This window comes from Symphalangus syndactylus, chromosome 7 (genome assembly GCF_028878055.3).
Source record: "Symphalangus syndactylus isolate Jambi chromosome 7, NHGRI_mSymSyn1-v2.1_pri, whole genome shotgun sequence".
NCBI classification, from domain to species: Eukaryota; Metazoa; Chordata; class Mammalia; order Primates; family Hylobatidae; genus Symphalangus; species Symphalangus syndactylus.
Window position 1 is genome coordinate 35,517,694 of NC_072429.2, and position 62,820 is coordinate 35,580,513.

A 62,820-nucleotide genomic window follows, 5' to 3' on the forward strand; every position below is an offset into this window, starting at 1 on the left:
ATGAAAACAGAGATTGTAGTAAGTTTTCTACCCTAATATATTCCCAGCATGGAGAACAGTTTCTAGCATATATTAGATGCTCAATAAATATTTTCTGAACAAATGATTTTTTTTAAACATGACCTGCATTCCCTTCCAAATCACTGGCAGGCCATACATGCCTCCTGTATAGAAATTCTGAGCAGGTGGCATTTGAACTGGGCCTTACAAGCCACTCTTCACCCCACCCAGGGAACATGGTAGCTGGATTATGCTCTGTTGGGCCACATCTGCATCCCAGGATTCTGCAGCAGCTCATTGGCTGGGCAGCCTCCATTGTGAGGTAGCTCTGGTTTCTTCCTTGCTAAAGACAGACAAGCACTGAGCCTGGCCCCACATCCAGGCACCAGGACCTCCAATCCAATGGTGCCTTCTTCCTCCCAGTCACACTGTTCACTTTGCCCTACAGCAGCAAGGCTAAACTAGGAGAGGCCAAAAGCCCAGGCAAGTCCTGGTTGGGCAAGCAATTGCGAGGGAAACTGAGGACCACCCTGACTGAGATGGGTCTTTCATAAGTCCCCCAAGAACCAGGTGAGGCATCATCAACATCAGCCTCTCCTGCCACCACCGCTTCCCTGATTCATGCACTTCAGGCTTCAGCCAGCAGCACACATCCTTGTGGTTAGGAGCCAGCATCTCAGGTCGGCAGCCATGGTTTCTCTGGAGAAAGACCCATCAGAGGCTCATTCAGAGCCTTAACCCTGAGCCTCTGCCACCTACCCACCGTGTTGAAGATGTCATTGCTTGGAAGGGACTACAACAGTGAGCTGAACTCCTTGGACAACGGATCTCAGTCACCCTTGGAGAGCAGCAGTAGCATTACTTCAGAGAATGTCCATCCTGCTGGAGAAGCTGGACTATCGTAAGTGGCCGCACTGCCCTTCCAGGCCTGAGGTCAAGCACTGCTGTTTTTGCAGCTCTGGACTATGTCTTCCTTCATCTATCTTCTTAACATGCTTATTCCATAAACAGGATATGCATGGATAAAAGATGAAACCTCAGAATCTAAGGAGGTCAATCCCTGTGGCTCTGGCTACTAGCCCTGTTTCCCAGTTTTTACGAAGAACCCAGCTAGAGCAGCCACCCTCAACATGAGCAGCTTGTCTCCAGGGACAGTTTCCTATCTCAGGCTGTCTGCCCTTTCCTTCCTCCCTTTCTTTCTTCCACAGTCTCTGGCTGCCTTCTTCTCCTCACACATCTGCCATTATTCTCTCTGCCTCTTCTCCCCAACCCCCCATGCCATCCATCCAGAAAACAAAAGGTGCTAACTCCATGTCTCCACCTTTACTGCCCCAAACTCAGACACATGGAACTCTTCTCTCTTTTTTTTAAATTAAATTTAATTTAATTTAATTTTAAGCTCCAGGATACATGTACAGGACATGCAGGTTTGTTACATAGGTAAACGTGTGTCATAGTGGTTTGCTGCACCTATCAACCCATCACCTAGGTATTAAGCCCACATACCTTAGCTATTTATCCTGATGCTCTCCCTTCCCCTGCCCCCCATCCCCAACCAGCCCCAGTGTGTGTCTTGTTCTCCTCCCTGTGTCCATGTGTTCTCATTGTTCAGCTCCCACTTCAAGTGAGAACATGCAGTGTTGGGTTTTCTGTTCCTTTGTTAGTTTGCGGAGTATACTGGCTTCCAGCTCCATCCATGTCCCGGCAAAGGACATGATCTCAACAGAACTCTTCTTCTAGGACTTACTGTCAATCAGACTGCTATCTGGTAATCATCAGATCAGTAATAACTGTGGGCAGAAAGAGATTATCAATGACAATCCCCAGTGTTGATAAAGATATCAGGAAATGCCCTCTCTCATCTTTTTGGGAAGAATTAAATTGGTATCTTTCTAGATGGCAATGTTGCATGTCAAATCCTAAAATGTCATTTGTATAAAACATACAAATATTTATTTGGCAAATCCTGTCTGAAAGTATACAGCTCGTGCACACACACACAAAACTGACAGCAGTGGTTGCCTCTGGGGAAGAGAATTCGGAGGCTGAGAGAAAAGAGATTTATATTTGTTTCATAAGGATTTGGATTATTGTGTTTTATCTTTTGAATTTTGTACTGTAAGTATTACAATCTAGTTTTTTAAAGTATAATGAAATATAAATAAATATACCCTTTGATTACTAATACCCCTTCTAGAAATTTTTTCTAATGAAATAATAGCACAAGAGTGCATAATTTTTATCAAAGCACTTGTTATAATGTAACCACTCAATGGGTTCACCTTGCCCACTGCCTAGACAGAGACGATTTATCAAGATAGGGGAACTGCAATGGAGAAAGAGTAATTCATGCAGAACCTGCTGTGCAAGAGACCACAGGTTTTTTTTTTTTTTTTCAGACGGAGTCTCGCTCTGTCGCCCAGGCTGGAGTGCAGTGGCGCGATCTCAGCTCACTGCAAGCTCAAGACCGGAGTTTTATTATCATTCAAATCGGTCTCCCTAAACATTCTGGAATTAGAGTTTTTAAAGATAATTTGGTGGGTAGGAGCTTGGGAAGTGGGGAGTGCTGATTGATCAGGTTGGAGATGGAATCACAGGGGCTCAAAGTGAGTTTTTCTTGCTGTTTTCTATTCTTGGGTGGGATGGCAGAACTGGTTTAGCCAGATGACTGGTCTGGGTGGTTTCAGATGGTCTATCAGAGTGCAGGGTCTGCAAAATAACTCAAACACTGATTTTAGGCTTTATAATGTGATGTTATCCCCAGGAACAATTTGGGGAGGTTTAGACTCCTGGAGCCAGAGGCTGCATGAGCCCTAAACTGTAATATCCAATGTTATAGCCAATTTGTTAGTCCTGCAAAGGCAGAATGGTCCCCAGGCAAGAAGGGGGTCTTTTTGGGAAAGGGTTGATATCAATAGTCAAACCATGAAGTGAATTCCTTCCCAAAGTTAGTTCAGCCTATGTCCAGGAATAAACAAGGACATCTTAAAGGTTAGAACCAAGATGGAGTTGGTTAGGTCTGATTTCTTTCACTGTCATAATTTCCTGTTATAATTTTACAAAGGCAGTTTCAATAATATTGAAAACTTGGAAACATTAAGAGAAAGGTTAACACATGGAACAAACATACAGTAGAATATGATACAGTCATTACAAGTGATGGAGGAAATCTATGGACATGGAAAGTGTGTAGCACATTTATTCATACAGAAAATTAGTTGAGGATCCAGAATGTATAGTGGTTCTCTTTATGTAAAATTTGGTGCATTTAGAGCAAAAAAAGATGCCCAGAGGAGTGCTAATTATAATGTGTGGTTATTTTCAATTGGTAGGATTTTGGAATTTCCTTTTATAATAGCAATTGTATAGTTTTCAAGAAAAAATATAAACCCAATTTTTTAAGTCTCAGGGGAGCTTGCAACATCTATTTATGCTTCAAGGTCCAGATGGGTAATGCTGTCAGCTAAGGCACAGTGGTTCCTCCGAAACCTTGTCTCACCTTTCCCACAATATCTGATTCAAATAGGGGTAAGACATTGATGCTGTCATGGGAAAGAAGTGAGAGACAAAAGAAAAAAGAGCAGAGGGTGGGAAATGGGACCACATCTTTTGGAGAAATTACTACTAAAGAATTGACAAATTACAGTTATCAAGAAATAAAAGTTATCTCTTGGAAGTAAAGGGACAATGGGTGCCCCACCCCCCATCCTTAGGTGAATAGACTGCCCCAACAGAAGTTAGGTCAATAGACTTCACTCAATAGACTGAAGTCACAGAAGTCCCCAACAGTCCACCTGTTCTCACAACCCAACCCTCTCTCAGGTCAGCATTGAAATGCAAAGACCTGGTACAGCTTCTTCCAAGCCCCTTGCCATGACTCCCTAATGGATAAGACAAAGAGATGTGAGCACTGTCTCTGCTGGACTTATTTGGGCAGTTGGTTTTGGCTCTCCTGGCCACCTGCAGACAACTTAAGTGTGGTACAAGGGCATTCTCTGTCTTAGCCTGAGACTTCATCTGTATATCCCAATGGCATCTTCAAGGTACCCTTTTGTTCTTGGGTGGAGGGGGCACTTCTACTTGCTTAAACCAGCCCATGCTTGCCTTTTTCCTATCATCCCAATTCTTCTTCCTCTTGAAGGATGAGCTTTCTAAAAAGTGAGCACCATGAAGGCCAAACCAAAGGTGGCAGTGATGATGATGATCATGATGATGATCATGATGATGATGAGACAATGATATGATGATGATGATGCTCACATCTGTGAAGCACTTCATGATTCCATGATTCATCATGTTGTTACCTCTTTTGAGTCTTACAGCTTCCCTGGGACATAGGCAAGACTAAAATTGTTCTCCCTTTTTTGGCAGTGAAACAGGATCTAAGCAGCTAAGGGCTTCCCAAAGTAGTAACCAAACACAGTAGGTTAGCAGCAGAGCTAGAACTCAGAATTAAGTGCTCCTACCTCTGCGTTCAATGCTTACACATGTACTTTTTATTTAAGTTCCTTTTTGATTCTGTTCTCATGATCCTGCTCCCACCTTTCCTAGCCAATCCACATCAAGATTGGAGATGCCCGGGCAGGAGCTGCCAGCACAGGTGTGAAGAATATTTAGAACCCTAGGCCCTAGCACCCTGCTGGGACCACCATAAGTACTCTATATGCATAGTAACAATTGTTATTAAATTATTAAATTTTACCCAGTGCATAATGTGGATATATTACATAGCAATTCATAGATACATATATATAGAGATAGATAGATATATATCACATGCAGCTCATTTCATATATATATATAGAGAGAGAGAGAGCACAAGCAATTCGTATTCACAGTAAATATTGGTTGAACAAATGGATGAAGGAGCAAACTAAAACCAGTAAATATTCTATATATGGTAGATTTTTGTTTCTAGTGAGTCAGTTAATAAATAACCTGATGCCTCACTGTAGATTGAGGCAACTATTACTAATTTTTTCCATTGTCTATCTAACTGATAGACATGTATTAGGTCACAATAAATGTTATTTGAGAGAATAATTCATGAAAGAAATCACTGGATGAATTAATGAACCAACCAGTAGTAGAGTGTTATCCAGAATGGCAGCAATTTTTATTTCCCTTAGAGCCTAGTGTGTATTAAATATTTGTTGAGTCACTTAAACTAGCACCATCCCCAGATCAGATGTTCCAGGACAGACCGCTAGAACTGAGAGTTGTCTCCAAGTCTACCTCATCAGGATTTGTCCCTCTTCCTATCAGGCGCTCTGGAGATGCCAGAAGGAGGCTGGGCTTCTGGCCATGCTTCCCTTCCACTAACAGTACCTTCTGTCTCCCTACTCTTCCCACCACAGGATGATGCAAACTTTGATCCACTTGTTGAAATGCAACATTGGCACAGGGCTCCTGGGGCTTCCCCTGGCCATAAAGAATGCCGGCTTATTGGTAAGAGGCATCTGTGGGATGGGAACTAGGTTTGCTCATTTGCGGAAGGGGGTGATAGGTCTTGAAGGCCTTCATATTGTTATCAATGGGCAATTTGGGGGTAACCTCTGCAATTGAAAATGTGCCTGTTGGCATCAATCCTCTGGAGCCAACCTGGGTCCAACCTGAGCATCCCTGGAGGGGGCACACCATTACTCTTAAAGACTCACCATGCTCATCTCAATCTACTTTGCCACCATTCTCCCCACAGTCCTCCCCACTCCCTAGGATCACATGCAGCTCATTTCATTATTTGCATTAGCAGCCCAATCCCTGCAGGCATTTGAGTGTGTGACTCCTGTTCCAAACTACATGATGGCGCATGAGAAAATGTCTTGAACATGAGGATAGACGCCTCCACCAATCCCACCAATCCACTCTCCCCACGCCAGCCTACCTCTTTCTCTTTTCCTGTGCTGTTCCTGCCCCCTTGTTCCTGTCTTTTTAAATTGCCTCCTCTCTAAAACTTTACTCTTTCCTATGATCATTAATGCCATCCTCACTTTGTATTTTTCTACCATTTATATTTACCTTACCTGGGATTCTTAAAGCACTTACGAAGATAAGATATTTATTTATTTATTTATTTATTTATTTATTTATTTATTTATTGAGACAGAGTCTTGCTCTGTCCCCCAGGCTGGAGTGCAGTGGCACAATCTTGGCTCGCTGCAATCTCTGCCTCCTGGGTTCAAGTGATTCTCCTGCCTCAGCCTCCCGAGTAGCTGGCATTACAGGTGTGGGCCACCACGCCCAGCTAATTTTTGTATTCTTTGTAGAGACAGGTTTTCATCATGTTGGCCAGGCAGGTCTCAAACTCCTGACCTCAGGTGATCAGCCCATCTTGGCCTCGCAAGGTGCTGGGATGACAGGCGTGAGCCACCTTGCCCAGCCAACATATTTGTTTTTTAATAGACCCACCTTCCTCATTTAATTGAAATCTCTGTGGGCAAAAACTGTCAGATTTCCCTTTGCACCTCCCCACGGTAGCCTCTGTAGGGACGGGCACACAGCAAGTTTCCATTAATATCTATTGAATGGAATTGATACCAAATATATAATTCCATTTTGTTGCAGTGAATCTTTTATCTCCAGGCCTGTTAAGTGGCTCCCATGTCTAAAGAAGGCGAGACCCTTGCTTCCTCTGTCATGACTTCTGATCTTCAGTGGTTCCAACCCAGAGATGGGACACTCCCCTTTGGAATCCTCTGGGTTCTAGAGCTTCTGCAAAAAAACATGGTCCTCAGCCAAACGATCTTTGCCAGAGTGGTATTTGCTTTTTAAGACGATGCTTTTATTCTTTGATGTTTGCTTCCTCAGAGTTATTAGATGATTTCTTTACCTTTCATCTCCCACCAGAACCTCTGGCCATGACTCATTTGAGAAATATTTATTGAGTACCTATCTACCCTGTGCATTTGTAGCCCCTGGGAATATAGAAGCAAACAAGACACGAGAGTCTCTGCTGCATGAAGCCTGCATTCCAGTGGAGTCTAGTGGTGCTCTTGATACCTTATTTGTATCTTTGTGATAGGTCACATCTATAAAGACACAAGTGTTCAGAATAAAGGATGTGAGAGGGTCCCTCTTTATGCCCTTCTGATCACCTCTGGAATATATGATTAGTAATCAGCCCCACTTTTTAAAAGGAACTTGACAAATTAGACACACTACAGTAGTGATTCCCAAATTGGGATCATTTTGCAGCAGCCCCTGCCACCCCAGCCAAAGACCTTTACAATCTCTACAGACATTTTTGGTTGCCACAATCTAGGGGAAGAGTCTCTGACACCTAGTGGGTAGAGACTCAGGAAAGCTGCTAAACATCCTATAATGCACAAGACAGCTCCTGATAACAAATAATTATCTGCCCCGAAATGTCAATAGGGCACCTGTTGATAATCTCTGTACCAGAGGAAGAGAACTGAGTCATAAGAACACCTTGGTCCTCAATTATCTTGGAGGAAGTGAGGGCCATGGTGTGTCAAACGAAATAAATTTGCCACAAGGAACTCTAAACTGGTAGAACTCAAGGAAAATGAGAAAATGCATGGGCTACGTGGGAAGGTAATGAGCTCTCTGTCACTGGAAGTATCCTAGCAGAAGTTGGGCAGCCACTCTACAGGGATGCTAAGAAGAGCATTCAAATTCTAGCATCTGGGAGCATGAGGACATTCAGGCTGGGTCTGTCACCCCAAAGACAGTTTTATTATGCAACAGGCCCCAGCACGCAGATGGTGAGAAGGCCAGGGAATGGGAGTGATCATTTCTGGCTCACTTCCCCCTCTCTCCTCTCCCCTTCAGGTCGGTCCTGTCAGCCTTCTGGCCATCGGGGTCCTCACCGTGCACTGCATGGTCATCCTGTTGAACTGTGCTCAACACCTCAGCCAAAGGTCAGAGGCCTGCTTCTCTCTCATCCCAGCACTGGGGTCCCTCTGAGGGTGTGTTGTGCTTCTTTTGACCACTGACCCAATTAACTCGGCCACTGCTCCAGGCCACCTTCCTACCACTCTAGATTCTATGAAGGCAAGGAGAGAGTGACAGAGAGTCCCAATTAGAGACTCTAGGCACAGATCCAACGCTGCTGCTAACAAGCTGGGTGACTGTCAAATCCCTGCATCCCCCTGAGCCCAAATCTCCTTAACTGAAAGCATCAAAAGTGATAAAAGATGCAAAAGCACTATATAAATTACTCTATTTATTTGAGACAGAGACTTTCTCCTCTTCCTTTTAGCCTCTCCACCCCCAGCCTTCTCCCACTCCAGTACCCACACCTTGTCAGGGTAATTTGTTCCATGCAATGTTAGTAAAAGTAAAAAGCATACTTACTGAACAGAAACATTCACAATGATTTCAGTCATTATCAAAGCATACACATAATAATCGATGTTTATGTATTTGAAACTTCAATGCAAAAACAATTTCAGAAAGAAAAGACAAATGCAGTAAAAACAAAGAATGCAGAGATCCACAGCGCTCGGCTACTCCCAAGGCATGCAAAACCAAATAGGTCCTGGTAAATGTGAAGAAAGGCCTCAAAAGTCAAAGTAGGGACAGTAAATAAAACTCTCCATAAAGCCTAATTATTATAACCCAAATAGGTTTACCTGGAGTACATATCAGTCACACCTAACTCTCAGAGCACTTTCCTGCTCACAAAACGCTTTTAAGAGCATTTACTCATTCCGTAGTTAAATGTATTGTGCAATTACACGGTGGTTACCATGCCAAGAGCCTTGCAAGCCTTGTTTACTCCTCATAGTAAGTCTATGATAGGCACTATTTTTATTCCCATTTTACAGATGAGTAAACTGAGGTTTAAATGCCTTGCACAGGGTCATATAGCTGGGAAGTGGCAGAGCCAGTATTCAAAGACCTACTGTGACTCCACTGTTAACCATTTTGCAAATCTTGTCTTCCCTCAAGCCTTCTGGGATCATTATATCACCAGATAAGCTTCTGACATCAGGCCATTTCTGAAAGCCTTTCTCTGATTTTTTTTTTCCTCTGATGACTTGTCTTTTATTTTTTCTAATATATAGGTTGCAGAGTGATGGCCTAAGAGTTGGCTATGGCCTTCAGTTATGTTTTGGGGGACTTCACAGTTTTATTTTTTAGTCAATGTTTAAACCCTGGAGATTTCGGCCGGGTGCAGTGGCTCATACCTATAATCCTAGCACTTCGGGAGGCCGAGGCAGGCAGACCACCTGAGGTCAGGAGTTCGAGACCAGCCTGACCAACATACAGAAACCCCATCTCTACTAAAAATACAAAATTAGCCAGGCGTGGTGGTGCGTGCCTGTAATCCCAGCTACTTGGGAGGCTGAGGCAGGAGAATCGCTTGAACTCGGGAGGCGGAGGTTTTGGTGAGCCAAGATCGCGCCATTGCCCTCCAGCCTGGGCAACAAGAGTGAAAACTGTCTCAAAAAAAAAAAAAAAACCTGGAGATTTCACATTCACAAAACAAAAAAAATCTCTGCCTTCTTAATCAGTTAGACAACTGACTGCTTCTGAGCCTTCATTTTTTAGATGTGCTTCTAGAGGCAAGTCCTGAGCAATCCCTTTTACGATGGGACATGTTATTCTGGTTTGCCACAGTCTCCAATGCTCCCTACTGTCTCTTATACTCAGCCCGTCACTCACCAGATCACCAGTACCTCTCTGATCCCATAGCTTTTGAATTTGCAAGCCTCAGATTCATATCCTTGCCAGTTCTATGCAAGGTGACCTCATTTGTATTGAAAATGCCTATCACAGTGAGCAGTAATAAAAATGCCATGTTCCAGCACTTCTCCATATCCATCTCTCACTGTCTCTTCCCCCAAAATCCAGACTGCATGTGAAGAAAACTGAGGCCCAGAGATCTCAAGAGACTGGCTCTACATGTCTGGCTACCTGAGGGTCATGTTGGGATTTAAACTCTGGTTTCTGAAGAAGGCTGAAGCCCTTCCTCTCTCCCACCCGTTCCCCTCAGTCTTGCAATTTACGCCGTGCTTCCAGGATCTGGGCAACCTGCTGCTATTTCCACTTGCTCCAGCCAAAGGTGTTTCTGCAGCAGGGCCTGCTCCACCCCTAAAAGAGTTGAGGAAGAGGGACATGGGAAGAGGAATAGGCTGGAACTTGGGCATCACATCCTACAGGGGGCTGGGCAGGATCCCAAGTATCGCCTTTGTGAGGGGTCTGGCCCAGGCCAGGGTCTCAAATGTTCTGACACCATCAGCAATGGGAAGGAGGGAATCACTGGCCTGGCCACACCCACACCACCTCTTCCCCTCCCTCCTCCTCTCCCCCTCCATATCCCCTTTCCTGCTTTGCTGATCTACGTCAATGCACAGCTACAGTTTACTCAAGAAGAATAAATCCAATGATAGTCAGTTAAATATTTGTGCTTAAAGGGATAATTGCAAAAAAAGAAAAAAAGGCAAACTCCTGAAAGTTGTTAAAGTATAAAGTAGATCACTGTGAGAAAATTGACAGAATGCTTCATGCTCACACACAAATACATAAAAATCACTCACTTTAGGAGAAAACCGTACCTTTAACAAAAATGTTTTAAATTATGCATTGTTTGTTCTTTCCCCCTAGACTACAAAAGACTTTTGTGAACTATGGAGAGGCCACGATGTACAGCCTTGAAACCTGCCCAAACACCTGGCTGAGGACCCATGCAGTGTGGGGAAGGTAGTAGTCACAGATGTCATAGTAGTAACAACAATAATAATCATCATCACTTTTCTTTATTTCTACTTACACAGGTTTTAAATGAATATGCTTTTATTCTAAACAATCAAACAATGTAGAGAATCACCTCGATAACCCCATCCGCCATCTCACTCTGTACCCATCAGGTAATCATTGAAATCTAGTTAGTAAATATTCCTTTAGACTTTTTTCTCTACATGTACATCAATATATGCGTGTGAATGGAAGCACATAATTTGCTTTCTATTTTCTTATACATTACTTAGGATAATTTTTGAAAATTTGATTTTTCATCTAACAATATATCCCTATTTTTTCATGTCGGAACATATAAATGAACCTCATTTTTTTGGGGGGAGGGACAGAGTTTCACTCTTGTTGCTCAGGCTAGAGTGCAATGGTGCGACCTCAGCTCACTGCAACCTCTGCCTCCTGGGTTCAAGCGATTCTCCTTCCTCAGCCTCCTGAATAGCTGGGATTACAGGCGCCCACCACCACGCCCGGCTAATTTTTGTGTTTTTAGTAGAGACAGGGTTTCACCATGTTGGCCAGGCTGGTCCCGAACTCCTGACCTCAGATGACCCGCCCGCCTCAGCCTCCCAAAGTGCTGGGATTATAGGTGTGAACCACCTCGCCCAGCCGACCTCATTATTTTTTAAGGCTCACAGTGTTCCCTAGTGTGGATGTATATCCGTTTCATTTGCTTATTCCCCTAAGGTGAACATTCAGGTTGTTCCCTGCCTTGATAAAAAGTTAACGGTGTATAAAATGGTTTTCTATGAGGCTTATAAAGATAAAATAACATATCCAAAGGCATGGACACTGATATAGGTGGAGCAGAGATTTGACCAAGAACCTAACATTGGAGCCTTCCCCAGCAAAGTCCCTCAGGAGGTAGTGAGTCAAATTGTGGCTGCTAAGATTCCTTTGCAGCTCCTCTCTTGGGATTCTCAGTAGGTCATCGATCTCCTGATCAGGAGCCACTCTAATGATTAGATGAGGTCATGAGACAGAGTTAGAAATATTTAAAAAATATTTAAAGTAATAATTTGTCATCTTTAATTTACTAAGAGATACCTGAGGAGCTTGATTAAAAACTGCACATTCCTTGGCCGGGTGTGGTGGCTCACGCCTGTAATTCCAGCACTTTGGGAGGCCGAGGCGGGTGGATCACCTGAGGTCAGGAGTTCGAGACCAGCCTGACCAACATGGCGAAACCCTGTCTCTACTAAAAATATGAAAATTAGCCAGGCATGGTGGTGGGTGCCTGTAATCTCAGCTACTCGGGAGACTGAGGCAGGAGAATCGCTTGAACCCAGGAGGCAGAGGTTGCAGTGAGCTGAGATCGCACCATTGCACTGCAGCCTGGGTGACAGAGTGAGACTCTGTCTCAAAACAAACAAACAAACAAACAAACAAACAAAAACTGCCCATTCCATGGAGGCAATGGTCATTAATGGATGCTCAAGCTGCTAGAGGAATGGTCACTGGGAAGCTTTATAAAGGGAGAATGCACTGATGCTACCTGACCCCATGTACTCATCTTAGCTTCTCATATTTATATACATGACAGCTAGCTATGTGTCTCATAATAGCCCACAGTAGGGAGTACGAAGTAGTACCACCTGTGAGATATTTCAAAAATAAATTTGAAACCTCCATTTATTCAAGGCACTAGATCTAATATCCATTTATAGGAAGCACAAGGGATAGAGGAACAAGATAAATAACATCATGAGGAAGTCACCAACCAAACAGAAAAAATAGGATATACTACAGGACAAATGATCTGGTATCTTCAGCAGCAAACAAAAAATTAAAAGTTTCAAGGAAAAAATAAACAAGGCAAGGGGAATATAGCAGTTTAAAAAACTTGAGAGACTTAACAAAATACAATGTGTAGACTTGTTTGGAAACCAACTGTAAGACAGATATCTTTGAGAGAACTGGAAAAATCTGAATATGGACGGAATATTAGATGGTATAAAGAAATTATTGGCCAAGCACAATGGCTCATGCCTGTAATCCCAACACTTTAAGAGGTCAAGGTGGGAAGATCTCTTGAGACCAGGTGTCAAGACAGCCTAGGCAACACGGTGGGACCCCATCTCTACAAAAAATTTTTTTAAATAGCCAGGCCTGGTAGCACACGCCTGTGGATCCAGCTACTCAGGAGGCTGAGGTGGGAGGATCACTTGAGCCCAGGAGGTTGAGGCTGCAGTGAGCCATGATCGCACCACTACACTCTAGCGTGGGAAACAGAGAATCTGTCTCAAAAAAAAAAAAAAGAAATTATTGTTAATTTTGTAAGAGATGATGATGGTATGATGATTATACTTTTTAAAGTTATTATCTATTAGAGCTACATACTGAATTATTACTTTTTTTTTTTTTTTTTTTTTTGAGACAGAGTCTGGAGTGCAGTGGTGCGATCTCGGCTCACTGCAAGCTCCACCTCCCAGGTTCACGCCATGCTCCTGCCTCAGCCTCCTGAGTAGCTGGAACTACAGGTGCCCGCCACCACGCCCAGCTAATTTTTTGTATTTTTAGTACACCGTGTTTTAGTATTTTTAGTTTCACCGTGTTAGCCAGGATGGTCTCTCGATCTCCTGACCTCGTGATCCGCCTACCTCGGCCTCCCAAAGTGCTGGGGTTACAGGCATGAGCTACCGCGCCTGGCCCATACTGAATTATTTACAGGTGAAATAACTTGGGATCTCTGGTTTGCTACAAATACACTGACAAATTCAGTATGTGTGTGATGCGGCTGAAGAGATAGAGAACAAGTGGCAAAAAGTTCATTGTTGAAGCGGGGATGAACACATGTGAATTCATTAAATTATTCTTGTTAAATTCTCGTTATATTCATTAAATTATTCATTGCTTTTGTATATGTTTGAGAAATCTTCCTACGATAGACAGAAAAAGATACTATTCTGAAGTCGCATGTGACACTGCCAAGATTCTGATTCAATAGGATGATTTGAGAACCAGGAGTCTGTATTTTTAACATATGCCTCAACCAACAAATTGGTTGATACTACAAGCCAATTTTGAAAAGCCCTTATCTAAACATTACAATCTAAGTAAAGGAACATGTTTTTGTTCTTTTGAAAAAATGCGTCTCCAAATTTGGAGTAATTTAAGAACACAAAAGAGTAATGACAATAACAGAGTATAAGATATTAAATTTAGAAATAATTAACATGTGTCTGTTGTGATGCCAAAAAAAGAGGAGAAAACAATGTATCTCTCTTAAAAACCAGCTAATAAATTTAGAAGAAATGATAGATAGACTTAGAAAACCACCACCTTGCAACCACCAATGAAATAATTGATTCAAGCGAGGAACATTAGTGAATGGTAAAACCATTGGTTTGAGGAACGGGATAATCGTGCCATCTCAAAGTTTTACCCCACAGATTACAAAGGGAAAATGTACATTTCCAGTAGGAGATCTGGCAGTCACCAACAAAGCAGAACAACATGATATCATGTGTCTCCCAATATGATAAAATAGAGATGCAAAACTATCACCTCTATAGTATTCTTGCTAAAAGTGCCCCCTGAATTTAATCACGAGGAAGCAATCATACAAGCCCGCAATGTGGGGCATTCTGTAAGACAATTGGTCTATACTCTTCAAACAAAGCCAATGTGATGAAAACGCACTGAGACTCTGCCTCAAAAAAAAATAAAATAAAATAATTCCGTATTTTATTTTCGTAGCTCTAACAGATAATAACTTTACAAAGTATAATCATCATACCATCATCATCTCTTACAAAATTAACAACAATTTCTTTCTTTTTTTTTTTTTTTGAGACAGATTCTCACTCTATTTCCCAGGCTAGAGTGTAGTGGTGCGATCATGGCTCGCTGCAGCCTCAACCTCCTGGGCTCAAGTGATCCTCCCACTTGACTAGAGATGTAGCCAAATGCAATATACAAACCTTCATTAGATCCTGAATTAAAAAATAAAATAGCTACAAAAGATATTTTAGAGAGAACTGGGGTAATACTAAGTCATTTTTATATAAGAGACTTGAGCATCTGCAGATTTTGAATTTGTAGGGGGTCTTGGATACCAATGAATGAGTGTATTTAAAATAGAAACTGTATATATGTATTAAATAGAAACTGTATATATGTATATATATGAAGATATTGAAGTTGATTTTCTGGCTATTACAGTCTTAAGAATTTAGGGGTTAAGTGTTAGCATACCTGCAATTGACTTTTTTTTTTTTTTTTTTTTTTTTGAGATGGAGTTCGGCTCTGTCGCCCAGGCTGGAGTGCAGTGGCAAGATTTCAGCTCACTGCAACCCCTACCTTCAGGGTTCAAGCAATTCTTCTGCCCAAGCCTCCCGAGTAACTGGGATTTACAGGTGCCTACCACCACACCTGGCTAATTTTTGTATTTTTAGTAGAGATGGGGTTTCACCATGTTGGTCAGGTTGGTCTCGAACTCCTGACCTCAATGATCCACCTGCCTTGGCCTTCCAAAGTGACCTGCAATTAACTTTCAAATGATTCTGAAAAAAATTGCGTGTGTATGTGTGTGTGTGTGCATGTGGTGTGTGTGTGTGTATAGATGAATAAATACATATATACATATACATATGTGTGTGTATATATATATATATGTAATCTAATTTGGGGCCAAAAATTAACAACTGGTATATTTAAAGGGTACATGGATGTTAATTATACTATTCTTTCAACTTTTTGGCTTAAAAATTTTTCAAAATAAAAGAAAGTAGGGAAAATTTTAAAAATAATAACAAAAATAATTGTTTCAAATAATAAACATTCTTAAGACATAATTTTAGTTTTTGTTTCCTCCCTCTGTCTGCCTCTTCCTTTCCTTCCCAGGTACACTGTCAGCTTCTTATTAGTCATCACCCAGCTGGGCTTCTGCAGTGTTTATTTTATGTTTATGGCAGACAATTTACAACAGGTAAAGAGGCCTCTTCTGGGCAGAGTGGGAGAAAAGCAGACCTCCTGCTGCTGAGGCTACATTAGCAAAAGTATTGTGTTAGGGTCATGGGAGGAGAGAGCTTCATTTCTACTCCTAGATCAGACCACGCTTGGGAGCTCTCTCAGTCCTGGGAATCACACTTTGAAAGGATAGATGAGCTAAAGTAACTTCTGAAGAGTGTAACCAGGGTAGAAAGAGAGGCCTGCAATCATGTCCAATCAGAAATCAATGATAATTGTTAGCCTGAAAAACACTGGTGACGTTTACTTTGAGTATCTCAAGGTTGTCATGTAGAAGATGTCTAACTATACAAGGCCAACAAGCTGCCACCTTCCCCTCATTGCATTCCTATTAGACATTACAAATCAACCACAGCCTTCTTTCTTGGCTTTGTGGATTAGAGGAAGCATCCTTGTTTTTGTGCACCCAAACAACCAGAAAGAACTGAGACAAGTATTGTAGATGGAATATTCAAGCAGATGGATACTGACCAATATTCAGAGCTTCTCAGGTTTTAGGGCTATCTAAATTTGAAGAGGATATTCTTGTGTAATGAATTCCCTTTCTCTGGATGTATGAAAGAAACTCATTTTGTGGAGAAGAAAAGGTTTGAGTAGATGACAACCTCAAAGCCTTGAGATTTTATGATTCTAAGAGTTTCTGGTTGTCACAATCATGGGCCCGACAGTTAGGGTTGCTCAATTTGGCAAATAATAATATATGACACCCAGTTACAATAGAATTTCAGATAAGTAGTGATTTTTTTTACTATGAGCATGTCTTATGCAATATTGGGGGCATATTTATACTAAAAAGTTATGTTAATTACCTGAAATTCAAATGTGATTGGTGTCCTATGTTTTATGTAGCAACCACACTGCCTGTCATTGTGCTTTATGTCAGATGATGGAAGAAGCCCACGTGACCTCCAACATCTGCAAGCCCAGGGAGATTCTGACGCTGACCCCCATCCTGGACATTCGTTTCTACATGCTGATAATCTTGCCCTTCCTGATCTCGTTGGTGTTTATCCAGAACCTCAGAGCGCTGTCCATCTTCTCGACATTGGCCAACATCAGCACCCTGGGGAGTATGGCTCTGATCTTTGAGTATATCATGCAGGTCTGTGCCACAGGGAAGAAAGGATCAGGGTCCTGGGTCTCTGAAACTCCTGGGGAGGAGGGTTTGTTATCATGATGGGCAGGTGAAGCTGAGGAAGGTGATCCTCTGCTCTGAGCAGCCCCTGCCAACATGACATCTAGGAACACTTCTGTCCCACAAGTTGTAAAAGCTAATTATTATCATCATCATTGTCATCAACATCCTCATCATCATCATCGTCGTCACATTGGATAATAATGAGTCATTCAACAAATAATTACTGAATACCTTCTGCAATCCAGGCATTGTGCAAGGGGGGCCAGGGACTCAGTGGTAAGCAAAAATAAATAGGGTGCCTGCTCTCATGGAAGCTGCATTTACTTGGAGAGATAAACGTCAATCAAATAACCAAAAAAATTGTAAAAGTGGTAGATGGACAAAAGAAATACAGACGATAAAGGAATTTTATTTACTTGGTGCCAAATTATTTACATACGTTAACTTATTGAACCTTCACAATACTATTTTGGAAGTAAAGCCAGCGCTCTGTATCCATGATTTCCACATCCATGGATCTGAACAATCACAAATGGAAACTATTGGGAGAAAAAAACACTAAAAATATACAACAACAAAAAATCATACAAATTAAGAAACAACTAGGTCTAACAACTATTGGCCAGGCACAGTGGCTCACACCTGTAATCCTAGCACTTTAGGAGGCTAAGGTGGGAGGATCGCTTAAGCCCAGAAGTTCAAGACCAGCTGGACAACGTGGCAAAATCCTGTCTCTACAAAAAATTAAAAAATTAGTGGGGCATGATGGCTTGCACCTGTAGTCCTAGCTACTTGGGAAGCTGAGGTGGATGGATCACCCGAGCCCATGAGGTCAAGGCTACAGTAAGCTATGATCACACCACTGCATTCCAGCCTGGGTGACAGAGCAAGACCGTCTCAAAAAAGAAAAGAATGGGTTATATGCAAATACTATACCATTTTATATCAGGGACTTGAGCATTTGCAGATTTTGGTATCCACGGGAGGTCCTGGAACTAATGCCCCATGGAGACCAAGGAACAACTATAATATCTTTATCCATAGTTTATAGACAAGGAAATTGATAAAGTAATTTTTTCATGAATTTCAGACTGCCTCCCATGTCCATGGTCCATTATCACAGACCATGAAATCCCACCATTATACATTCATTTTCTTGAGTGAAAGTCTCTGGGGTTGTATTCATTTCATATTGCTGCTGTGACAAATTACCACAAATCTAGTGGCTTGAAAAAACACAATTTTATTTTCCAGTGCTTGAGTCTCACTGGGTTGAACTTAAGGTGCAGCAGAGCAGCATTCCTTTCTGGATTCCAGGGCAGAATCTGTTCTCTTGTCTTCTCCAGCTTTGTAGAGGCTGCCTGTGTGCCTTGGCTCGGGCCCCCTTCCATCTTCAAAGCTAGCAGCCTCAAGCCAAGTCTTTCTCATGCTGCCTTCCCTCTGGTCTTCCCCTTCTGACTCCCTCTTCCGCTTTTAAGGATGCTTGTCCCACCCGAATAATCCAGGATCATCTCCTTGTTTTAGGGTCAGCTGATTGGAAACCTTAATCCAATCTAAAAACTTAATTCTCCCTTGCCATGTAACATAATATACATGTTTTGGGGATTAGGATGTGAACATCTTTGGAGAACCATTATTCTACCCGCCATAGAAATCTATTAACATAATCATTCCCCCTAGATTCATGAGAGCTGCTATACTAACTAGTGGACTGCACAGCCCTGAAAGAAATGTGGGAGAGACATATTAGAGGGCTGGGAAACAGGAGACCTGAATTCTTATCTGGGCTGTGCCACTAACTTGCATAGTGGCCTTGGGCAATTCCCCTCTCCTCTGAGTTCCTCTTTCTCCACATGTAGATATGAGCGGGCTCCCAGTAGACAAAGGGTGGGATAACCCAAGTGTCCAAGTAAGTGATGAAAGGAGGAACACAATTTGGTGTCTATATATACAGTGGAATATTATTCAGCCTTAAAAAGTGAGGAGACACTGACACATACCACAATGTGGATGAACCTTGAAGACACTAAAGCAAAGTGAAATAAGCCAAGCACAGAAACAATACATATGATAGGATTCCAGTTACATGAGGTACCTAGAATAGTCCAATTCATAGAGACAGATAGTAGAGCAGGGGTTTCCAGGAGGCTGGGTAGTGGGGCGTTATTATTTGATAGATAAAGAGTTTCCATTTGGGGTGATGAAAATGTTCTGGAGATGGGTAGGGGTGATGGATACACAACAACGTGAATGTTCTTCATGTTACTGAACTGTGTACTTAAAATAGTCAAAATGGTAAAATGTTATGTGTATTTTAGCACAATATAAATGAATAATCATTCACAAAATGAATAAATATTATTTAAAAGATTAGAAGGCTGACTGAGGTCTAGGTATCTTCTGATTTTCTCTGTTGAGGTCAGGTGTGACCCAGCTTTCTACCAGGCAAAGATTTGGGATGACTTCAACACCATAACAACACCAATGACCTTCTCCCACTTTCTTTTAGGGGATTCCATATCCCAGCAACCTACCCTTGATGGCAAACTGGAAGACCTTCTTGCTGTTCTTTGGTACAGCCGTCTTCACATTTGAAGGCGTCGGTATGGTAAGATTGATGGGGTTCACGCGAATGATCCCTAGTGCTCTCTACAGCGGCCAACTGTAGTTGTGGATGTCTAAATAAATAGTATTTATGAAAAGTGCAGACTCTGATCTTCTCCTGGTGAAGGGAAAGTCTGTACCCACATACAGGGTCCCTACTGCTCTAATACACCATGCTAAGCATTGAAGACTGAGAATTTACTAATCAACCAAGACTAAGTAGGGCATTCCTGACAACAGAAAGCGTGAGAGAAAATGAAAGGAGTGTGGCCATGTGGAGAGGCCCCTTTCTGATTCTGGGCCCACCTGGGGAAGGACATCTGTGCTTGTACGGGAACCCTCTCCTTCACAATGGGCCACATCTCTTTCTACCTTTTCTTTCCCAACTTTTTTTTTCCTCCAGGTTCTGCCTCTCAAAAACCAGATGAAGCATCCACAGCAGTTTTCTTTTGTTCTGTACTTGGGGATGTCCATTGTCATCATCCTCTCTATCTTACTGGGGACACTGGGCTACATGAAGTTTGGGTCAGACACCCAGGCCAGCATCATCCTCAACTTGCCCAATTGCTGGTATGTCCTGCCCACCTCAGGTGAGATAGGGAGAGGCATGGGATCTGTTCTGGTTGTCATAGCAGAGAGCACAGCAAAGCTGAGCCATGAAGCTGGTAATGCATCACTGGAAGTGACATATGTCTCTCCTGCTCACACTGCAGCAGTCAAAGCAAGCCACATGGCCGCACCTCACTCCAAGGCGGCAGGGAAGTGCAATTCTGCCATGTGCCTGGAAGTATTTGGTGAACAGCACAAATAACTGCTGTGCTACCTGATGCAGTGACGGTGGGGATTAATTGGATTAATACACAGATAATGCTTAGAAAAGTGCTTAGCATGTGGTAAGCATTCATGAGTGTTAGCTATTATCATTGTTATGCATCCCCACAGCCTTCATTTTTCCAAGGTGAGTAGGATGATGGTGCATTTATTTCCCACAAACCCAGAGCTGTAGAATGAGAAAAATGTAACCATCCCCACCCACCTTACTGTGTTATGATAATGACTAGATGAGATAATAAATGTGGAGTTTCTTTGAAGTTGTGCCTTATTCTACTCAAGATATCATCCTAATATGCTGTTCTTGCTCTGGGCAATTTGGGCTGTCACTAGCTACCTTGGACAGGGCATTTTCCTTCCTGGGACCTCAGCTGGAAAACATGGGCGTTGAGCTCCATCAGGACTTCACATCTGCTGGTGTGAATCTCACTAGTCATCAGGTTCTCCAGGAAAGCCTTAAACAAGTATCACTTCCCAATAAGAAAAAGACCAACAACCCAATGAGAAATGGGCAAAGGGCAGAACAGGTATTTCACAGGCAAATAAAAAAAAAATGGCCAGATGGCCAGATAAAGAGATGCTCACAAAGATAATAGAAGGCCAGGGGCAGTGGCTCAAGCCTGTAATCCCAGCACTTTGGGAGGCTGAGGCAGGTGGATCACCTGAGGTCAGGAGTTCAAGACCAGCCTGGCCAACATGGTAAAACCCCATCTCTGCTAAAAAACATCAACATTAGCTGGGCATGGTGGCATGAGCCTGTAATCCCAGCTACTCAGGAGGCTGAGGCAGGAGAATTGCTTGAGCTTGTGAGGCGGAGGTTGCAGTGAGCCAAGATGGCGCCATTGCATTCCAGCCTGGGTGACAAAAGCGAGACTCAGTCTCAAAAAAAAAAAGAAAGAAAGAAAGATAATAGAAATGTGAGTTAAAAAGATAAATACAAGGAAAGATGCATGCATCGACACACTGTTTAGGCAAGGACGTGGGAAAGCAGGTCTTTTTATACACTAGGACAGCAAATGGGCAATATGTCAACAGCTATCAAAATTTTAAATCACGTAGACTTTTACCTAGCATTTTAACTTCTAAGTTTGCATATTATATGTGCATTAATATATGTACAAGGATAGTCTGTGCAGCATTGTTTACTTGGGAAAAGTCTAAGCACAATCTAAATATTCATTAATTGGTGACTGATTTTTAAAATTATTGCATATCCATGCAATTGGCATATCAACCAGCTATTAAATGGAAGAGCTAGATCTATGTGTACTGGCAAGGAACAATCTTTAAGACATACTGGGTGAGACGGCCAGGCGTGGTGGCTCACGCCTATAATCCCAGCACTTTGGGAGGCCGAGGAGGGCGGATCACCTGAGGTTGGGAGTTCATGACCAGCCAGACCAACATAGAGAAACCCCGTCTCTACTAAAAATATAAAATTAGCTGGGCATGGTGGCGCATGCCTGTAATCCCAGCTACTCGGGAGGCTGAGGCAAGAGAATTGCTTGAATCTGGGAGGCGGAGGTTGTGGTGAGCTGAGATCATACCATTGCATCGCTTCTTGGCCTTTTGGCTAAGACCAAGTGAGATCATACCATTGCACTCCAGCCTGAGCAATAAAAGCGAAACTCCGTCTCAAAAAAAAAAAGAGAAACAAAAAGAAAAGAAATATTGGGTAAATAAAAGAGGAGTCTACATGTGTATATGCATATGTGTATGCATGCATGTGCATGGATGTGCATGTATGTTCCTACATTCTGTATGAGCATGTACAAACACCAATCATTTCTAGAAGGGCCACAAGAAAACTCTGAATGGTTGCCTATGGAAATGGAAACTAGAAGCTAGGAATCAAGGGTGGGAGGAATGCTTTTCACTGTATGACTTTTGTACCATGAACGTTACTCTATGCATATATTGTCTTTTTTGTTTGTTTGTTTGAGATGGTGTCTCACTCTGTTGCCCAGGCTAGAGTGAGTGCAGTGGTGCGATTTCGGCTCACTGCAACCTCCACCTCCTGGGTTCAAGCAATTCTCCTGTCTCAGCCTCCCGAGTAGCTGGGACTACAGGTGCACGCCACTACGCCCAGCTAATTTTTGTATTTTTAGTAGAGACGAGGTTTCACCATATTGGTCAGGCTGGTCTCGAACTCCTGACCTCAGGTGATCTACTCGCCTCGGCCTCTCAAAGTGCTGGGATTATAGGCGTGAGCCACCACCCCCGGCTATTGTCTTTTAAAAAATTAAAAAAGAAGAGGCATAGATTCCTAAGCTGCAGCCCTACTGACTCAGAATCTTCAGCAATATGCACTTTTAATAAGCTTCCTGGATGGCCCTGATGTCCAATCTGGCCTGAGTCATCTAACATTAGCCAGTTCTATAATTCAGTGACAAGTACAGATTGAGTAACCCTTATCCAAAATGCTTGGGACCAGAAGTGTTTAGGATTTTGAAGCATTTCAGATTTTGGATTTTTGGATTAGGGATATTCAACCCATACCAACTTCTGAGCAGTAAGTGAGTCCTCAATGGCCCTTCCGGGGAGGCACATCACATTTCACATCCTATTCATGTGTCTGCAGGTTGTACCAGTTGGTCAAGCTGATGTACTCTATCGGCATCTTCTTCACCTATGCCCTCCAGTTCCATGTCCCAGCTGAGATCATCATCCCATTTGCCATCTCCCAAGTGTCAGAGAGCTGGGCACCGTTTGTAGACCTGTCTGTCCGCTCAGCCTTGGTCTGTCTAACCTGTGAGTAGCATAAAAGGGCACTCTTTACCCAAAGCTATGACAGGGAGCCACGCTGGCGCCCACCCCACCATCATTGGATCTGCCACTTGCCTTCTTTGTGACCTAGGGTGAGATATTTCACCTCCCTGGACCTCAATTTTTCCACCTGAAAAAAAAAAAAGGGCTTAACAGAATTACCACACAATAAATGTTACAGTCATCTCTACTGCCTACACATAGAAAATAGATGCTGGCTGGTTTGTAGAAGTATCATTCATTCAATCCTATATGTCAGGCACCGTACTGACATTATCTAATACTGATGATAGCCTAACAATGTATTACCATTAGAGGGAACTGTGGCCCAGATAAATCAAGTAACACGCCTGAGTCATACACACTAAGTGACAAAGCTGGGATTTGAACACAGATTGTGTAGCATCTGTTTTTCATGGTGCCATATTTCTTCTTATCATACATTATGAACAAGTCCCGTATCATAAAGTGAGATTTAACTGTAGGGAAATATCCCAGTGGGACTGATTTGTCAGAGTCTTGGAGATTATTTATTTATTTATTTATTTGAGACAGAGTCTCGCTCTGTTGCCCAGGCTGGAGTGCAGTGGTGCTATCTCAGCTCACTACAACCTCTGCCTCTCGGGTTCAAGAGATTCTCCTGCCTCAGCCTCTTGAGTAGCTGGGATTACAGGCACCTGCCATGCCCGGCTAATTTTTGTATTTTTAGTAGAGACGGGGTTTCATCATGTTTGCCAGGTGGGTCTCGAAATCCTGACCTCAAGTGATCTGCCTGCCTCAGCCTCCCAAAGTGCTGGGATTACAGATGTGAACCACGCACCCAGCCAGAGATCATTTTTTGGGCTGTACTCTTCTCTCCTCCCTCCCTTCCTTTCTTCATGTTCCTTTCCATTCATTCATTCACTCACTCATGAGCACTGTTGTAGTGTTTGGGAAACCTCATGAACAGGGCTGGGGAATTCTTTCTTTGGAACATGTCTAGACAGAGGATCACAAACGATGACCCATGAGGAATGAGCAAAACAACAAGGGATGTTTTGCCTGGAGAAGCAAAGTCTCAGGAAATTTCCATATTTATCCTTAAACACCTGTGGGATTATTGTAAAAGTGAAGGAAGAAATTTAGTCTTCAAGACTCCAGGAGTCAGAATTTAAAGTCATTGAAGGAATCAAGTCTCCGTATGGGGTCAGGAGAAACTATGCAATGCTTGGAGCTGTGCAGCAGAACATACTATCAGATAATAAGCTTTAAATGGCTGGCGTTCTATGAGCAGAAACAGCAAAAACCTACTTGGTTTGAGGCGTTAGAGTTCCCAGTCTGTGCCGAGACATCAGGAAGCTGTAAATAGTATTGTTTGCGATCATTCCTACCAGGAATGGTGCAAGTTGACAACAAAGACTGAGGAGCCTCTGAGTATCAGGGAATGCATGACTAGAGACAGTTGATCTTATAATGACATGTCCTGCTTTTGATATATGCTGAATACCCCATTCTTCCTCCATTATTCATCCATCAATTCTATTACCCTTTATTGATTCAACAATCATTTGTTGAGCACCTACTACATGCCTGGCATTGTGCTAGACACAAGGGATACAATGATGAACAATGAAGAAGATGTAGCTTCTGCCTTCACAGGACCTACAGTTGAGTGGCAAATATATGCAAGGAAATAATTACAGTGCATTGCAATGATTGTTAAGATGGGACATGACAATGCACCACATGATGGTTAAGATCGTAAGTAGAAGACACTCTACACATAAGGGGGTCCTATAACTCAGCCTGGCTGAGCCAGGGAGTCCTCTCCAGTGGAGTGACACTTCAGTGAAGACCTAAATAAGTAGCAAATGGATGGAGGAGTGAAGAATGTACCACAGGAAGGGAACAGACTGTGCACAGACCTGAGGCAAGTATTGCTTATGGCCCCTTTGGAGAAGTGGAGAGTGCTGAGAGATGAGGTCAGAGCTTTGTCAGGGCCAAGTCCTAAGGGTCATTGTGCTGAGGAGTTTGGGCCATGGGGAGCCATGGAAAGGCACTGAGCAGAGGATTGGCATGACCAGGACGGAGCATAAGGCCTTCCTCCATTCCACCTTGAATTATAGCTTTTTTTGCATGTATCTTCACTGCCCCCTCGTTGTGAGCTTTCCTGGAAGACTGATGCTGAGTTTTCTCTGTAAGCAGCTTGTTAAACATCCGATGAAGGAAAGCTGTGGACGGGGACCTCCCATCGAAGGAGTAATGCACTCCTAGCCATGAGAGTCTATGAGTCTCTCTCATGCTCGGACTGGATGTGTCAGAGCAATTTCAGAAAGAGGTGATTTTTTTAAAGATCCAGCAAGCTTGTATGGATGCTTTCCAGAACAGGCCTTCTCTATTTTGTTCACAGGAAAATCATATGATTGGAATATTTTAAGTAACGGATATCCCAAGTACACTGGTTTGATCTTTACTAATTATATAAATATATTGAATTATCACATGTACCCCAAAACTATGTACATATAGTATATATCAATGTAATAATTGTTTTAAAATAACAAATTTGCATAAAGTTAAATCATATAAATTATATATTTACTCATTCAAACATTACTGAAATTGGACTCCCTTGGAAAATCTGTGATACTATATGTTCATCATGTGCATAAGAGATGGAATTTTTCTCTTCTCTTCCTTCTCCACTCGATACCTCCAATAAAGATCTCTTGACCGCGACCGGTGTAGTTTGGTCTCCGCCCGGCCCCTTTCATTGGTGCCGTGACTCGGATCGGGACTCCTCACCCCCTTCGGTGGGACGCCGATCCCTTTCGGGCTCAGTCCAGACCCTGGCCGGTCTTCGCTCATTTTCCTGTTCGCCGACCTCTACGCCCAACATGGCCTCATCTCGGTAAGTCTCCCCTTCCGGTGTCCGACACCAGTTGACCAGCTCCCGCCTCGGCCGCCCACACGGCTGCCATAAATCCTATTTTAGACTCGGCCTCCAGGGAGCAAGGTTCCCTCCTTTTCCCCCTCACTCTCCAGGCCTGGGCCCCTTCCCTTTTCTCGCTCCGAAAATCCTGGTACCAGGTGGCCCACAGCCCTCGGCCTCCTAGAGGCCCTCAGTCCTTTCGTTTTGGTGACAACCGACTCGAAGGGTCTGACTCACAGCATGGTCATCAGCTGGTAGGGGACGCCCTGCCCAGCCCTTTGCCATATATTTCCGTAAACCCCCTCTTCTCATAATGGGAGCCTCTGCATCCCTGCCGGCCGACTTTCCCTTACAATGCCTTTTAAATAACTTATCAGCCCTTGGTTTGGCTGCTGATCTCAAACCTACATGCCTCATTAAATTGTGCACTCAAAACTGGCCCACCTAGACAACCAAAACAGATGGCCCACTTATGGGTCCTTTGATCCCAATCTTCTCTGGGATCTCTACAACTTTTTTTTTTTTTTTTTTGAGATGGAGTCTCACTCTGTCGCCCAGGCTGGAGTGCAGTGGCGCAATCTCGGCTCACTGCAAGCTCCGCCTCCCGGGTTCATGCCATTCTCCTGCCTCAGCCTCTCCGAGTAGCTGGGACTATAGGCGCCCGCCACCATGCCCGGCTAATTTTTTGTATTTTTAGTAGAGACAGGGTTTCACCGTGGTCTCGATCTCCTGACCTCGTGATCCGCCCGCCTCGGCCTCCCAAGGTGCTGGGATTACAAGCGTCAGCCGCCGCGCCCGGCTGGGATCTCTACAACTATTGTGAGCGAACAGGAAAATGGGCAGAGATCCCCTACGTTCATGGCTTCTTTCTTCTATGGGACAAACCCAATCTCTGCCTCCCTTGCAAGCCGCAACACCTTATCGCTGCTCTCAAGCTACCAACCTCTCCTTCTGCTCCCGACTTTGATCCGGCTGACAAATCACCCCATACCACCACCCTCCACCTCATCTTCCGGTCGCCGCTCAACCGGTTGAAACCGGCTACCAACTCGGACCACACGAAGAACCAAACTGCTTACGTCCCGCTCTCATGCATCTCCTAAGTCCTCTTCTCTGGCTTTCCACCTCTCACATCTTTACACTTTCCTCTGCCGGCGGGCCCTCTTCCCAGCTCTATTCTCACTATGATAGAAAACGGCTGGGACCCTCTCTTCCACATGTTCCACTTTGCCGTCTGGCTCCCACATCAACAAACACACCCCCTTCCTATATTATACCACTAAAAACAATGCCTCCTCCCGAGCCATACATATCGACAACCCCGCCGACCCGGTCTGGGGCCAGTCAGTTATAGGAGGCATATATCCCAGCAATGCCTGGGCATATCCAACTCAAACCATAACTATTTCCCTTTCCCTCAAAACTGAGTATCCATCTCTAACCAAATCTTTAACCAGCTTCTCCTCAGAAACTACCAGCTCCTAGCGACTTGTGAAGACATGGCAGACTCCAGAGACAGTCTCACACCCTGCTGACCTCTTAAACGGCCAATGACCGGCAACAGATACCCAGGATTGGCGGGGAAGGGGGGAGGCCTGCCCTCACACCCTAAATTAACTACCATCTTCTTTTCTTTTCGGGCAGACCAAACTCTACCCCTAGTAGCCCAGATGGCTACAGCAAGCCGATTCTACTAATTCTTAAACACCCTTCACTCAGACAGCTGGCTTATCGCCAACCCATCCCTGCCCCTCAACTGGCTCACAGCACTGGAGGACAAGGAACATTCATGGACTTCACGTCTAACGAAGTCTTCATGTATAGCGCCCTATTGCTTGGCCTCATACTCATACTGTACCCCATGCACAACCCTGACAGTTCTCCCTGTGCCCCCTCCCCACAGCGCCCCCACTCAGCAGGAAGCAGCCAGATGAACCACGACGCCCATTTTCCCCCATTTAAGAAAACAAAAAGGGAGGAATGTTAGGTAACATGGGGTACCTTAAAATGGCGCCGTACCTTAAGATGGGGCCGGTTCTGGGTTCTTCTCCCCTCCTTGACCGGGCACTGTCTGAACCTGCCAAAGGAGGGCCAATCAGAAAGAAGCATCTCCCGCCTTCCCTTGGGCCCGCCCCTAGCCCAGTCCACATAGGCCCAAGGGATATAAAACCCAGCACACCAGCAGCCGTCTCTTCTCTTCTCTTCCTTCTCCGCTCGATACCTCCAATAAAGATCTCTTGATCGCGAAAAAAAAAAAAGAGAGATGGAATTTTAGGAGTGTGAAGAGAAGGATGGGGGTTGGATAGCTTAATGCTGTCTTCGTGTTTTATGGCCTGCTTCCTTACTAAGATCCTATTAAGAATAGAAAAATAAGTGGTTGATATTCGGACAACAGCAGAAGCATCTCCCATTTTTTTAATCCATCCTTGTTTCTAGACAAAGTCTATATTATATAGATACTACAAACGTTGGTTCTGAGCCTCGGCAAGAGTCAAGCACTTATTGAGCACCTACTTTGTACCAAGTTCTTTTTTACACATGAGAGGCAGCACAGTAGAGTGAAAAGGACCTTAGATGGGGCATCCCAGTGGATTCTCATCTCAGCTCTGTGTGACCTTGAACAAGTCCTGTTCCTTCTAGAGCTCTAGATTTCCCCATCTCTACAGTGGGGAGGTTATAACAGATAAGTGGTAGAAGAGCCCTTCCAGTAAAGATTATATGTAAAAAAAATCCAATAGATAAAATACAAAAGGAGAGCATCTGTATTAGCAGTTAAGACAGGTGTGGGAGTTGTCTGACCTCCCCAAGCCCACAGTAGGCTCCCTCCCACCTCTCCAAAGTGGTCTCTCAGGTGTCTGTGAAATTCTAGGGCTCCAAAGCAATGGCTTGTTTCTGAGCTCCCTTTTTGCAGGCACATTCAGTGAGTCTAAATTTCTCCTTTCATTGCAGGTGTCTCAGCCATCCTCATCCCCCGCCTGGACCTGGTCATCTCCCTGGTGGGCTCCGTGAGCAGCAGCGCCCTGGCCCTCATCATCCCAGCCCTCCTGGAGATCGTCATCTTTTACTCTGAGGACATGAGCTGTGTCACCGTTGCCAAGGACATCATGATTAGCATCCTGGGCCTCTTAGGGTGTATATTTGGGATATACCAAGCCCTCTATGAGTTGACCCAACCCATCAGCCATTCCATGGCCAACTCCACAGGTGTCTATGCATAATTATCTGTTTTTATTCTAATAGCTCTCCCTTCCTCCCATCCCCAGTTTGACTTCCATGTGGATGTTATATACCTTCATCAAATCCCAACATATTTAATTTAAGATTCATACATTTTATTGTGTATTTCAACAGTTTGTTTCTGTTCCTTGCTGAGGAATATTCCATTGTATGGCTACATCACAATTTGTTTATCCATTCTCTTGTTTATAGGCATGTAGAGTATTTCCAACTTCTTTGCTTTTATAAGTAAAGTTACCATGAATATTTTTGTACAAGTCTTTTTATGGATATATATTTCTTTTTTCTGGAGTGGAATAGTTGGATCATATGGTAGGTATATGTTTAAGTTTTAAAGAAACTACAAGATGTTTATCAAACTGATTGTACTACTTTCTATCTATATTAATTAGTTGATTATTAATCAACTAATTAATTGATTGATTAATTAGTGGCTACATTAATTAGTGGCTTCTTTATCTTTCCAAAAGAAATGCAGATGAGAAAAGTTAGCATTGATGTCTCTCAGGCTACATCTTTTTTGGTTTTATATTTTTTGGATGGGCTTTTGTACCTCTGAACCAAAATTAGATTCAACTATTCATATTATCAGCCTCATTTTATGGAAAACGGATGCCACTTACCCCAATAGCCCTTGAAACAGAGACCAAGCATAAATACAAAAGTAATTGTTTTCTCTACACTGCAGTAGTTGCCCTTAAAGCATCAGATTTAGAAAAGTGTATGTTGGCAAAGGGAGTTTTCTATTTAGATATTCTAAGTAGGAGAGTCACAGACAGAACAAAAACAGAACTCAGCAGTGATTTTGTCCAACCACTGGCTCCGCCACTGATTTCCTACTGGCCCTCAGGCAAGTTCCTCCCCATCTTTCAGTCTATGAAGTGAAGGGTTGGACTAACTGATTATTAAGGACTCTGTCAACTCTGATATTCTGAAAGTGAATAAAAGAAATTAACTTATCCACCAACCACAAAAACTGGCCATGCTAGTGTTAGTGAGGAGGTGGAGTAACTGAAACTCCATACCCTGCTATGTGGATAGAAAGTAGTACAATCAGTTTGATAAACATCTTGTAGTTTCTTTAAAACTTAAACATATACCTACCATATGATCCAACTATTCTACTCCAGAAAAAAGAAATATATATCCATAAAAAGACTTGTACAAAAATATTCATGGTAACTTTACTTATAAAAGCAAAGATGTTGGAAATACTCTACTTGCCTGTAAACAAGAGAATGGATAAACAAATTGTGATGTAGCCATACAATGGAATATTCCTCAGCAAGGAACAGAAACAAACTGTTGAAATACACAATAAAATGTATGAATCTTAAAATAAATATGCTGAATGACAAAATCCAGACCAAAAAAAAAATACAAACTGGATGATTCTATTTATATAAAAGCCTGGAAAATGAAAACTAATCTGTAGTAACAGACAGCAGCTCAGTGGTTGGTGGAAGATGAGATGGGTGAGAGGGAGGTATTACAAAGGAGCATGAGGAAATTTTTGGAAGGGATGGATAACATGTTCACTGTCTTGATTGTGAAGATGGTTTCACAAGAGGGTACATATGTCAAAACTTATCAATTGGATACTTCAAATATGTGGCATTTATTATATGTCAATTATACCTTAATAAAGCTGTTAAAAATAGAATGAAACATGATTCCATTTTTATTTTTTAAATCAGTTACATACATACAGTCAAATAATTTTGAATACTCAGCACATTGTCATAGGAATTTTTCACCAAGTGGGTTGAATTATGAGTAAAATCTTACACTTTTTCTTTTATGTATTTATATATTTTTAAAAATAGAGACAGGGTCTCATTATGCTGCCCAGGCTGATCTCAAGCCCCTGGGCTCAAGCGATCCACCTGCCTCGGATTCCCAAAGTGCTGGGATTACAGGCGTGAGCCACCGTGCCCAGCCGAAATTTTATACTTTTTGTTTTGCTTGCCTATGTTGTTGCATTTAAAAAAAAAATAATGTATTGATATCATAACTAAAGAAAATTCATTTTAAGGGGGAAAGTATTAATGATGATTTGTTTCACTCTAGAAGAAATGCCACCTTTAAAAAGCTTTTTATTGTAAACTATAACACCAATGAAAGTATAACTCTACAGTATAATTAATATTTGTAGAGAGTATCAATTTTCAACTTCACCTTCTATTAGATGATTGATATTATGGCCTGAATAACAGGCATTTCAGCTGGAGTTAGCAGCATTCCCCCTCTGTAATATATTGTCCATTTACCAATGGTCAGATGCCAAACAACAGCCTCTCAGAGGAGATGTGAGGTAGCTGTGTTATCATGAAGGAGAGGTAGGGAAGAATATCCTACCGCTAGATAGCAAGCTATCAGCCGATAAAAAGTCTCTGCTCTTTTGGGATCCAGACCATGAATTTGGAGAAGGAAAGGCTTTGAGGAACATATGGAAACCTTACTACAGAATATGGAGCAATTAAATGGAGGTAAGGCAGTGGTTTATGACTTTTGGGGACTCATGCAGCTCACTGACATTCTAATAGAAGCTGTGGCTCCTCCTTCTATAAAATTCACATATATGCGTAAGTTTTGCATGCAGTTTCTGAAACAATCACAAACCTCATGAAGTGAATAGACCCTGGGTTGCAAAAGAACCTCTAGAAAAAAAAAGGAATGCAAGGATTTCTGCTTCTCATACATGAAATGATCTGCAGATGATAGATAGCCAACCCTGGAACAAAGGTCTGGATGCAGAATAGAGCAATATACAAAAATCAGATAAGGGAGGTAAGCTATCAGATAAGAGGTCACCATGTAACTGGTATAGAAAACACTTGCTGATGGCAGTCAGCACTGATAGGACCTAAATTGGTCATTCCAGTTGTGCAACATAGGCTGAATTCTGTGCTGCCACATGCTTCTTTGGCAAAAACTGGGACCTAAGAGTTGAAACAGAGAGATCTAGAAGGATACAAAGAACGTGGGAAGGTCCCCCAGGACCTTCAGAATCATTTGCCACTACACTTCTCTACTGGACAAATGTGATTTATCTTGACATGACTGAGCTGGACAATGGTTGGGGCATAAAGGGGAATGATACGTAAAATCAATCAGTTTAAGAAGAAGCTGAATTTAGATCTTCAACAAAGCCATTGGAGGCCGGTCACAGTGGCTCACGCCTGTAATCCCAGCACTTTGGGAGGCTGAGGTGGGTGGATTACCTGAGGTCAGGAGTTTGAGACCAGCCTGGCCAACATGGTGAAACACCGTCTCTACTAAAAATACAAAAATTAGCCAGGTATGGTGGCAGGCACCTGTAGTCCCAGCTACTCGGGAGGCTGAGGCAGGAGAATCACTTGAACACAGGAGGCAGAGGGTGCAGTGAGCCAAGATCATGCCATTGCACTCCAGCCTAGGCAACAAGAGCGAGACTCCATCTCGAAAAAAACAAAAAACAAGGCCATTGGAAAAAAAAGAAATGGGAGAGTTGAGATTGCTAAGGAACACAAACTGAGATTGCTAAGCACATAAGCCCTGCATGTGCGGGGCTGGGGAAGTCACCCACGTGAAGTTGAAGCATTAAGAGTTGGCTACCAAGTGATAAAAGTCAGTGCACAAGTGCAGTGGTTTATAAGCCACAGTGCCCTGGGAATGGAACTGACAGGCAGGTCTCTAAGGATCTACAAGACTTGTTATCCGCCAGTCCAGGTTGTGCCTGTCTCAAACCCACAAAGTCGCTCCTTAAGCAATTCCCAGACTGAGTTCAAAAGGGAAGAAAAAGGGGGAGGGGAGCAGAAAATCTCCCTGGCATGCCAACCCCAATTGCAAGTGAAATTTATTTGGCAAGATAGACTCTCTCAAGGTAAAAATCTCAGGTGGACTCAAACTTAGGAAGTTGGCTTCCTGGTCAGGGAGACGTAGGTGAACCAAAAGACTTTTCCCGGGAGGCCAAGGCGGGTGGATCATGAGGTCAGATCGAGAACACGGTGAAACCCCGTCTCTACTAAAAACACAAAAAGTTAGCCAGGCATGGTGGTGGGCACCTGTAGTCCCAGCTACTCGGGAGGCTGAGAGGAGAACGGCGTGAACCCGGAAGGCGGAGTTTGCAGTGAGCTGGGATCACTCCATTGCTCTCCAGCCTGGGTGACAGAGCGAGACTCTGTCTCAAAAAAAAAAAAAAAAAAGAAAAAAAAGAAAGGCTTCTCCCCACCTCTCCAGCTTCTTCTTGCCCCAATTACACCTTTTCCTTCCAGCCACACCAGCCAGCCTTTGTCCAGTTCCTCAAATGCACCATGCTTCCCGTTGATGCTGGGCCTCCATCTACGCTCTTCTCCCCTCTCTTCACCTGCTTAATTCCTCCTCATTTTCCAGATCTCAGCTATCTCTTCCTCAGGAAAACCCTTTCTGACCTCAGCCACTAACCCAGATTCTGCATAAATGTTCACCCCCTTCTCCTGTACTGCAGTTACATGATGGCAGGTTTGTGTTGGTTAATACTGAGTGTCAACTTGATTGGATACAAAGTATTGATCCTGGGTGTGTCTGTGAGGGTGTTGCCAAAGGAGATTAACATTTGAGTCAGTGGGCTGGGAAAGGCAGACCCACTCTTAACCTGGGTGGGCACAATCTAGTCAGCTGCCAGCACGGCTAGAATATAAGCAAGCAGAAAAATGTGAAAAGAGAGACTGGCTTAGCCTCCCAGCCTACATCTTTCTCCCACACTGAACGCTTCCTGCCCTTGAACACTGGACTCCAAGTTCTTCAGTTTTAGAACTCGGGCTGGCTCTCCTTGCTCTTCAGCCTGCAGATGGCCTATTGTGGGACCTTGTGATGAAGTGAGTTAATACTTAATAAACTCCCCTTTGTATACATTTCTATTAGTTCCATAGTTCTGTACAGAACCCTGAGTAATATAAGGTTCACATCTTTTTTCCTCAAAATGAAAACTTCAGCAATATATTTTTAAAACGTTTTTATTTTGAAAAAAGTTAGACTTTCAAAGGGTGGCAAAAATAAGTTTCCATGTACCCTTCACCCAGCTCTTACTAATGTTAACATCTTACATAACGACAGTACAATTATCAAAACCAAATAATTGACATTGGTGAAATCTTATTTCTGGTCCATTTTCTAATCCAGCATCCAAATCGGTATCTCACAATGCAGTTAGTTATCGTATTTCTTTATTCTCTTCCAGTCCATGACTGTTCCTTAGTCTTTCCTTATTGTTCACGGCCTTGGCACTTGCAAAACGTACTGGTCAGTTATTCTGTAGAGTGTCTCTCACTTTGGGCCTGTCTGATCTTTTCTCATGATTGCACTGAGATTGCACATTTCTGACAACACCACAGAAGTGACATTGTGCCCTTCTCAGTGCATCATATTGGAAGGTACTTGGTATCAGTATGTCTTGTTAGTAGTGATGTTAACTTGATCACTTGGTTAAGGTGGTTTCTGTCAGGTTTATTCACTATAGTGACTGTTTTTCCCTTTGTAATTAGTATCTTGTGAAGGGATCTGAAAACCATGCAAAATCCTGTTTCCCATCATACTTCTATTCACTAATTCGGCATTCATAGGTGTTTCTTGTCTGCAACAACTATTCCTATGGTGTTTGCCTAATGGTGTTTTTCTGTTTGTTTTTGAGATGGAGTCTCACTCTGTCGCCCAGGCTAGAGGGCAGCAGCACAGTCTCGGCTCACTGAAACCTCCACCTCCCAGGTTCAAGCAATTCTCCTTCCTCAGCCTCCAGAGTAGCTGGGATTACAGGTGCGTGCCACCATGCCCGGCTAATTTTGTGTATTTTTAGTAGAGACGGGGTTTCGTCATGTTGGCCAAGCTGCTCTTGAACTCCTGACCTCAGATGATCCACCCGCCTTGGCCTCCCAAAGTGCTGGGATTACAGGCGTGAGCCACCACGCCCAGCCATTTTTTCTATTTCTATCGTTCCTTCTACATTTGTGATTCCATTGTGTACGGGATTCTATAGTGTATTTTTAATCAGTGGACTATAACCGATTATTGTCATTATTTTATTGCTCAAATTGCCCAAGATTTGGCCACTGAGGGACATTCAATTTGGTTCCTGTGTCCTTTCAATATGTCCCCCATGTTCTCATTACCTACCATATATTTGTTTTCCCAATCCTAATATAGCCATAAAATACTTCCCGAATTGCTACCTTTTGCTTCTGTGAAAAATTTGCTAACTAGACTCTGGTATTTGTGTACAGTGCCTTTTTCTAGTATCCCATCAAAATGCTATAGCTTCTTATTCTTCTTGCCCACCTCCTTCAATGTGGTTGTATTAAGCATTTGAAATACAGTTATGTTCATTTGTTAACTGTATTTCATTTTGAACTCTCCTCATATCCTGGTTGACTTTAATTATTTTGGGGGGCATGAGAAACATTACTATGGCTCTAAGAGTCACAGTTATACAAAATATACTCAGATACACTCGGCAGTGTTCCATCCCTTCCTCCTTTATACCGTGATGATTTCTCCCTTCTTTCTACGCTACACCCACCTACCATCCATAGAGAGCTCATTACTTTCTGGCCAATCTTTCCTAATTTACTTTGCATAAACAAGCAGATACACGTACTTTCTTACATCTCCTTCTTTCTTACATAAAAAGTACCACTTTCTACTTTTCGTACTTTGGTTTTTGCATTTAATGTATCTTGAAAATAACTCATAGAGATCATTTTTCTTTTACAGCTCAATAATATCCCATCACGTGGGTATGCCATTGGTGCCATGGTTTACTCAGCCTTTCTCATGTATATGAACATAACTTTGCTTCCAATATTTGCAGTCACAGTGCTGCAATGAGTAATCTTGTGCATCTGTATGTTTGTACTGTTGGAGGTACATCTTCAAGGGAAATTCCCACAGTGGAAATGGTTGTGTCAAAGGGTAAATGCTTCTGCAATTTGTTAAGTACTGACAAATTCCCCTCCAGAAGTCATACTAGTTTGCATTCCCACCAACAGTGATGACAGTGTTTCCCTATAGCCTTGCCTAACAGAAATGTGGTGTTCTTTCTTCCACCAGTCTGAGAGATGATAAATGGTATCTCAGTATTATCTCAATTTACATTTCTCTAGTGAGTTAGTTTGAATATTTCAAAGAGCCATTTTTATATCTTTACATGAGTGTGTACGTTCCTGTCTTTTCCCAGTTTTTCTACCAAGTTTTTAGTCCTTTGTCCCTTAATTTTTAATTCCTTATATAGTAAGAATACTAACTGTTTGTCTATGATATAGGTTGGATAAATTTTTCTCCCAGTCATTTGATTTTATTGTGTTTTTACAAAGCATTTTTTTCTCTTTATGTAGTCAAATGTGTCAATATTTTGTTGCCACTGGATATTTCCACCACGTTTCCTTCTGTATTTATATGGCTTCATTTTCTTACATTTGGATCCTGGATCCAGATGGAGTTCATTCTTGCATATGGTGTGAAGTACAGTGTCTAACTTCAACTTTCTCCAAGGGGCTTTCCAGTTGGTTCAGCACCATTTATTAAAAAGTCTGCTTTGACCTGCGATTGAAGATGCCACCTTTAACTCCTCATCCCCCACCCCTAAGACACCTCAAGGAACATATGACCCAAGAGCAGAGCAGACATAAAAAGATTAACTGAGCTACTGAGATTCGGTCAAGAATGTGAACTAAAAAGCAACTGTAGAGAATAAGGCTGGAAGATCCAACAGAGGGAAACGGCTGTGGAGATCATTGCCAGGTGCAGTGTCAGAGCCCCGGCATTGGGAAGTGGTCAGCTCGTGGGTTGGTAAAAAGAATTCACCAACAACAGTATAGGTTTGAATAAAGAAAGGTATTAGAAGAATGCTGCAGAAGACTGCCGTGGGGCACCTCGGCCAGAGGACTGAACGTACCACGGTGGATTTTTCCTTAGGGATATTTACGGACCTTAAAGCGGGACCTTGGGGTTGCACAGTGAGTTTCAGCATGGCATTCCAGAGATGTACAGAAATTTTAGTTACTTATAAGGTTTTTTTCAGGGAAAAGAAATCTGGAACCAGATGCCTGCTTTAGATAATAGGAAAGTCTAATTACTTCTAATTTTCCCCAAATAAGGAGTTTTGCCTCTGCATGGCCTGATAGTCACCAGGTGGTCTTTGCTCCCTTTTAAATTCCTCAGATAAAAAGATTTTGTCTCTGGGGTCTGTTCATTGGTCACCAGGTGATTTTCGCTCTCCGCAGTCATGATGTGATGGAAAGCAAAATAGCAACCAAGGGAGCTGGATGGCGATGAAGCAGAGACAATGAGCAAGCTCAAGCTCCTGCAGAAGGGTCCGTCCCTGGAATCGCCTTGGCTCACCTGTACCATTCCAACAAACCCTTCCAACCAAAAGAGCCCCACCCCAAAAATGCTTTTGAAATCCTGAGATGTGATCAGTGAAATCTGCAGCCATGGCAAGGGAGAAACTGTCAGCAAGTTAAATAGATTTACTGCTATTCCAGGCTTCAAATGAGCCCAGAACTCAGGGCTGGTGTGTGTTTCAGAAGTTATTATGGTGTAACAGAGTGGTAGAAAAATCCAGGCAGTTTGATGTCAAGGCCACCCTCTCTTCCTTGGAACCCTGCTCCAAAAGCAGCTGCTGGTGAGGCTCTTTCCCATCTGCCTTATTCACCCGACAGGACTCCAAGACTGAGGCAGGCAGCCTCGTGATCCCCACAGCTCACAGGTGAGAGGCTGTCCATACCTCTCCTAGCACTGGAAGAGCCTTGTCCTTGGGACTGGACACTATGGCTTTGGCCCTGTGGAGCGAGAAACGGTGCCGCAGGAATTGTCTTAAGAGGACAAGGCATGCACGGTCTGAGATCACAGGTTGCGAAGTGGCCACCCATGAGCCAGTCTGTTTGGGACACATCACACCGCACAGCTTTTTAAAAAAATAATTAGCTGCCAATCTTTTAAAATGGTAAGATTTCGTATACAAATCTGGATTTTTGGCTTCTCTAGGAGTAAACATTGAAACTTTTTTTTGAGACAGAGTCTCACTCTGTCACCAGGCTGGAGTATTGCCAGTATCTGGCAGTTGTCTTCACAGACTGGCTATGCACCCTCCAACTTACTCCAGTCCTTGCCACCCTTAATTATATTTCCAACTGGAGACCAGGCCTCAGCGGCCTTGTATCAATGGGCACATGTGCTGTGACTTTCTGTGTAAGAAATATTTACATTGTAATAATATCTTTAATCAAAAAGGAAAAATCGGCTGGGCGTAGTGGCTCACGCCTGTAATCCAGCACTTTGCAAGGCCAAGGTGGGCGGATCACAAGGTCAAGAGATCGAGACCATCCTGGCCAACATGGTGAAACCCCATCTCTACTAAAAATACACAAATTAGCCGGGCATGGTGGCAGGGCCTGTAGTCCAAGCTACTTGGGAGGCTGAGGCAGGAGAATCACTTGAACCTGGGAGGCGGAGGTTGCAGTGAGCCGAGATTGCGCCACTGCACTCCAGCCCGGTGACAGAGTGAGATTCTGTCTCAAAAAAAAAAAAGGAAAAACCAAAATCAAGACGGAAGCAACATGTTTTCTCATGGTTCTTGTCACTCATTTAAGTCTCTTGCTAGGCCCTGCGGGTACCTGAGTTTGTAAACAACAGAGCACTCCTAATATCTCCCCAAAGGGATTCCTCCCCCACACACCCTACCTCTCCAGGATACACTGCACCCTAGTATTAACCGGGCAAATCTAGAAAGGAAATCAAAATTAGTCACAGAAGTTAAGGGGGGAATAGACTAAGAGCAAATACTTTCGCCCCTTCATTGTAACAGGGGGCTGGAGGAGAACAAAAACGTTAATACTCTCACTTTGCTTTTAACTTAGTGACAAAGAAAAAAAAAAAAAGAGTGAGAGAGAGAGTCATAAAGATTCTTCAGGTCCTAAAACACTCTGGTTCCCATTCCTTAACTGCTTTGGAAATGAACGAGGCTGGGATGAGTAACGTGGTCAGCCCAGCAGATGCCCTGGGCTACCAAGAACTGTCCAACTCATCCTCCCTTAGGTCAGGGCTGCTTGCCCCAGCCCAAAATGTAAGTGGCACAAAATGATTTTCAGTGAGGATAGCAGACTCATTGTAGAAAGGGGATTAAAGGCGGGCAGAGAGTGGGAGTTTGGCCTTGGCAAACACAAAACAGAGGAAAAGGGACCTTCCTCACACTGCTCCATTCTGCTGTGGCAGATGCCATGTTATATGCCCTTTAGAGAGGCAGCGATCTTGATGCAGCCCAGACGCTTCCCACCGCTGCTCAGGACGCTCTCTATGCGGTAGTTCCCGGTGGTGAGCCAACTGGGCAGCTCCAAGTCAGGCACAACGAATTCACTCTTGGGCAGTGAGTAGGTTCCCTGCGGGAAAGCCAGTGGACCGCCAGTCAGTGGGAGCCTACTGATGGCGGTCTTTCTCCTAGAGCCACTGATAGGATTGTAGCCATGAACTACCACCCCTCTTCCCATTCTCGAAACGGCTGCACAAGATTAGAGACGGCCACAGCACTGTAGAGCATGGATTATTATGGATAAAGGGCCCTGAAGATCACATCTAAGTACAAGTGTCCCATTTCGTAGATGGATAACTGAGGCTCCCGGAAGATAAGTGATTCCTGATAGGTCACACTGGCTTACAAATTCAGAGACATGCAGATCTGCAGGAGGAGAATGCAAAGACCCTTCTCTCCAAACCCTATGTCTTTAGCCACAGGGGTAACGCTCTCTCCTCCCTCAGTACTTACTTCTTTGAAGGGACAGTGGCAAGGAAGCCCATAGGTACGCAAGGGCTCTGGGCAGGGTTCCCCAGTAGGAATTAACATGTCAAGCACATCACAGAAGTGTTCAAAGGTACAGCTGCCAATGTAGTCTGTGCATGGGATCTTGATCCAGAGGCCAGCCACTTCCTTCTCCAAAACTAAATCCACCTGGTAAAAAAAAAAAACAAAGGTTTGAAAAAGGTTATAAGTGTAAATTCCAGGGCAAATATACCAGCTCTTTTGTCTCTTCAAAAAAGCAGCAATATATTTTAATCATAGAATTTTTAACTGGATGAGATCTTAGAAATAGTCTATTCTAGGAATGGCAACATTGTGGCCCATGTGTGAGTATAGTGTATTATTGTGCCCATGGCAGACATTAATAATCAAATGTGAATTTTCCCCCTATACTGAACTATATACATAGACTTAGCTTTTTTTTTTTTTTTTTTTGGTATCATGGCTCACTGCAGCCTCAACCTCCTGGGCTCAGACGATCCTCCTGCCTCAGCCTCCCATGTAGCTGGGAAACACAGGCAGGCAGATGCCACCACATGCAGCTAATTTTGTATTTTTTGTAGAGATGGGGTCTCACTTTGTTGCCCAGGCTGGTCTGGAACTCCTGGCCTCAAGCAATCCTTCCACCTCCGCCTCCCAAAGTGCTGGGATTACAGGCGTGAGCCATCATTCCCAGTCCATAGTCTTAGAATTCTTTAGGTAGTCACTACCCATTGATTGGCTCTAACACTTGCACTGAAATGCACTGGTCATCTAACTGCTAATTGGTTAACTGTGGCATTGTTTCCTGGGCTTTCCTTCTGAGCCCAGTCTTGGCCCCAAAATCCTTTCCTGCATAGGACTTCAGGTAGTTACTACCAACTGATGAGCTGGTTACCAAAATGAACCCAACTGGCTGCTCTTGGGTCACATTTTCTCTGTACAGCCACAGAAGACAGAATTAAGAACAATAAGAATGTATAGAAAGATCACCTTGAGACTGGTATAAAATCATAGCTAGGTTACAATAGATGGAGCTACCTCAAGGAGTAGTGGGCTCCCTGACTCAGCTGGGAAAGCTACAAAAGACTCTTGCGCCTGGAGTAGAGCTGGGTGAGAAGCTCTAGAACATACTTCACACCTCCATGCTGTCATGACTTTGCTCCCGTTTTGGAGGCTGAAGCTGACCAGGAGGAAGTGGCTAGAATTTCATGGTAGACATCTCAGCTGTGCCGGACACGTGCTGAACAGTCACCATGTATTAGTTGCCTCTAGTGCCAAATGAGTTGTCCTTTAGAACCATGTCCATCACCCACCAAAGGTATCAAGGGAAAATTCTAAGGAAAGAGCACCAGGAAATTAGCTTTCTCAAATATCTGATTCCTTGTGCGTGTTATGGCAGGAAATCACATTTTTAGGATCCCTTTCAGCTCTGACATTCTAGCATTCTAGGAATCCCAGCCTCTAGGCTCACTTTATTTGGGGCTCTGTTTCTAAGAGATAAATCCTGGATGGGCACTTATGTCCTAAGAGGCTGCTGGGCTCAGGCTGGTTCCCAGGCCACGGACTCAAGTCTTCCAGATGCCCCAGATGTCAAGATATTAGCTGCCTTCCTCCAGGCCCAGAAAGAACAAAGAAGTCAGCACATCCTGTGTTCTGAGTGGACAAATTCAAATTGCTCCTCTCACTGGCCTCATCTGCTGCTAAGACACACCCATTATCTCCACCACTGGCCACACCGCTGGCCACACCCTCTTAGCCCTCCTCTCTCTCATCAAATCTGCTTCTACCCCGCTGCCTAGGAAAAGTCAGAGGGCCTAGGTTGGAATGCTAGTTCTGCCACTTCCTAGTTTTATTGTGCCCTTGGGTGAGTTACTTAATCTCTCTCAGTGGCCATTCCCTCACCTTCTTCTTTTTTTTTTTTTTTTTTTTTTTTTTTTTGAGACAGAGTCCCACTCTGTCACCCAGGCTGGAGTATAGTGGTGCGATTCTGGCTCACAGCAAACTCTGCTTCCTGGGTTCAAGCAATTCTCCTGTCTTAGCCTCCCGAGTAGCTGAGATTACAGGCATGAGCTACCACACCTGGCTAATGTTTTTGTATTTTTAGCAGAGATGGGGTTTCACCATGTTGGTCAGGCTGGTCTCAAACTCCTGACTTCACATGATCCACCCGCCTCAGCCTCCCAAGGTGCTGGGATTACAGGCATGAACCACTGCACCCGGCCTCACCTCATCTTCAAAAGTGGGATATTTTAGAGTGCCTACCTCTCTCACAAGTCCTGTTGAGAAGGAAATACCAGCACTTCGCACAGTGCCTGAAATCAAAAGCTTCCTCCTCCATGACTTCTGCCCTGCCTTTTTCCTTAGCCAATACTCTCTCCTTGTGTCGCCAATACCCTAATGAAAATGTTTGAGCCAGTTATGCCCTGAGTGAGAACACGCAGTGGAGGAGGCCAGTAGGGGGACAAGTCCTGCCGGCGCTCCTCCCACCAGGCTGGAACCTGCAGGGCGGCATCTACCAGAAGGGGCAGTGGCTCCCTCATCTCTACTCCTACCCCCAGCACAGGACCAGCACGACACAAGAAGTGTACTGAACTGAAGTCAACAGAGGGTTCTAAGGCAGCAGCCACACCTACCATTCGGAAATTACAAATGATGGCTCATTTCTTATTCTCAATCTATTTGCTACTATGACTCAGAAAAGGAAGCAGGGCGGAGTAATGAGCCCAGGCATGTATATGACTTTGGGTGCTGGGGGAGCCAAGTTACCAGGCCTGAAAGGCTGGAATAAGTACATATGACAAATACGGTGACAATTTACAATTTACAATTCTCGAGGATGGGAAAACCAGGGTCCTACAGGCTAGAACTTGAGGTCAGGAGTTTGAGACCAGCCTGGCCAATGTGACGAAACCCCATCTCTACTAAAAAAGCGCACGCCTATAATCCCAGCTAGTCTGGAGGCTGACGCAGGAGAATCCCTTGAACCTGGGAGGCAGAGGTTGCAATGAGCCATGATCGTGCCACTACACTCCAGTCTAAGCAACAGAGTGAAACTCCATCTCAAAAAAAAAAAAAAAAACTGGGGAAAGAGAAGGAGCAGAGGGGATCTGAGGCTAATTTTTCCTAAGCACAAGTGACAGTAAAGACAGAGGAGATTATGTAGGCCCAAATTTATGACAGGTAATAAAGCAATGGAAAAGGAGAATAGGGAGTAAAACCCATCTTAATGGTTTGTGAAGAAGCCAGGAAAAGCAGGCTGAGGGCAGAAGAGGGGGTTTGCCAGCTTCTTGTTTCCAAGTCAGCTCCACAGCCCCCTTCCTGGAAACGCCAGTGGTTGCATGGTGACAGCAGCAGAGGGAGCATGGCGGACGGCCTACCAGGAGAGCCCACATTCCAGATCAGCAGAGGCAGCACACAAATAAATGTGTGTGACCCTGGCAGAGAAACAGTCCAGTGTCCATACATAGGGAATGATTCCATCCCTTGGCCCACATCCAAGGGTACAGGGCTTGACCCCCTATCACTTGAGGAACAGTAATGGAAACACAATGACTCCACTAGGAAAAGACTTGGTAGGAGGTGCAGGGGAGCTGAAAGCTGCCACATATCCAGGACTTGTGTCTGGGTCAAGAGGCTGCAAGGTAAGACAGATACTAATCGAAATGTTCACAAGATATAAAATGTACTGAGCATGTCCTGGGTGCCAGGCCCTGTGCAAAGCACTTTCTACATGATTTTCTAACTCAGGTATTGCTCAAGGAAAGCCCGTAAGGTAGGAGCTGTGATTAAGACAGGTCTAAGGGTAATGATAGAAACACAGATTCCAAATCATGAATCTGCTAAATAATTAACACAAAACTGGTACCAGAATAGATCTGGATCAGGAACAGACTGAAGGACATAGAGGAACACCATATAAAGGTAGCAATTTTAGCTAGAGAGGAAAGGAACATAATAAATGGTGTTGCAGTGGATATACGAAAAGTCTTTATTGTTTTCTAAGAAAATATAAAAACATGCATCCCTAAAATAGTCAATGGATGGAAACAAACAGGTTATTCCCAAAGTAAATACAAAAGGCAAATAAACTTATGAATAGACATCTGCGCTCACTAGAAATGATGCAGGTTAGTTCAAACATTGGGAGGCACTTCGGCAATATGTATCAAAAGACCTAAAAAGTGTGTATCTAGATAATCAGAAAATTATAAAAAGATGTACTGTAAGAAAAATTTCTACAAAAGTGGTTATTACAGCAAAACAAAAAACAAACAAACAAACAAAAAACCCTCTGGCCGGGTACAGTGACTCAAGCCTGTAATCCCAGCACTTTGGAAGGCTGAGGCAGGTGGATCGCCTGAGGTCAGGAGTTCAAGACCAGCCTGGATAACATGGTGAAACTCCATCTCTACTAAAAATACAAAAATTAGCTGGGCGTGGTGGCAGGTGTCTGTAATCCCAGCACTTTGGGAGGCCGAGGCAGGCAGATTGCCTGAGGTCAGGAGTTCAAGACCAGCCTGGCCAACATGGTGAAACCCCATCTCTACTAAAAATACAAAAATTAGTGGGGCGCAATGGAAGGTGCCTATAATCCCAGCACTTTGGGAGGCTGTGGCAGGAGAATAGCTTGAACCCGGGAAGTGGAGGTTGCAGGGAGCCGAGATCACACTACTGCACTCCAGCCTAGGCGACAGAGTAAGACCCTGTCTCAAAACAAACAAACAAAAACTACCCTGGAAACAAACTAAATGTTCAACAATAGACTTGTTATATGAATTATGAAAGATCCACATCAGAATATTTCTGCCATTAAAAATGATTGGGTGGGCTGAGCAAGATGGCTCACGCCTATAATCCCAACATTTTGAGAGTCTGAGGCAGGAGGATTGCTTGAGCTCAGGAGTTTGAGACCAGCCTGGGCAACACAGGGAGGCTCCGTATCCATAAAAAATAAAAAAATTAGGTAAGCATGGTGACATGTGCCTGTGGTCCCAGCTACCTAGGAGGCTGAGGTGGGAGGATCCCTTAAGCCTAGGAGGTCAAGGCTGCAGTAAGCCATGATCACACTACTGCACTCCAGCCTGAGCAACAGAGTGAGACACTGTCTCTAAAATTACAATAAATTAAAATAATAAAATAATGATTGGGTTAAAAAAAAAAATTGACTAAGTAGAGCCACCTAATCCTTGGAAAGAGATATGGAACATATAGTATGATGCAAAAATATAGCAAGTATAATAGCACATATCATATAATCCCATGAGTATAAGTGTGTATGTATTTACAAACACATAAAAATTCTGATGGGATATATAAAGAGCAAACGCTGACTATCTCTAGGATTTAGATTACTGGAGGACATTTGCAACGAGCACTGCCTATTATCATACATATCCATTAAAAAGAAATATGTGTGTTATGTATGTAATTGTACAGGGGAAAGTTGCAAAGAATATCCTATAAGATATTAAAAGTGCTTATCTCTTATCACTGGGTAGTGAGATTTCAAGTGATTTATTTTATTTATTTGAGACAGAGTTTCACTCTGTCACCCAGGCTGGGGTGCAGTGGTGCGATCTTGGCTTACTGCAACCTCTGCCTCTTGGGTTCAAGCAATTCTCCTACCTCAGCCTCTGAGTAGCTGGGATTACAGGCACATGCCACCACGCCCAGCTAATTTTTGTACTTTTAGTAGAGATGGGGTTTCACCATGTTGGCCAGGCTGGTCTCAAACTCCTGACCTCAAAAGATCCACCCACCTCAGCCTCCCAAAGTGTTGGTATTACAGTCATGAGCCATCACACCTGGTCTATTTTATTTATTTTTTGACCCCTTGTGTTTTCTAAAGTGACTATATATTACTGGCTAATTGGTATATTGATTTTATAATTAACAACAAAACCAAATTGGCCAACCAGAGCTGTCAGACAATAATGAGCAGTTGGCCATCAGGCCCAGAGAAGGCCAGGACGCTTCTGCCAGGTGCAAGGTGTCCGTCACTCCTGCCCTCACCAGGAAGTTGCTGGTGCTGACATCAGAGATTCCTTTCAATCTTATGATCCTGAGATTCCATGAACCTGTGAAAGAGTATCTGAATCTACATGTCCTGTACTATTCTCTGGGAATCCAGGATTCTGAAATTCTTCACAGTTCCCCAAGCATACATGCGCCCCAGTGACCCTGCTGGCCAGACCCTGGCACCTCCCCTTCCCCACCCACCCCCAGGCTCACCTTCAGAGGAGAACTCAGGGGTACACTGGTGCTGCCCACGACACTGAGGGTCACATTCCCAGGAACGATGATGGGGTCAGGCTCCAGAGTCAGGCTTCTGATCACCGCAGGGTCCTTCCCTTCATCACAGTTATCCCAGGAAAAGCTACTGAGCTGGGATGGCTGGGGACAATCAGGCAGCAAGGAAGGAGGAGAAGAAAAAGGTTGACAAAAGAAACTATCACAGATCACAGGAAAAACGAGCTTTTGGCAGTGTGACCTTGGGTGAGGCACCCCCGTCCCTGAGCCTCATCTATGAGACTCCATACCTATGAACCTGGGATAACACTTATCCTACTCATTTTATAGGCAGGACTAAACTAAAAGACTCAAAAGACATAATCTCCCATAAGCGTATTGTAAACTATAAGGCAGGATATGATAGACCTGGAACTTCAAAACAGGAGACTGACCTAATTGGCCTTTGGTGGGTACCTTCTCTGACTTCCCACCTCCCTGCTGCCTGCTCCTCTCCAGCCAGCCTTGGAATCCCAGCAGAGGGCAAGCTCCTAGAGGATTCACCTCTGCAGCCCACACCCAGGACCTTGTTCATGTCACACCCCATGCCCAACCCAGAGCCAGGAACAATGGGAAACACAAAACACAATGGGAAATCTAACAGCATCTGAAATCCCACTCTCAAGGGGCAGGTGATTAACTCAGAAAGGAATAGGACACTCATGAAAAGATCCGCAGTGGATCACTTGCTGATGAATAATCCCCAGTGGACTTCCCCAGTCCTAAACAGTGTCTTCTTCCCATCCCACTTCTCATGCCACACGCCCACTTGGGTCACTCGCCATCCCGCTGCTGAGCTGCTCCTCCTGTTCCTCCTCCACATCCCCCAGGTCTCCTGATTCCACCACCACTACATCTGCATATGACTGCATGTGACCACCACTCCACACTCCAACAGGACCCTGTCTGATGATCTTGAACACCTCCCACACTGTGAAGACTCTCTGCCCACCCACTCTCACCTCTCCCAGCCCCCTGGAGGCCACCTATGAGAGACTGTTGGCATGCCCTCCATTCACACCCTGTCTCAGAGAGAAAACCTGCCAGTCCCACACCCCCAAGCTGATGCCCACCTTCAACACTCCCATCACTGACTCTTTTAAGAGAGATCACCTAACCCCAGCTAGGCTGACAGATCCTCTCTGCCCAATTTTGGAATTAAGGCATAAAAGGCTGGGGATATGGGGGTTTTGTGCTGTCACTGGATCCTAAGTTTTGGTTTGAGGCCAGACCATCTAAATCTGTGATCCATGACCAAGCAGAAGTTAGGACTAAGGGCTAAGGGCTCTGTTGGTCTGTGGAAAAGGGAACAGATCAAGTCCCACTTCCCTATCTGTAAAAGCAGTATGGAGTAGCAGTGAAGGGCATGGCTTTGGAGAGACATGGGTGAATGACAGCTTTAGCCAAACAGCCCTGGGTGGAAATCATAGCTCTGCCACACTTACCATGTGATTTTATAGGCCAGTTTCCCCTTTGGAGTCTAAATTTCCACATCTTTTAACTGAAGGATTTCTACCTTCCTCTCCAGGATGTTGCAAGGGCGAGAGTGTGTAGGTAAAACTCATAACCCAATGCCAGGCACAACGCACGAGCCGGCTCACTAAAGGAGCCATTAGCATCCTAGCCTCCGCTTCCTGCCGGCAGCTCCATGAGATGTCTTGTAGCTCTGTAATCAACTTCCCCTTTACCTGAGGTTTTAGGAATGGGTTCCTACCCCTTGGAATGAAAGGTCATATCATGACTAAGAAAGGCAGGACAGGATAGTTGCCACTAAATGTTTCCTTCAACATTCATTCCACAAATATTTATGGAGCAATGATGATAGGCCCTGGGCTAAGTGCTGTGGCAAGAGTGGTAAACAGTCAGATCTGGCTCCTGCTCTGCCTTGAGGAGCTTACCGTCTAATGTAAATAAATATCACCCACTATGATTTGTGAGTGTCACAAAGGAAAAGAGCAGAAGGTAATGCTGACAGCAACAAAGGACTCACTTACATAGGGTGGTGGGGAAGTGATACTTAAGCTGGACTCTTGCAGGATGCGGAGTCAGACATGTAAGTGCAGGCCGAGGGAACTCAGGCAAAGGCCCCGAGGCACAAAAGAAGCTTGGCTGCTCCAGGCACCGGGAGAAGGCCATGGGCTAAATGTAGTGGATGAGGGACCCAGATAAGGTTGGAGGGGTGGCAGGGTCATTTAATGCAGGACCCCACAAGCCATAATCGGGAGGTTGCATTTACTATAGGTGCAGTGGAACCCCACTGAAGGACAGTACTACACTGTGATTTGTGGTTGTGAACAGACTGCAAGTGGTCAAGGGAAGGAATGCCTGGAATTAAGAGTCAGACTGGAGGGTAACACAGGAGCAGGACTAGTTTTCTGGGTGGGGCTGCTTTCATAGATTCTAAGGCAGCCTGATCCACACAGAGGATTGATTCCAGGCTAGGGGTGGGGGTAGGGTATCCAGAGTACCTACCGGAGAAGAATCCCTTCCCCTCTCCTAAGCTCTTCTTTCCCCAGGCCCTGGGGGAGACGTAACAAGATGGCTTCCTGAGGGTAGTGCCCGGCTAGCTGTCTCTGTAGTGACAAATTCTGCTGCTGAGTCCAGGCTCATCAGGGAAGGGAGGTGAATGGATTAGCAATGCCCACCAAGGCCAGGCTGATCACCAGATATCTGCCATCCCAGCCTAGGGCAAAAAGTGGTAAGGGGTGGCACAAGACGGGAAAGGCACAGCTCTGGAGGCAGAGATATGGGTACTACAATTATGAGTTAAAACCCAGCTCAGCCAGGCTCACTAGCTGAGACCATGGGTAAGTTAACCCCCTAGGGGTTCAACATTTCCTCATTTATTATGTGGACATAATGACATCTTCTCACAGGGCTATTGTGAGGGCAAGATGTTTGTATACAGAAAGCACAGGGCACAACTCCTCAAGACTGTCAAGCTCATGAATAAACAAGGAAAGACTAAGAAGCTGTCATAGGCTAGAGGAGAGTGGGGACTACAATGATATGTGTCATGACAACAATGGCAATGCAGTACCCTGGATTGTATCCTGGCTCAGAAAGAGGGCATTAATGGGAAAACTGGTGAAATCCAAATAAAGTCTAGAATTCAGTTAACAGTAATGTACTAATGTTGGTTTCTTAGTTTTGGAGATATGTACATATAAGATGCTAACAGGGGAAACTGAGTTAGGTGTTTATAGAAAATCTCTATTATCTCTGTAACTTTTCTTTTCTTTCTTTTTTTTTTCTTGAGACAGAGTCTCACTCTGTCATCCAGGCTGGAGTGCAGCAGCGTGATCTCAGCTCACTGCAACCTCTGCCTCCTAGGTTCAAGTGATTCTCCTGCCTCAGCCTCCCAAGTAGCTGGGACTACAGGTGTACGCCACCATGACTGGCTAATTTTTGTATTTTTCATAGGGACAGAGTTTCACCATGTTGGCCAGGTTGAGGTTGGTCTCCAACTCCTGGCTTCAAGTGATTTGCCTGCCTCGGTCTCCCACAGCGCTGGATTATAGGGGTGAACCACCACACCCTGCTGCAACTTTTCTATAAACCTAAAATTATTCCAAATTTGTTTTTTTAGGAAAAAAGCACATAGCCCAGTATATAGCACATAGTATGTGTACAACAAATGACAGCCACTATATAGCACTATGGAGTCTATTAAGCACCTACTATATGACTAGCACGGGGCTAGATATCCTCCCCTGTTATCTAACACTCATCACAGCCTGTAGTCACAAGATCAGTTATGCTAGAAGAGGAACTGAAATTCAGGTTTCCTGATGTTCACTCACTGTCACCCCCCGCCCCCCCAGTCTTTATCTGGCCCAGGGACTCGAGGTCAGGGCTCTGAATCACATGAGCCCCAAGAAGATGTAGGTGCTGTGTGATTTTGAGTGACCTTTATAATGTCTCAGGGCCTCTTCAAAACTGCCAATCTAAGACCTAGTCTGAGATGGCATCCATATCCACAGCATATATGAGAACAAGTTTGTAGGGTGAGCTAGCAGCCTCTAGCCAGACTCCACCTCATAGTGGCCAGCCCTGGAGCCAAGAGAAACATTCTCAGCCAACATTCAGGAACAAGGCATAAATTCTCCAGGCAAATGAAGTCAAAAGGTCCACATTCCTTCATTCAACAAGCAAAACAGACTTTCTGCCTCGGGGGCAGAGTGAGGCCAAGCCCTCAGATTTATATGGCTTTGTTTCTGATTTTAGAAATTTTCCATCAATGAATGCATTTCCCTTCACTGACAACTCTCCAAGATGCAGGTTGGCACCATCATACCCATCTTACAGATGAGGAGACCAAGACTCAAGAAATCCATGGATTGAGACAGGGGAATGATCAGAAGCCAAGCCTCCCTGCTTTCAGTACCACCTGCTTTCCCTTACACAGCACTGTTCCTCACTCTCAAACACTTCCAAGATGGTAGGAGGGAGGGGATCAGGGTTGGACCTATCCCTTTGCTACCAGAAATGTTTGATGTCTTAACCACAGCTAGCAGCCAAGAGGCAATGGAATCAGGTTTTTGTTTTGGCGTTTTTTTTGTGAGATAGGGTCTCACTCTGTCACCCAGGCTGGAATGCAGTGGTGCAATCTCAGCTGCAGCCACGACCTCCCAGGCTCAGGCGTAGCTGGGCCTCTCACCTTAGCCTCCCAAGTAGCTGGGACTACTGGCACACACCACCACGCCCAGCTAATTTTTGTATTTTTTGCAGAGATGGGGCTTCGCCATGTTGCCCAGGCTGGTCTTGAATTCCTGAGCTCAAGCAATCTGCCCAGCTCAGCCTCCCAAAGTGCTGGGATTACAGGTGTGCACCACCGCACCTGGTCTTGGGGTTTTTTAAATTGACAAACCATGGCTGTATACATTTATGGGGTACAATGCAATGTGAAATGTATTCTCTTAGTTGTTTTGAAATGCACACAGTTCCTGACTTACAATGGTTTGACATACCATTTTTCAACTTTACAATCGTGCCTAAGTACAGTAGAAACTGTACTTTTAGTATCCATACTGTTTTTCACTTTCAGTATAGTCTTCAATAAATCATGAGACATTCAACACTTTATTATGAAATGGGCTTTGTGTTAGATGATGTTGCCCAACTGTAGGCTAATGTAAATGTTCTGAGCATGTTTAAGGTAGGCTAGGCTAAGCTGTGATGCTCAGGTTAGTTGTATTAAATGCATTTTCAACTTACGATGCGTTTATCAGAACACAACCCCATGTAAAATTAAGGAGCTTCTGTATATAATACATTACTGATGATAGTCACCTGGTGTGCAATAAATCTCAAAGCCTATTCCTTATCAGAACTCGGTGGCCCACACCTGTAGTCCCAGCTACTCAGGAGACTGAGGTGGGAGGACTGCTTGAGCCCAGGAGTTCAAGGCTGCAGTGAGCTACAATCGCCCCACTGCACTCCAGCCTGGGTGACAGAGTGAGACCCCACCTCTACTCTCAACTTCTGTAAGTTCAGCTTGGTTAGAATCCGCATATAAATGAGATAATAAAACAGAACTACCATATGAGCCATTATCCCACTTCTGGGTATATATCCAAAGGAACTGAAATCAATATTTCAAAGGGCTATCTGCACTCCCATATTCATTGCAGCATTACTCACAATAGCTAAGATACGGAAATAACCTAAGTGTCCATCAACAGACACTTGATGGATAAAGAAATTATCCATCAACAGACACTTGAAGAAATTATCTATCAAATTGAATGCATAAAGAAAATGTGGCATATATACACAACAGAATACTATTCAGCCTTTAAAAGGGGGAACATCTTGTCATTTGCAACAACATAGATTGAATCTGAAAGACATTGGGCTAGCTGCAATAAGCCAGGAACTAGGCTTTTTCAGGTCAAAGGATTACAGAACTTCCCTTTCCCAGGGATCTGCAGCACAGTGTGAATGAGAAGTGAAGGAGGAAGCTTGGAGGGTACGGGGACTGTTGTCTCAGTGGCTCACAACCAAGGGCGGCGGGGTCACAGGCCTGGGTATTTGTCACCAGATGGGCAAATCTGGATCCTCTGGCCTGGAGAAGCTCTCAAACCCTCCCATCTCTCAGGAAGACCTCAGGGCATTAAAGCAAGGGAAGAGATGAGGCAGCAGGCCTTATCATGGGGGACATAAGGAGTGGGGGTCAGGAGTAAGATGCAGGGTTAACAGGACTGAATCTCTGGGGGCAATGCCTTAGTTTTAAGGCTCTCTGCATTTTCACTCCGACGCTTGGAGGGCAAGAGAGTGCAGACGTGAGATTAATCTCTCTAAAAAGGGCCTGGAGCAGAACAGGTCTTTAGAGGCCACCCTCACTGTACAGACCAGAATCCCATAATTAGTTACTTTGGAAGGCTCTAGTACAGGGAACCAACTCTAGAAAACGGAGTGGCCACTCCCATATCTCAGCCAGACCCGCACACCCGTAGCTGGGCCAGGAGGCTGCAAACAGACTCTTAAAGGAGGGTGCACTCACCTTTTTCAGGTGGGCTTGTGCAGGGGCCGCGAGAAGCAACCCCAGGGCGATCAGGAGGGGAGCCTGCATCAGGGACTGCATCGGGAAAGGTGGGTCAGGGCGGAGTTAACTGCAAGGTCTGCGGCGGCAGAGGTGCCTTTAAATGCCTTCCAGTATTGGTTACGCAAAGAAGCTGAGTCCAGTCACTGGCAAGTTCGCCCTGCCCCGCCCCGGCCAGAGACTTCCCGGCCGAGAGTTGGACCGATTCCTCCCGGCTCCGCCCCCTCGCTCTTTTCATTGGAGCCTGTCTCTCTAGCGTAGGTGTCAAGGCCTTCCCTCTGCGGCGCGTAGGCGGAGTTGGAAGAGAAAGGGGCGGAGCTCAGTGCCGCGGAGCTCAGTGCGGCGGGGCTGAATGCGGCTGGAACGGAAGGGAGCTTAGCACGAGGTTGGGGCGGGATCACGAGGGCGGGGCGGAGCTGCAACGCGCGGGAGGGGCGGGGCCGTGGCGCGAGGAGGGGCCAAGCGGAGTCGGGGGCGAGGCGGAGCCGAGCTCCTGGGAAGGGCGGGGCCGGGCAGGGGAAGGGGCGGAGCTGTAGTTTGTGAACTCGTGCCGGGGCCATCACCTTCGGAAGGACCTTTGGGAAACCGCGGATTCAGTGTTTTCATCCCCAAGTCCTTCTTGACAAAAATGTCAGGCTCTCTGCCATGTTATGCTTCACCATATCTGTGTCTTGTTTTTTTTTTTTTTTTTGCTTTGAGACGGAGTCTCGCTCTGTCGCCCGAGCTGGAGTGCAGTGGCGCGATCTCGGCTCACTGCAACCTCTGCCTCCCAGATTCAAGCGATTCTTCCGCCTCAGCCTCCGGACTAGCTGGGACTACGGGCACGCACCACCATGCCCAAGCTACTTTTTGTGTTTTTAGTAGAAACGGGGTTTCACCATGTTGTCCAGGATGGTCTCGATCTCTTGACTTCACGAATCCGTGTCTTTTTAATAATTATAACCGTTATAAAAACTAACATTTAGTAACTGCTTGAAAGCATGCTAAGGACTCACGAGGAAATGCTTTTTTTTTTTCTTCCCCAATTTTAGCACTGAGGAAACTGATACACGGTGAGGTTAGCTCTGCCAAGGTCGCACAGCTAGGAAGGAATAGAGCAAGACTTCTTTTTAGACAGCCCATCAGCCAAGATTTTGTCAGGTTAATACACTAGTTGGAGATTTGCTTTTAGAAAAAACAGGGATGTTGTTACCGGTACCGCCAATTTACCACAGGATTGTAAACTACACAAGGGGTAGCATCATGATGCAGGCACTCATTTATACCTAGTGCCTGATGCATAACAGACAATCTACTGAGTACATGAATGCAAGTGTAGAATTTAAAACTCACCTGATCATCTTTTTTAAAGTAAACTTTTTATTTTGCTTTACAGAAAAGTTGCAAAAATAGTACAAATTTCTTTTCGTTTCCTCTATTGTTGATAAGACACCTGTGGCCTGGCCGGGGGGTTCAGGCTGCAGACCCATAGCTTGTGCTTGTGCATAACTGGGGGGCACTGCCAGTGACAAGGAGGTGGCAAAAGAATAAAAAATTAAAAATTTTTTTTTAAATCTGAGGGCATGACATTGGTACACTATTATTAACTAAGCTCCATACTTTACATAATGATCCTCCCATTCTGATAAACTCTTCCCTTTCATCTAGCCCAACTGAGGTGGGAGAATACAGTCTGCAGGCAGGTAACCTAAGGCCATTTCCTGCTGACTTCCTAGAACTAAATCGAAAGGAAAACCCTAACTTTCCACATCTAAGTAACAAGAGGACCAGAGGCTACTCTCTTTACAACCCAACCCCACCCCACCCCACCCCCACCCCCCCCCCCCCCCCGCCTTTTCTGTGCAGCAGATGGGAAATTGAAAGTACTTTTCAATTTCTATGCTACATCTCAGTTTATATGTTAAAATTGCATAGAAGTGCAACTTTGTAACTTCACTTCAGCCTGATTGGTTGCTTTCCACAACCAATCAGATGTTTGCACAGGAGTGTGACCTTTGTAACTGCACTTCGGCCTCTGATTAACCAATCAGACTGACTGTGGGCCACCACTTCATTTACATGAGGTGAGCACCAAATGGCCAATGGGAAACCTCTAGGGGATATTTGGACCCAAGAAGACTCTGTATCTGGGCCCTTGAGCTGCTGCTTGGCCCGCTCCCACACTGTTGAGTGTACTTTCATTTTTAATAAACCCTTGTTTTTGTTCTTTCATTGCTCCATTTTTTCCTTGCTTTTCTGTGTGTTTTCTCCAATTCTTTGTTCAAAAACGCCAAGAACCTAGACGACTTTCAGTCAAAAAACCCTCTACGAGTAACATATTTTGGCAAGCCAGCCAGGAGAGAAGGTAGGCCCAAAGCTTGGGATTTATTTTTCTCCTTTTCCCTTTTAATGCAGGAGAATCTTTCTCTCCCTCTCTCTTTTCCTTTCTAACTTGGAACCCAACTCGGTGGACAGTGCCTAAGCACAGAAGAAATGGCAAGGTTCTGGCCAGGGCCACTCCCTGGTGAAACTGAAAGGCTTCCATGTCGAAGCACTTGACCGCCACTGCCTGGTCACTGAGGAGTCTTTTTCCTTGTTTTCGTTTTTCTGAGTCCTATTCCTTTTCTTTCTTTCTTTCTTTTTTCTGAGTTCTTTTCCTTTTTTTTTTTTTTTTTGCTTTTTCAGTCTTTCACTGGTCGTTTCCTAGTAGCTCCTTGGTAACTGAGGAAAACTGGCTGGGGCCGCTCTCCAGTGTTCTGTGAAGGCCAAAGAGTGAACAGGGATGGCTGCCCTGCCCAGAAGGGTGAAAGACTCTTTTCTGTCCTTTCTGATTATAGTCCCTGATCCCTACCTGTGTCGGGGTTGGCAGCAACAGCTCATCCAGGGCAAACTCACACATGCTTCAGGTGACTTACACCTTATGCTAAATTCTTCCCTTCCCTTCCCTTCCCCCACTTGACTGGCTAAGGACAGAAAACCCACCTAGCTGTGCAAAAAGGTTATATGAGTCAGAGGGTCCAGGCATGTCGTAAGTGGTCTGTGTGAGGCATGGGGACTGGGGGGAAATTCATGAAAGGGAATCTATTATTGCCTAAATTGAGAGAGTTAAAGGGTTGCTTTGCTGGTCACGGTGGCTCATGCCTGTAATCCCAGCACTTTGGGAGGCCGAGGCGGGAGGATCACGAGGTCAGGCGATCGAGACCATCCTGGCTAACACGGTGAAACCCCGTCTCTACTAAAAATACAAAAAATTAGCCAGGCGTGGTGGCGGGCGCCTGTAGTCCCAGCTACTCGGAGGCTGAGGCAGGAGAATGGCGTGAACCCAGGAGGCGGAGCTTTCAGTGAGCCGAGATCATGCCACTGCACTCCAGCCTGGGCAACAGAGCGAGACTCTGTCTCAAAAAAAAAAAAAAAAGGGGGTTGCTTTAAGTGGCACGGGAAAACCTTAAGGAAAGTTCACAGTGGGTCTTCAGTGGTGGAGGAAACCATTCCAAAGCAGTGCCTGCACCTATCTAAGGTCAGAGACATCTAACAGGCTAAGTCAGGGCCCCAATGGGGAGATGCTCCCAGGGACCCCAGTCTGGGCCAGAATTTTTCCAGGAGGATGCCTCAGGTAAAATTTGGGTCACCTGGTCAGCCCTCCACTTTTCAAAGTCCTCTTCTCTTTTCCAGACCACTATGGGCAACTCTCTACCTATTCCACCAGATTCCCCACTTGGCTACGTCCTCCACCATTGGAATCAATTTGACCCTGACAATCTAAAGAGAAAACATATAATTTTTTTCTGCAGTACTGTCTGGCTCCATTATGAGCTGCCCGGCCTGGAAAAAATGGGTCATCAATGGTAGCCTTAATTATGACATCATCCTGCAATTAGACCTATTTTGCAAGAGACAGGGCACATGGTCAGAAATCTTGTGCATATAGACTTCCGTGACCCTTTACCAAAACCTAACAATCTGTGAAACTCCCAGAATCCACCCCACAAAGGAAAGTTCTAAGGGAGAACTACATATTATAGATGACCCCCTCTTACAGGGGCCACCTGTCTCTCAGAGTGAACAGTGACCACCCCCATATAGCCCCTTGCAAGTGCTCCTGAGGCTAAAGCCCAGGAGCAAACACCAGAGACCCTACTAAGTCCCCCTCACATTCGGAGGGGAACCCTGTATTCAGCTCTCCTTCCAGCCCTGCTACACCTTAGGGAAGTAGCAGGAGTTGAGGGGCCAGTCCTAGTGCAGGCCCCCTTCTCTATAACTAATATACAACAATGTAAGGAAAAGCTAGGAAGCTGTTCTGAGAATCCTAGGAAATTTGCACATGGGTTCCAAACTTTGACCTTAACCTTTGATCTCTCATGGACAGATGGTCAATTCATTCTAGCAACCTGTTGGCACTCCCTCAGGAAAGGAACAAATCTTTTTTTTTTTTTTTTTTTTTTTTTTTGAGACGGAGTCTCGCTCTGTCACCCAGGCTGGAGTGCAGTGGCGCGATCTCGGCTCACTGCAAGCTCCGCCTCCCGGGTTCACGCCATTCTCCTGCCTCAGCCTCTCCGAGTAGCTGGGACTACAGGTGCCCGCCACCACACCCAGCTAATTTTTTGTATTTTTAGTAGAGACAGGGTTTCACCGTGGTCTCGATCTCCTGACCTCGTGATCCTCCTGCCTCGGCCTCCCAAAGTGCTGGGATTAGAAGCGTGAGCCACCGCGCCCGGCCTAGGAACAAATCTTTGAGGCTGCCAGCAGGGAAGTGGATGAATTATCCACCTGAAACCCTGAGGGCAATTACCGAGGCCCAGACACAGTTCCCACTACTGATCCTAATTGAGACTATAACGCCCCCGTGGGAATGAACCACCGGGCTAAATTTCTTGAGGCTGTCCTTGGAGGAATGAGAAAGGGATTAACTAAGGCAGTAAATTATGATAAAGTAAGGGAGGTTACATAAGGCAAGGAGGAAAATCCAGCCATGTTTTATGGTAGGCTGGAGGAAGCCTTTAAATATATACTAATCTGGACCCTTCCTCTCCTGAAGGCAAAATATTAATGGCACAGTGTTTCATTAGCCAATCTGCCCCAGACATTAGACGTAAACTCCAAAAGCTACAGATGGGGCCACAAACTAATCAAAATCAGCTTCTTGATACTGCCTTTATGGTGTATAACAATCATGACCTGGAGGAAGGAAAAAGAGAACAGAGTAAAGAAAGACGGCAAGCCAAAATTATGGCAGCCATCATTGGTGATGCCCTGAATGCCCAAAGAGAGTCTAAGGGAAACCCAAAGGACCATAAAAATAATGCCAGCAAAGGCAAGTCTTGCTTCAAATGCAAGAAAAGTGGGCATTGGGCAAAGGAATGTACTAAGCCCCCACCCCCCGGCTCCCCTCAGGCCCCTGCTGTCAATGCAAAGGCACCAGTCATGAACCCTGGCACTGGAGAATTGATTGTCCCTGCTCCCACTGAGGGGCTGGGTTAGGCAAAACTCTAGCAGTGCAAAAGGAGGAATCAGATGAAGACTGAAGGGGCCCAGGGTCTTCCTCACGGCCCCTGTCCAGGAACATTGTAATTACTACTGGGGAGCCCCGAGTAACTCTGGATGTCATGGGCACCCAAATTCAGTTTCTTTTTGATACGGGGCAAATTACACTGTCCTTACTGCTTATGCAGGGAAACTTCCCTCCTGGTCCATGAGTGTTACGGGAATGGAAGGGAAGCCACAAACCAGATTTTTTACTCCTCCTTTGATTTGTCAATTTGAGAAACAAATCTTCCAACAGGAATGCCTAGTAGTATCAAGCTACCCAATCCCTCTGCTGGGAAGAGAGATTATGGTTAAAATAAGGGCACTACTACAATTTAAGCATCACCCAGTGAAATTGCTAATAGTCAAAAATACAGACAATGTCCAAGACCACATTAATAAACAGGTTAACCTGCTGTCATTGTATACTAGAAAACCGGGGAAGGCTAAAACAGCAGTGCCAGTCAAAATACAGCTTGAAGACCCCAGCTATTTTCCCGGTCAAAAATAATACCCAATTAAGCAGGAAGTAAGAAATGACCTAGCACCCACAGTTGAGGTATTACTTACCCATGGGCTCTTAAAACCCTGTAATTCTCCCTGCAATACCCCCATCTTACCTGTTCTAAAGCCTTCAGGAGAATACTGGTTAGTAAGAACAGTTAATAAAGAAACAAGGGGGACAAAAAGAAGGATCCTCTTGGTATATGGGGTCAAAAATATATCTCCCTTAGACAGCCCAGTGGAAAGTTAAAAAAGCCCCGCATGACTCTTTCCATGTTGGGAGGGATGCAACTCTGATTACAGTAAACAAGCTCTTTACTGGGTCTAACTTCAGTGGCTAAGCAGGTCTGCCAAGCCTGCTCACTCTGTGCACTTAACAACCCAGGAAACAAAATACCTCCTCTAATAGAACCAGTCCAGAGGAGACGAAAGTTTCTAGGGGAAGACTGGCAATTAGACTTCACCTATATGCCAGCTTGCAGAGGATACAATTTTTTGTTAGTACTAGTAGCTACCTTTACTGGTTGGGTTGAAGCTTATCCTACCAGAACACAGAAGGCTAATAAGATTATAAAGGTTCTGCCGGGCGCGGTGGCTCACGCTTGTAATCCCAGCACTTTGGGAGGCCGAGGCGGGTGGATCATGAGGTCAGGAGATCGAGACCACAGTGAAACCCCGTCTCTACTAAAAATACAAAAAATTAGCCGGGCGTGGTGGCGGGCGCCTGTAGTCCCAGCTACTCGGAGAGGCCGAGGCAGGAGAATGGCATGAACCCGGGAGGCGGAGCTTGCAGTGAGCGGAGACTGCGCCACTGCACTCCAGCCTGGGTGACAGAGCGAGACTCCGTCTCAAAAAAAAAAAAAAAAAGATTATAAAGGTTCTCTTAAAAGAAATAATCCCCTGGTTTGGGTTACCTCAGAGCCTCCAAAGTGATAATGTCCTGTCCTTTATCTCCAAATAACTTGAGCAGTTGCTAAGGCTCTTGGAATCAAATACCATTTATATTCGGCATGGAGGCCTCAATCCTCCAGGAAAGTAGAAACAGGTAACCAAACTCTAAAACAGTTGTTAGCTAAGCTATGTCAGGAAACATCAGAAACTTGGGTCAGCTTACTGCCCATCGCCCTCTTAAGGATCCATAATACCCCAGAGCAAAAATTAATATAAGTGAATATAACGAAATGTTATATAGAAGGCCATTCTTAACTAATAATTACTGATCCAGAAACAGCCAGTAAAATACCTAGTCAACCTAGGACAATTTCAGCAGGCTTTAACAAAAGTGTGGAATTCAAAGGCTCCCCATACTGGGAACTAACTAGCAACCCCAAATCAGGCCAGGAGATAAGGTACTTGTTAAAACACGCAAGGAGGGATCAACTGTTCAACAATTACAACCCAAATGGAAGGGACCATATTCAGTAATACTGGCTATGCCTTCTGCCATCAAAGTACAAGGATTACATAGTTGGGTACATCTTTCAAGGATCAAGCCAGCAATACCAGAAGATCCAGACCGGGAACCTGAAGTTTCCATCAGCCACTACACCTGTGAACCTGTGGAAGCCCTAAAGTTCCTGTTTAAAAGACAGCCAAAAGATTAGTAAATGCCTACCAATTTTCCTTGGTGTCTTTGTTGCATAATTACTGTAGGCTGGATAATAGTAGTCATTTATTTTATTTTTGCAGTTTAATTGCCTTCTTCCAAATGGATAGAATCACTTCCTTTGTAGTAATTAAGCTGAATGTTTTAATACATTTTTATAAGAAACATTCCTGACAGCATAGGTATCCACACCCAAAGTTCCCATTAAGTATTTCAACCGAATTCATTTCCTCTCGCATAGAGACTATCAAGCTTCAGATGATCATGCAACAAGATTTCCAGCCAGTTCCAAGTGAAGACACCACCCCTGGCCATCAAGAAGCCAAACTGTCTTCACTAGACAGAGTAGGAAGAGAGTTCTATGATCTTCAACAGATAGGGACTATGCCCAAGTCAGCATGAAGCAGTTACAGAAGAAAGTCCGTCAGTCCCTCTGCCTCCCATAAAGATTTATGGGGATCACGTCTCTCAGGGATGAGATGAGGCAGGAGAACAGGATCTGGAGGCAGGGAACCTAAGGTTGTTTCACAATGACTTCCTAGAACTAAACTGAAATGAAAACCCTAACTTTCCACACCTAAGTAACAAAAGGACCAGAGGCTACTGCCTTTGCAAACCCTCACCTTGTCTGTACAGCAGATGGGAAATTGAAAGTACCTCTGATTGGTTGCTTTTTTTTTTTTTTTTTTTGAGATGGAGTCTTGCTCTGTTACCCAGGCTGGAGTGCAATGGCACAATCTCAGCTTACTGCAGCCTCTGCCTCTCGGTTTCAAGCAATTCTCCTGCCTCAGCGTCCTGAGTAGCTGGAATTACAGGCAACTGCCACCACACCTGGCTAATTTTTAAATTATTTTCAGTAGAGACGGGTTTCGCCATGTTGGCCAGGCTGGTCTCAAACTCTTGGCCTCAGGTGATCCACCTGTCTCCAGCCTCCCAAAGTGTTTGAGCCACTGTGCCTAGACGACTGGTTGTTTTATGCAGCCAATCAGATGTTTGCACAGGAGTGTGACCTTTGACATTTCAGCCTCCTATTGGTTGCTTTCTGCAACCAGTCAGACTGATTGTGGGCCAACACTTCATTTACATGAAGGGAGCACCAAGTAGCCAATAGGAAACCTCTAGAAGGTATCTGGACCCCAGAAGATTCTGTATCGGGGCGCTTGAGCTGCTGCTCAGGGTGCTCCCACACTGTGGAGTGTATTTTCATTTTCAATAAATCCCCACTTTCATTCTTTTTTTTTTTTTTTTTTTGAGACGGAGTCTCTCTCTGTTGCCCAGGCTGGAGTGCAGTGGTGCCATCTCCGCTCACTGCAACCTCCACCTCCTGGGTTCAAGTGATTCTCCTGCCTCAGCCTCCTGAATCACTGGGATTACAGGCACTCACCACAACGCCCAGCTAATTTTTCGTAATTTTTAGTGGAGACAGGGTTTTGCCAAGTTGGCCAGGCTGGTCTTGAACTCCTGACCTCAGGTGATCCACCCGCCTCAGCCTCCCAAAGTGCTGGGATTACAGGCTGGAGCCACTGTGCCCGGCTGCATTCTTTCATTGCTTCATTCTTTTCTTGCTTTGCTGTGAGTTATGTTCATTTCTTTGTTCAAAATGCCAAGAATCTGAACAACTTGCAGTCAAGACCCTCTACAAGTAACACAACCTCTTCATGAGATCCACAAGGAAGAGGACTTGCCCAGTGGTACACAGAAGAAGTGAAACTAGACATCACTTCTCCTAAGGCTGAACCTACAGATTATATGAGAGATGGCCATGTGGCTCTGCTCCTTGGTGGATGTGGGTGAGAGATGCTCATGTAGCTCTGCACCTTGGTACATGTGTAGATGAAAGATGCCCATGTGGCTCTGGTCCTTGGTGGGTGTGTAGGTGATGGATGCCTCGTGGCTCCGCTCCTTGGTACATGTGGGTGAGAGACGCCCCTGTGGCTCCGCTCCTTGGTACATGTGGGTGAGAGATGCCCCTGTGGCTCTGCTCCTTGGTGGAGGTTTGTGTGGTTGCTCAGGGTAACCACAAGGCCAGCATGGTATTCCCTGCAGCATCACTGGGAAATAGGAAGGGGCTGCACAGACCCTTCCAGCATCATTCCTTGTCTATCTTTCTAGCAGCCAAGTCCCCTCAACCCCATTACCCACCTCCTTTTGACTCCTACAGACACACTCCACCATCATACAAGAGGTCAACGCCCTTAGGCAGTGAAAGGTTAACTCTCCCAGCCACCTCAGTGGCATATTCCTTTCAGATGAGAGTACCTGGCATCTCCACATAAAGGAATTTGGATAAAATTTTGGAAGGTCACAGACAAAGTGACTGGAAACCAAACCATAAACAAGATTGAAGAAGGGAAGGGACATGTTCCCAGTCAGGTAGACCCCTGCTTGCACCCTGGCCCTGCCACCTCCTGCT

At 44.5% G+C, this 62,820-nt stretch overlaps 2 protein-coding genes across 5 annotated transcripts; one reads left to right on the forward strand and one right to left on the reverse strand.

Annotated features, from left to right (window-relative positions):
- Positions 1 to 348: 348 nt before the first annotated feature.
- SLC36A3 (solute carrier family 36 member 3) lies at positions 349 to 29,452 on the forward strand. Of its 2 annotated transcripts, XM_063642682.1 has the most exons (11): positions 349 to 901; positions 5,358 to 5,448; positions 7,792 to 7,880; positions 10,573 to 10,668; positions 14,955 to 15,077; positions 15,565 to 15,649; positions 16,574 to 16,792; positions 19,338 to 19,436; positions 19,836 to 20,002; positions 22,845 to 23,014; positions 28,890 to 29,452. In XM_063642682.1, the coding sequence occupies exons 1-11, from the start codon at positions 774 to 776 to the stop codon at positions 29,156 to 29,158; spliced, it is 1,536 nt and encodes a 511-aa protein (XP_063498752.1). In that variant the 5' UTR covers positions 349 to 773; the 3' UTR covers positions 29,159 to 29,452. The 2 variants fall into 2 exon arrangements, with proteins under 2 accessions (XP_063498752.1, XP_055141559.1); XM_055285584.2 differs by lacking the exon at positions 14,955 to 15,077 and having other exon boundaries at positions 28,890 to 29,450.
- A 4,685-nt stretch (positions 29,453 to 34,137) lies between these two features.
- GM2A (ganglioside GM2 activator) lies at positions 34,138 to 52,966 on the reverse strand. 3 transcript variants are annotated; one of them, XM_055285585.2, is made up of 4 exons: positions 52,757 to 52,966; positions 46,195 to 46,356; positions 39,949 to 40,131; positions 34,138 to 39,565 (listed from the first exon to the last, which is right to left on the reverse strand). In XM_055285585.2, the coding sequence occupies exons 1-4, from the start codon at positions 52,835 to 52,837 to the stop codon at positions 39,410 to 39,412; spliced, it is 582 nt and encodes a 193-aa protein (XP_055141560.1). In that variant the 5' UTR covers positions 52,838 to 52,966; the 3' UTR covers positions 34,138 to 39,409. The 3 variants fall into 3 exon arrangements, with proteins under 3 accessions (XP_055141560.1, XP_055141561.1, XP_063498762.1); XM_055285586.2 differs by having other exon boundaries at positions 34,138 to 39,369; positions 39,963 to 40,131; positions 52,757 to 52,938; XM_063642692.1 differs by having other exon boundaries at positions 46,195 to 46,347; positions 52,757 to 52,936.
- Between the last annotated feature and the right edge of the window lie 9,854 nt (positions 52,967 to 62,820).

Bases quoted from the DNA above. Each gene is read 5' to 3' on its own strand.
- SLC36A3 (XM_063642682.1), top strand. From the start codon at position 774: ATGTCATTGCTTGGAAGGGACTACAACAGTGAGCTGAACTCCTTGGAC. The intron at 16,793-19,337 runs GTCTGTGCCACA...ACTTTCTTTTAG, and splicing joins TCTTTGAGTATATCATGCAG to GGGATTCCATATCCCAGCAA. The intron at 20,003-22,844 runs GTATGTCCTGCC...ATGTGTCTGCAG, and splicing joins CTCAACTTGCCCAATTGCTG to GTTGTACCAGTTGGTCAAGC.
- GM2A (XM_055285585.2), bottom strand. From the start codon at position 52,837: ATGCAGTCCCTGATGCAGGCTCCCCTCCTGATCGCCCTGGGGTTGCTT. The intron at 40,132-46,194 runs GTGAGCCTGGGG...TTTTTTTACCAG, and splicing joins CCCTGAGTTCTCCTCTGAAG to GTGGATTTAGTTTTGGAGAA. The intron at 39,566-39,948 runs GTAAGTACTGAG...GCTTTCCCGCAG, and splicing joins GCCACTGTCCCTTCAAAGAA to GGAACCTACTCACTGCCCAA.